Source organism: Pseudochaenichthys georgianus, chromosome 16 (assembly GCF_902827115.2).
Source record: "Pseudochaenichthys georgianus chromosome 16, fPseGeo1.2, whole genome shotgun sequence".
In the NCBI taxonomy this organism is placed as follows: domain Eukaryota; kingdom Metazoa; phylum Chordata; class Actinopteri; order Perciformes; family Channichthyidae; genus Pseudochaenichthys; species Pseudochaenichthys georgianus.
In genome coordinates, this window is record NC_047518.2 from 45004041 (window position 1) to 45076129 (window position 72089).

General features: G+C 41.5%; 2 protein-coding genes across 6 annotated transcripts; both read left to right on the forward strand.

Annotated features, from left to right (window-relative positions):
* Window positions 1–3169: 3169 nt before the first annotated feature.
* On the forward strand, window positions 3170–23902 carry LOC117460942 (putative zinc finger protein 66). The gene is made up of 3 exons (XM_034102579.2): window positions 3170–3277; window positions 5895–5960; window positions 21601–23902. Exons 2-3 carry the CDS (start codon window positions 5928–5930, stop codon window positions 22717–22719), a joined length of 1152 nt encoding a protein of 383 aa, XP_033958470.2. The 5' UTR covers window positions 3170–3277; window positions 5895–5927; the 3' UTR covers window positions 22720–23902.
* Window positions 23903–41988: 18086 nt separating this feature from the next.
* On the forward strand, window positions 41989–59543 carry LOC139435366 (zinc finger protein 726-like). 5 transcript variants are annotated; one of them, XM_071205995.1, is made up of 4 exons: window positions 41989–42470; window positions 42608–42735; window positions 44644–44709; window positions 57355–59542. In XM_071205995.1, the coding sequence occupies exons 3-4, from the start codon at window positions 44677–44679 to the stop codon at window positions 58387–58389; spliced, it is 1068 nt and encodes a 355-aa protein (XP_071062096.1). In that variant the 5' UTR covers window positions 41989–42470; window positions 42608–42735; window positions 44644–44676; the 3' UTR covers window positions 58390–59542. The 5 variants fall into 5 exon arrangements, with proteins under 5 accessions (XP_071062096.1, XP_071062095.1, XP_071062097.1 ...); XM_071205994.1 differs by lacking the exon at window positions 42608–42735 and having other exon boundaries at window positions 57355–59541; XM_071205996.1 differs by lacking the exons at window positions 41989–42470; window positions 42608–42735 and adding an exon at window positions 42955–43023.
* Window positions 59544–72089: the final 12546 nt, after the last annotated feature.

Genomic DNA, 72089 nt, shown 5'->3' on the forward strand with positions numbered 1-72089 from the left:
CAAACGATAGCTGGGGATTCTGGGTAGTGTAGTGTCTTCTGCCATCCTTTACTCCTGGGAATGGACGCTCACATTACCTTTAAGGGCAGCCGACACAAACGAATGCCGTGCTTCCATGAGCGTCAAATCCCGACGCAGATGGGAATACATTGCAATCAGTTGAAAGCTATTTGCGTCCCTTTATGACGCTGAAGGAGCCTAGGAGCGTCACAATTGGACGCCACGGACACTGACCAAACGTCGCTATTGGACGCTTAGGGAGTGAGAGTGTGTTGCTCAAGAAGTACAACTGTACCTGATGAAAATGTCATTGGTTTTCATTTTTGGGCTTTAAAGTGGACCTATCATGCTATATTTGAAACATATATTGTCGGTTTTTTTCAAAATACCAAACAGTTCACCCATTGTAGCCATGCCTCATACCGCTCAAACCCCCTTTTGAAGCCCTGTTATGCGGCTTTCACACCAGCGCTTTTCAGTTTCTAGCTCCGAGCGGGACCTTTTCTGGTTCAGCTCCGGTTTCCCTTTTCAGCTCCCGCTCTGTTCACACCGCCTACCGGCGCCCCAGAGCTGCCCCTGCACCGTTTACATCGCTGATTTGCTCCCCAACGGCAGCCATTACGGCGCTCACAACAACAACAACAACAACTGCGTCGGGTCGATGATCGTGTTGCTTTTAATCACACGAAGCCAGAATAAATTGAATAACGACTTCTCCAACCTTATACTTTGCTCCAGAGTGCCGTGGTTCATTGTTTATTAATGTGTTTCTGCAGCATTTACCGACCGCTGCAGTATTGGCTGCTCTTCCACGGAGTTTATTCTCCCGTTAGCTCCCGGTTAGCTCGCACTGCAGCGGCCGCTCTAAAGTATTCACTGTCCGACTCACACAAGCAGCTGATGCATATCCCCAGTTCCCCTTAGCCTAAGTGAATGTGTGTCAGTCTGAATTGACACTGTTTGGTATCACAACGCTGTTATGAAAGTTTCTCTGGTATAAAACGGGTGATGTTGGCATAGCAACCGACTGACTACTTGCATCCGATAGCTGCAATAATACAAAACAACACGTCTGCCTCTCTCCACAATGATCGATAACAGCGAACGGATGGTCAAAGTAAGGTACAAATAAACAGAATCACACGAAGCCTGGTTAGTGTTGCCTGACTTTATAAAGTGTGTTTATAAGCACACTGCTTGTAGGCAGGCATGACAGTCGACCCATGGGAGGTGGGTTTAGTTTCCTGCACCCCTCGACGTAAGAGAGACGTAAGCGACGTCGCCTCTGGACCAACACATTTTTGGAGCTGGAAATGAAGCAGATTCCGGAGCTAAGAGCCGGCGCCGCTGCGGTGTGAACAGGAAAACCCGGCGCTTTTCAGGCTCTAGCTCCGAGCCGGAGCTGAAAAGGCGCTAGAGAAACGCAGCGCTTGGGTCCTTAGAAAAAAAGATAAGAAGAGGAGGCGGAGCAAATGCCTGATCATAATTCTACCGGAGATAAAGTTAAATTCAGTTGTGATAAAACGCCATCCTGTTATAAACCACGTCAAGGATTACTTCTGAAACAGTATGGAGCTCAAATGCTTTTTCTCTTGCGGGTTTATCACAAGGTGAGTTCCTTTTTTTATTTCCTGCTTTTTAAACACATGTGCTCCACAGTACAGGTTAGCTCTGAGTGTTAGCGAGGCTTGCTAATGTAAACAAAGACGAGATTACTTCCAAAACACGTCAGGCATTGTTTCTGATAGCAACTTTCTGTGGGTCCGCTGCCGATTTGACGTCAGTACGGATGGAATCTGTATCCGCTCGTTGTACACCCGTTTTTAAAAGATTTGGGTACGGAGGAAAAGAGAGAGGGTTTTATTTTCTGACGCTGCATGAGTTCCCCGACGCACCGGGGACACATAGGCCTATGTATGTATAAAAGACATCACAAAGTGCATTTTGCATGATAGGTTCCCTTAAACAATTCATCCAGAGGGAACTACACTTTATGGCATCCTTCAAAACATTACACTTTAACACACAAATATCACCCTTATTTTGCGGTATGTCGACATCCACTGCTTTTATTTTGGGTCAATCACTGTAAACAAATGGTTGTATTGGTTGAAGGTTGTTTTTTTCATGTAGGTCACCTTTTTTGGTTATCTGTGTTTGGTAATTTTCCAACACATTCTCACTCCCAACTCGTACTATAGTGACGTTATGTCAGGATCCCTTGGCGTCACCATCAAACGCAGTGGGGGGGCCCTTTAGCTTCAATTTACAACTGTCAGGGAGTCCCATTGACTTGCATAGAGCTCCCTGAACGTTGGTAATAGACGATGGGATCGAGGAGAAATGCTCTCCGCAGACCCATTCTCACAGCGTTTATCAACCTTTTTCTAACTGAATATCAAGCCACACTTATTGTTTTTACTTCTTTATTTGAATTGTATAATCAAACCTTTTGTTGCCGTCAGTTAGGGAGAGAGTAGGGGCTCAGAATACTGAAATCTGTATTGTTTCATCGTTCTTTCCTTCTAATTTTGTATTATTTTCTAAACCACACACTGTTATTTACTCAACAATAAGACCGTTTTGTCATTTATTTGGTTGATTGTATAAAGTCAGACTTTTGGAGTCCGTCAGGAATGTTCTCGAGTCTGTTTCCATAAGTGATGTGATGTATTTAGTTGTGTAGCTGATTGTTAACCGCTATCTTAGTTTATCCCTATCTATAAGCAATGTCATGTTTTACTCCGTTGTCAACGGTGATTAAATGTGCTGCAGAACATTGCTTTTGTCTTTTTCTTGAAAACATCAGTAGGCTTTAATCAAGTCTGGAGTAACATCTTATTCACAATGATGTAACATGTTTTATGAAAATTAGGCAAAAGGAGATCAGACCTCAATATGCAGTCATGTAGTCAACATGTATATTTTCTAGTCTTTTAATTTGTATTGTCTTTTTATGCTGCTGCTACACAAACATTTCCCAATTTGGGATCAATAAAGTACCTCTTATCTTACCTTATTTTGGTGACTAAACAAACGGCCTAGAAACCCATATTGTTTATATCATTAGCACATCCAATATGTTGGATGTGTGACTCTATTAAACCCGGTGAAAGGGCGACTTGTTTCAAGTTCCGGTTGAAACTATTTGGGAAGTATCAACATGACATCTCCACCTCGAAGCAGAAGTCTACTGAACCGTCACATCAGAGACGCTCTCATCAGGACTGCAGCAGGACTTTGTTCAGGACGAAAGGAAACATAATCCAGGATATGGGTAATTACAGAATATTCCAGAGTGTGTGTGTGTGTGTGTGTGTGTGTGTGTGTGTGTGTGTGTGTGTGTGTGTGTGTGTGTGTGTGTGTGTGTGTGTGTGTGTGTGTGTGTGTGTGTGTGTGTGTGTGTGTGTGTGTGTGTGTGTGTGTGTGTGTGTGTGTGTGTGTGTGTGTGTGTGTGTGTGTGTGTGTGTGTGTGTGTGCGTGTGTGTTAATGTGAAAAGTGGGGGCTGATACTCACCATTTTGCAGACAGACTGTACGATGCACAGCAGGCTGAAACTGACTGCCACCAAAATGTAGGTTTTTGACGCTCCTACAGGTTAAAAACCAACATAGCACTTTAATTATACCAACACACATACATATATATCAACATAAGGAAATGTTATTACCAGTTATACTTATGCATTTTTTAGAGTTAGTTCCATTTGTTTAACTATTGCATTTCAAGCCCTTTTGGTTTTCTACTTAAATGTTTATTATATACCGTATATAATTGACATATATGTATAATCATATCTGTTTATGTACAATAACCAACTTAACCATGAAAAGAGAGATGACTAATAATGGCGGAATAAATTACACTATCTTGATGTTTTTGGGGTTGACAAAAGAGGAAGTGTTTTTTTTTCAAGTTTTCTATGACATTGATGTCACTGATGAACTTGTTTACTTTTACCGTAATTTGCCATTTTTTAAAAGCATCCTCCCGTTTCTTGTAAGTTCTCTTGCTTAAATTGAAACGCCCTGGACATTTTTTCACCCTGACAAGCGCTTTCATTTCCCTAAACATTCATTTCACACACAGGACACAGGATGATAAGCACTACTTTTGTTTTAAGTTAACCTTCGAAAGCCCTAATCATTTTAAATCTTGCTTTTCTGTTCCGAAGTTTTCTATGACATTGATGTCACTGATGAACTTGTTTACTTTTACCGTAAATAGAAGCTACCATTTTAAATTTGAAGATTTACATTCATCTAGACTAGTTAGAAGATAAAGTTGTTAATAATGTCCACACCAACATGAAACGAGGGACTTTCAACAGTAAACAAGCCTTTTAGAAGATTTACTATTAGCTGCCTCCAAAGACGAAACAATAAAATGATCAGATAAAACAAAAAACTTCAAATTACTTTTCGTATTCTTTTCGTATTCTGACCGTACGTGGTTCTCTTTGTTCCTCTCCATTCGTCCTTTCATTAGCTGGTGAGTTGACATACTCTCCTGTCTCCATTTTTCTTATTTATTACAGTAACAGTCTCCAACCAACGGCTAAATGGACCACTGTCAATCTATTTGCGATTTTTCTGACAAATATTGCGATTCGAATTGCGATATTTATTTTTAAGCGACCGAATGGAAGTTTATTGTAAAATGCGGCCATAACTCCGGCTAGGAAGGTCGTATCAACGTGCTCCCGTCTCTAGCACCCCGCAGCCCGAGCTACGAGTGAAAGAACTAAACTTACATGAAACTTCCGTTGGGTTGCTTTAAAGTCAAGCTTCAGTTAAAGATTCACCCTTTTAGATGTAGAACATGTGATGGAGCCTTACTAACCTGACTCAGATGGTTTGTTTCACCAAACTATCTAGGAAAGCTCCATTGGAAGCCGTTTGGAAAGGGCAGGCACTTTCAAAAGCACTTGGCAGGTGATTGGATCTGTCTATCACCTTCTATCATGGGCCACTTCTGATTGATTAACAATGGCTGGTACATGTGGAGCACAGCACTTCTGATTGGTGTGGATGACTGACACACAAGAAGAACAAAAAAAAAAGTTAAAAAAATCGCAGGCTTTGCGATTTGATAATCGCATCATCTCGAATCGCGATTTCGATTTCAAATCGTTCAGCCCTAGTGTGTAGGTATGAATTCATACATCCTTATTTATTCAATCAATCAATGTTTATTTATATAGCCCAATATCACAAATGTTACATTTGTCTCAGTGGTCTTCACAGTGTGTACAGAATATCAGTATGACAATACGACACCCTCTGTCCTTAGACCCTCTGTCCTTAGACCCTCACATCGTACAAGGAAACACTTCACACACACACACACACACACACACACACACACACACACACACACACACACACACACACACACACACACACACACACACACACACACACACACACACACACACACACACACACACACACACACACACACACACACACACACACACACACACACACACACACACACACACACACACACACACACACACACACACACACACACACACACACACACACACACACACACACACACACACACACACACACACACACACACACACACACACACACACACACACGGGACATCCTCCTCAACCTGTCCGCAATAAAGAGGACGGATACCTTAACCGTAGCGTCCAGCTAGCTTAGCGATAAATACACACATCTTTGTATTCTCCTCCCCAAGTAAAGTAAAAGTACCTCTAAATAGTACTGAAGTACAGGACTTGAGTAAATGTACTTAGTTACTTCTCACCTCTGCTATGAACCTACGAAGTAGCTGTAGATTCGTTTTGTTGTGTCTGTCGGTTGTATTGAGTTGTCTTGTTTTGTGTCAGCTCTAGTTTTGTTGATTTATTTCAGAGACCCAGCCGGAGAAGGAGCACTGAGAGCAGCATGGACGAGAACAAAAAGACCCCTGGAGCTCAGGTCAGTGTGCACTTCATCACAATATATTCCTAATTCCAGCGTTTCCACCAGGCGGACGTCTTGCCGTCATTTGGCGCCCTTTTTCAGCTCGGAACGCCCTGAACTCGAGCCAAGGGCGTCCAAAAGAGTTTTTATCGCTTGAAATGACGAAAAGGAAAAAGGACGAGGACATCCCTCTGTTGGAGGGGCAAAGCTGTGTGGTGGGATTCTTTTCTCCTCCAGCAAAGCGTGTTCCTGTGACGGAAAGTGTACTGCCGGCGAGCCTTGTGGGTGCTGGAGCACGCGCGTGAACTGTCAATACCGGAGCCTCGCAGCGGCGAAACTGAGGCTCTGGTAAACTGTGGTAACACGAAGAACCGTTTGGGAGCCGAAAGAGCCGGCTCTTCTTAGTGAGCCGAGCCAAATGATCCGACTCCCTAAAAAGAGCCGGAATTCCCATCACTAATACGTAAAGAGATAGTATCTATAAGGGAAGGCTCAATTCAAAATTCAGGTCCAGGGTTTCCCTCACATAAACGTTATTTGGGCCGCCCAGGTTTAACGGCCACCAAAGTATATTTCGCGACCCATTCATTATTATTTTGTTTATATCCCTCCGCGAGCACGACGCCATCTGCAATCGATTTACTAGTGGACAATGATCCCTCGCTTGCTGTACCTGTTCGCTCTGCTATCTCGTGGGTCTGCTAACAAGCGACCAACAGAAAGGTTCATGTTGTTGCACCTCACAAATGCCTAACACTGTTATAGGGATCGACCGATATGGCTTTTTCAAGGCCGATACCGATTATTAGTAATCAAGGAGACCGATAACCGATATACATTTGCAGTAAAATCAGATAATCTTGGTGTCAAAATGTAGAATAACACAAACTCCAATTCTTTGAAATGCATTTAAGCATATATTATGTTTAATGAACTTTTAAACATCTTACAACTGGTTTCCTCTCTGTGCCCTTTTCTTTAGTGCAGCCATCTGCTATGAGTTAGAGAGAGACAGAGAGTTCAAAGTGGGGCTGCAGGCTGACATCAATCAATCGATGTTTATTTATATAGCCCAATATCACAAATGTTACATTTTTCTCGGTGGTCTTCACAGTTTGTACAGAATATCAGTATGGCAATACGACACCCTCTGTCCTTAGACCCTCACATCGTACAAGGAAAAACTTCCGGAGAAAACCCACAGTTTTATTATTGTTGACATGCTTAACTAACAATAATGCTTAATTCATGATATCAAAACAATGCCTGTGTCTATCTAGCATAACATCCCAATAAGCTGCTAGCAACTGCAAAACACTAGTGCTAGCTAATGTTTTGCAAAATATTAAAAGTGAGGCTATTATAGTAGACCGTCGGTCTAGTAGCCTCACTTCTAATATTTTGCTAAACATTTGCTGGATACACGTTGGCGAGCTAATGAGCTTCACATATCAACCTGAAAAACTGCGAGGCTCCACTCGCAGCCCCCCCCCCCTCCGCACCACAGTTACTCCGCTGCGAGACACTGCACACACCCCCAACTCTGACTGACTTCCCGCGTCCCTGTGTAACTGGGAAACTGATGGAATTGGATCATAAGATCGTGTTTTTGCAACTTCAGCTGAGGGGATTGGGATGTTTATTGAACTTCGGCTTTCAACTGACTTACCTTCGAAACACATGTATGGCTCTGCCGCTCAGCGCTGCTGCTTGCTTCAGTCTGTGTCTGCGTTCTTTCGCACCTGCCTGTCATTTGAGAAGGTCCCGCCTCTCTGGCTGGGTCCCGCCCCGAAAATCTTCAGTGTTGATTGACACTTCAGTAATGGCCTATCAGATAGCGCTGTGGGCGGGACATTGCTCCTGGACACAGATGCCCCTTTCACAACAACGCCTGAAAAGTACTGGTTTTTCCTGTTCACACCGCAGAGGCGCCGCCTCTTAGCTCCGGAATCCAGTTCACTTCCAGCTCCAAAAAATTGTCTGTCTAGAGCAGGGGTGGGCAATTATTTTTCCCAGGGGGCCAAATGAGCAACTGAAAATATTTTGGAGGGCCGGGCCAAAATGCCAAACTCAATTATGCATAATATACATTTTATTTCTACATAGAAAGCAGTAAATGGCATTGTTTTGACCGCTGGTAAGAGTGTATGTTATTATTTGGCAATTAAAAGGTGAGCTGAGCTTTCAAAAATATCATTTATTCAAATAGAATTTCCAAAATGATAAACAAAATGTGAAACATCAAGTGTCCCATTTCACTTGTTATATTCCCACATTTTAGGGTTCTTCAGTTCTTTTTTTTCATTCAGTGTGAGAAATCCAGTCTCTGTTGAGCTTTAACAAGTCCATCAAAGTCAGGTTGAATGTCTGAGGTGGAGATGTGAAGCACAGCTGACAGATATTCATCAGTGAGAGAGGCTCTGTACCTGGATTTGGTAAACGTCATGACTGAGAATGTCTGTTCACATGTGTAGTTGGATCCAAAGAGAACCAATATTTTCTGAGCATGTCTCCTCATGTTTGGAAAGTTCTCCTCCTTGAGAGCAGAGTAGAACTCTAGCAGTGATGCTGACTTAAAGTGCTCTTTCAGTAGTGAATCAGACTGCAGGTCAATGAGTTCAAGCTGAACCTCAGTGGGTGCACTATCAACACTGCAGGTAAAGGGAGAGGAAACCAGCAGCATTTCATCCTCAACCTTTTTGAAATCTTGAAAACGCCTTGAAAATGCATCATGCAGTGCTCCTAACATGGATGAGTACCTGTGCCGGTGATCAGCTGATGGTTTGACTTCTTTCAGGGTTTTCATGTGTTCGAGATTGTTGCTGCCTAGTTGCCTTGAAATTAATTGCAACGTTGTCATGAAGGCTTTCACATGGCTATGCATTTCATGAGCAACAAGGCCCTTGCCCTGCAGTTGTGTGTTCAGTGCATTCATCATTGCAGTCACATCAACAGCAAATGTTAAATCTGCCATCCAGTCCTTATCAGACAGCTCTGGGATGGTTTTGCCTTTCATCTCACAAAACTCTTTTATCTCTGATTTCAGAACCCAAAACCTTTTTAGCACTTTGCCCAGGCTGAGCCATCTGACAGCTGTGTGGTACCTGACATTACCATGTTCGCTCTCTTGCTCCTCCAATAGTGAAACAAACTGCCTGTGATTTAATGCTCGCGCTCTGATGAAATTAACTGTTGAAGTAACAACATCAACAACCACATGGCTAAGTTTTAGCACTGACTTGCACAACGCTTGCTGATGAATAATACAATGTATAAACACCAATTTCTGCTCTGCGTTGAGTTCACTCACTTTATCTTGCATTCTTTTCAAAAGCCCAACATTTTTCCCTGTCAAATTCGGACATCGTTTACCTCGGTGAACAGATCACTCCCCGTTGTGGTTCCTTTCATTGGCCGCATTGCTGCCAGCTCCTCCGTAAGCTTGACGTCGCACGTTATCCCCCGGAGAAATATGAGCAGCTGGGCTGTGTCACGGACTTCACAGCTCTCATCCAAAGCCAAAGAAAAAAAGTCGAAGCTTCCCACTTCACTTTGCAGCTGAAACTCCAGATTCTATGCGATGTCCTCCACCCTTCTCGTCACGATGCGGCGGGACAGCGGGATGTTTTCAAACGCTTATTTTTTCTCTGGGCATAGCAGTGCTGCAGACTCGACCATGCACTCTTTCACAAACTCCCCCTCCGAGAATGGCTTACTGTTCTGGGCGATTTTGTTGTTTTTCTAGCTTTGCTAGGTTTACCCTTGACTTCAGTAAAGAACAAATTAGTAGTCCATATGTGTTTGAAAGTTCTGCTTTCGGCATCCACTTTCCTCTTTCTGGCATGAGCCGACATTTCCGCATTTTTCATGGGTGACAAGGAAGGTAGACACGCATTTCACGTGAGAATAAATGGGCTTCAAAATAAAAGCAATGCGGTTTTAGTCCACCCATAAGATAATTAGAAAATATGATTTATTTTCTAATTATCATGTAATCTTTCGCGGGCCGGTCAGAATCATCGTCAATCGTCGTACAATGCCCAGGTCTGGTCTAGAGGCAAGAGCTTCGGAGCTAAGAGGCGGCGCTTACGTCGAGGCGTGCAGGAAACTAAACCCACCTCCCCTGAATATGGGTCGACTGAAGAGTCTCGTCATGCCTGCCTACAAGCAGTAGTGCTTATAAACATACTTTATAAAGTCAGGCAACACTAACCAGGCTTCGTGTGATTCTGTTTATTTGTACCTTACTTTGACCATCCGTTCACTGTTATTGATCATTGTGGAGAGACGCAAACGTTTTGTTTTGTATTATAGCAGCTATCGGATGGAATCAATACATGGGCTGCACAGGTTGTCGTGTCCGACTATCACAAGTAGAATCATAATAAAAATACGCTGGTAAAATGTGCCTGAAAACGGTTTATGCCACAATAGGATAGCAATAGCAAGTAGTCAGTTTAGCTTCGGTTGCTATGCTAACATCACCCATTTTATACCAGAGAAACTTTCATAACAACGTTGTGATGCCAAACAGCGTCAATTCAGACTGACACACATTCACTTAAGGGGAACTGGGGATATGCATCAGCTGCTTGTGTGAGTCGGACAGTGAATACTTCAGAGCGGCCGCTGCAGTTTGAGCTAACCGGGAGCTAACGGGAGAATAAACTCCCGTGGAAGAGCAGCCAGCACTGCAGCGGTCGGTAAATGCCGCTGAAACACATTAATAAACAATGAACCACGGCACTCTGGAGAAAAGCATAAGGTTGGAGAAGTCGTTATTTAATTTAACCTGGCTTCGTGTGATTAAAAGCAACACGATCATCGACCCGACGCAGTCTCCCATTGTTGTTGTTTTGAGCGCCGTAACGCCGTTGGGGAGCAAATCAGCGATGTAAACGGTGACGTCATGATGCAGCAGCTGCAGCACCAGTCGGGCTCTGGGTGGTGTGAACAAAGTGGGAGCGGAAAAGGGAAACCGGAGCTGAACCAGAAAAGCTCTAGCACGGAGCTAGAACGGGAAAAGCACTGGTGTGAAAGCCGCAAGAGTGGTGACTGCAGCCAGAGAAACGGCCGCATCAGAGCCAAAGTTTTATCGGCAATTTGATAAAAAAAAAAGGCAGATACCGATAATCGGTCAAATGCGGGAGGGTCCGATTATCGGTCGACCCCTACACTGTTATCCCCAAATGAAAGATCACAACCTGTTTTGAAATATACAATATTAATGCACAATATGGTTAGATAGAGGTTAGAACGTTGTTGTATACGATACGATTCTTTAATTGTCAGATCAAGTCTGAAATGTGACTTGCATCACAGCAGCTCCATGTGTAACATCAACATAGGCAAGGCAATTTTATTTATATAGCACTTTTCAGCACGTGGTGATTCAAAGTGCTTTACAGATTAAAAGCAAACGACATTTAAGAACAAATACAGCATAAATACATTATTAAAAATGCATTTAAAAACAGGCCTAATAAGCAAAGGTAATGAAATAAATAAACTCAGCAGGTACAGAATACATGACTGAAAAGGCATACTGTCGTGTGAGTATGGGCAGCTGAATTAAAAGCAGCGGCAAATAGGTGCGTTTTTAGTCGGGATATAAAAATAGGAACTGTTTCGGCGGACGTGCACGATTTAGGCAGTTTGTTCCAAATTGTTGGGGCATAATAACTAAAAGCTGCTTTTCCATGTTTAGTGGTTATTCTCGGAACAGAGAGCAGACCGACCTAGAAGACCTGAGACTCCTGGATGCTTCATAATGATGGAGGAGGTCGTCTATATACCTCGGTCCTAAGCCATTTAGTGATTTATAAACTAGCAGTAGTATTTTAAAATCAATTCTTTGGCAGACTGGAAGCCAGTGTAATGATCTCAGAACCGGAGTGATGTGATCCACTTTTCTAGTGTCAGTGAGTACTCGAACAGCAGCGTTCTGAATCAGCTGCAGCTTTCTGATGGATTTTTTAGTGAGCCCTGTGAATACACTATTGCAGTGGTTGAGTCTACTGAAAATAAAAGCATGGACAAGTTTTTCTAAATCCTGTTCCGACATTAGTTTTTTTATTCCTTGATATTCTTCAGGTGGTAGTATGCAGACCTAATAACTGTTGTAATGTGACTGTTAAAATATAGGTCTGAGTCCATCACTACACCTAGATTTCTTGCTTTGGGAGTTAGTTTGTAGTCTGCCGACTGAAGCACTGTGATTAATTTTAATCGGTCCTTCTTTGCTCCAAAAACAATGATCTCAGTTTTCAGAGGTAGCATATAAATATTAAAAAGCAAAGGTGCTAGATGGAGCCTTGAGGAACCCCGCATGACATATTTATCAGGGCTGATTTGTAATTGCCTATTGAGACAAAGTTTGTTCTGTCCTTCAAGTAGGAGCTAAACCAGTTTAGAACTGTTGCTGAAACTCCCACCCAGTTTTCAAGACGGTTTAACAATATGTTGTGGTCAACAGTATCAAAGGCTGAGATCTAATAATACTAACACTGATATTCTGCCACTGTCTATGTTCAAATGGATGTAATTTAAGACCTTAACAAGTGAAGTCTCAGTGCTGTTGTTAGGTCGAAAGCCCGACTGAAACACATCAAAACCGTCAGTTAAAAACATGAAATTACTCAACTGTTGAAAAACAGCTTTTTCAATCAATTTGCTTAAAAAGGGAACGTTGATATTGGTCTGTAATTATTCATTATGGTTTTGTCTAGGTTATGCTTTTTTAGGAGCGGTTTAATTATTGCAGTTTTCAGGGACATAGACAAATAAGGCAAACACAATACATGAGAAACAAACAACAAACATGTAACATAACAGCAGGATCAGTGAGAGATGCTCAAAGAGCCTTCAGCGGGTCCCAGATGATGCTGTTGGACAGCCTCTCAGGTTATTATGGTCTGTGAGTCAGAAAGTCTCTGACAGGGTGACCAACAATCTTTGAGCAGATTTCTAACAGGTGGAACAGTTTTGCCGAAGTAACAATATACTGATACCGGTTAGTAAAAACCATGAACGAATGCTTTGACAAGTCTGCAAACAGACTGCAGGCGAAACCCCTTTTTTAAAACGCGTGTTTTCTGAATGGAGATCGGCTAAGCTAACGTTGTATATGCTCCGGCCGTCCACACTCACAATGGCCTATACAGACATAAATAAACCAGCAACTGTATTCGCCATGACACAGTCTGTGGTTTGTACTTGTTTAACTTCTGTCTAGATTCTGAACAGATATGAGGAGCTGTGAGCTCTGAGGGCTAACAGCTAACGGCTGATGTTGGTTTTGCGGTTCACATTGAAGATGACGTCACGGCTCCACCTACACTGTGTTACTATAGTTACTGCCCCAGTTCCTAAACTGTATTGGAAACGCAGCATAAAGTGAGCCTGGCCTACCAAGGCCTAGCGATACCGTACTAAGCCGTGCGAGGTCCTGCAGTGGAAATGCGCCATAAGTGTATTTCATTGAAGACCTTTTATAAGAGCAGTCTCAGTGCTGTGGTTTGGAAGAATGCCTGACTGGAACACATCCAAACAGTTATTTAAATGCAAGAAATTACTCAACTGTTGAAAAACAACTTTTTCAATGATTTTACCTATAAATGGGAGGTTTGATATGAACCTGTAATTGTTCATTACTGAAGCATCTAGATTATTCTTTTTTAAGAGCGGTTTAATGACTGCAGTTTTCAGGGCATGTGGAAAAACACCTGAGTGAAGACACTTGTTTACTATATGAAGTAGTTCTGAGGCCATGCAGGGAAAAACATCTTGGAAAAATCCTGTTGGAATAATATCAAGGCAGCAGGAGGAGGATTTCAGATGTTGAATAATGTCCTCTAGGTTTTTATCATTAATCTGATGGAATTGTGTCATGGTGTTTGAATTGATATTAGGTGGACACAGAGACACAACCTTTGCTGTACCTTATGCAGAGTCACTGACTGCTTGTCTGACGTGCAATAGATGCCGTGTGTAAATCGAAAAGATAATACATTTTACAGCGTAGGTAGACCGAATGTTTGGAAATGCATGCGTCTATAATAAGAAGATGAATCCACGGGGATGTCAACAATCCTCTGGGAGCCATCAGGGAAGCAGCATGACGAGACCCAGGCAGGACTGCAGAGACAGGTTTAGCCACGACCCGAAGTCCACGATTTAATTCAGAACTCAGGATAGAGGATCCAGGGCACAGGACCACAGCAAGAAGATCAGCCTCGACTCCGGATCCCGGCGTAGATATAGACACAAAAGAAAAAGAACATTTGGAGGAGGCTCGGTTAATCGGAACATGCAAATACACAGGCAGGGAGCAAGGTCCCCGCTGGGGCCTTAGTTGGAATTGGTGAGGGATAAGGAGGTATGCTGTGACTACGGCATAACACTCCCCTGCCTTGAATAAGGCCCCCTCTGCAAACCTGTTTCCCTCCAATAAAACCTTGTGAGGTCATGGAGGGAAAAGGTTTTGGATAAAGAAAGAGTAGTAATAACCTTAGTTTGAAATATAAGATCCAAGTTTTTAGGATTTAAGTGAAAGAGCAAAAACCATAATGTAGGTGAAGAGGCACAGCGTATCTGCGTCAAAGCACTCTCATTAAGTCATTTGATCAACTATAAGCTTTATCAAAAGGAAGGTCTTAAGCGTACTCTTAAAACGGATTGGCTGTCGGCCGCCCGAACACAAACTGGAAGCTGATTCCACAAAAGTGGAGCTTGATAAGAAAAGGCTAGAAGGCCAGAGAGATTAAGTGAGTTTTAAGTGTTGATTTAAAAAAAAAAAAACTAATGTCTGGGCCGACCTCACGTTGAAGGGCAGAGTGTTCCAGAGCCGAGGGCCCGCTGCTGCGAATGCTCGGTGCCCTCGGGTTTTAAGCCTGGTCTTGGGCACTACCAGCAGCAGCTGGTCAGCCGACCTTAAGGCTCTGGCTGGGGTATAGCGATGGAGGAGTTCGGCTTCATAGGCTGGAGCCAGCCCATTTAGGGCTTTCAAAACAAATAAAAGGAGTTTAAAATCAATTCTGAACCAAACTGGAAGCCAGTGTAGTGAGGCCAGAATTGGGGTGATGTGGTCACGCTTTTTATGGCCAGTGAGAAGACGTGCAGCTGCATTCTGCACCAGCTGGAGGCGTCTAATTGAGGCCTGGTCCATACCCACATACGTTGCAGTAATCCAGTCTCGAGGTAACAAAGGCATTAATAACCCTTTCTAGGTCTTTAAAAGATAAAAACAACTTGGTCTTAGCCAATAGTCGTATTTTGAAAAAGCAGGTCTTGACTACGGTGCTAACATGCTTATCAAATTTAAAAGTGCTATTGAAGGTCACTCCAAGGTTCGTGACAGAGGAGAGGATGTTTTTATTGAGGGAGCCCAGAATATCAACCCGGGGAGGCTGGAGGTCGGGGTCCAAAAAAGATGACCTCGGTCTTGCTCTCGTTGAGGTTGAGGAAGTTTTGGGTCAGCCAGGATTTGATCTCTGCTAAGCAGTCCATCAACTGCTGTAGTGAGTTGACATTTTGATTGAGAGACAGATAGATCTGTACATCATCAGCATAACAATGTGATGTTGTGTTTTGTGAGAATTGAACCTAGGGGCAGTAAATACAGTAGAAAAAGGATGGGGCCCAGGATCGAGCCTTTGGGAACCCCACAGGTAAGAGGGGCTTGAGCAGAGGAGAAGGCACCTAGCTACACTGAGAAGCTACGGTCTGCCAGGTAGGACCTGAACCATGCAAGGGCAGAGCCTGTGATGCCTGCGGACTGTTCAAGCCTGCGGACTGTTCAAGCCGTGACAACAGGATGCTATGGTCAAAGGCAGCTGTCAGGTCTAACAGTACCAAGACAGCTGGGCTACCTGAGTCGGCAGCTAGGAGCAGATCATTAAATACTCTTAAAAGGGCTGTTTCAGTGCTGTGCATAGGTTTGAAGCCAGACTGATACTTTTCGTGAATGCCATGCGTGGTTAAGAATGACTGTAGCTGGATATAGACTACTCTCTCCAGGGCTTTAGATAAAAAAGATAGCTGGGAGATGGGCCTAAAATTTGCGAGAATGGAGGGGTCGAGATTTTCCTTGTTAAGTAGTGGCTGGACTACGGCATGTTTGAAGGCAGCTGGGACACATTCTGAGCTAAGAGAGGTGTTTACAAGCAATAAAACACTTGCTCCAACTGATTCGAAAACATCTCTGAGAAAGTGAGAGGAAATGCTGTCTAAGGTGCAGTTTGTCGGCCGCAGGTGCTTGACTACATCTGAGAGAGAAGAGAGGGATACAGGCTCAAAGTGGTTGGAGGACAGCAGGGCACAGAAAAGGAGCAGAATCTGGGGTAGCACGAGTGTGGGCTAAGAGCAGATACTTTTTCGATAAAAAATGTAAGAAATGTTTCACAGAGTAGTCGATGGCACAATTGGAGAAGCATCACAGGGATTAATAATAGAGTTGAGGACATCAAAAACAGCAATAAACCCCAGGTTCTTTTTTAGAGATTAACAGAGAAATATGCTCTGTTTTGGCTGCTTTTGACTGCTGTCTGGTTGAGAGAAAGGCAAGCACGAAGGATTTCTAAGGAGACATGGATTTGATCCTTTTTCCATTTTCTCTCTGCACGCCTGCAGGTGCTTCTAAGAGCCCGAGTACAATCATTGAGCCACGGCTCTGAGAGAACTTTGTTGCATCTAAGCGTAAAAGGAGCGACGGAATCCAGTATTAGTGTACATGTTGAGTCAAACATGGAGATAAGCTCATCCGCACTAAGAGCAGAGTTCACCTTTAATTTACAGATCGGAGAAGCATTAAAAACATCTGAAAACTGTGAGGCAGTCAAGGGGTCAATTAAACAGACAACGCGCAGGGGCACGTGATTCGACTCCCGCAGAAGGGATCGAGGTTGTAAACAGAACCGGTAAATGGTCTGAGATACGCGTTGCTGCACAGATTTCATCCACAGGGGCGGGCGGGCAGTCGGAGCTGCCAGCGGAGTTGTGGCTGAGGCCACAACTCCGGAAAGACAGGGCGAATCCACCAAACCCTCACGGTACGTCCACACAGCAGCGTTAAAAAAATCTTCCAACGCTTCTGCCCATTCACTTTGAATGGGGTGACGTCACTTTGCCTCACTTTTCGTCGGACTGCATTGTGGGAAGCAAAGCGGAGATTGTCAGGCATCTCAGGATTCAAAAGTTGAGCAATGTTCAACTTTTGAATCTTCTGAAGCTTTCGGTGGAAGCGTCAGCCAATCAAACCGCTGCTTGTGTTTCAGGGGCGGGAGATTCAGACACGCCCGCTGGCAAGCTTTTTCCAAAGCCGCTGTGTGGACATACCGTCAGATGGCGTGCAGCGGGAGGGTCATGACATCTGATGCGTGGATAAGTCCCAGAAGAAGCCGTCGGGTATGCTTTTTGATGGACAAGCGCACCACCACGCTTTCCCCGTCGTCTAAAACGCTTTCGGTGAGGCAGGATGCAGGGCAACCGGCGTAGACAGTAGAGGGGGGGGGAGGCGATTTACGGTTGGCAGATGTAGGTTTGGGCAGCAGTATACACTCCAGTGAGGGTCTGAGGTGGAGGAGAGCTTTGCGATCATAGACGAGCAGAGACATTTTGACATACATAGAACAAAAGCAGGATAGCTAAAGGCAGAGAGCTGAGGGAGCGGCATGCCGACACAGGCGCCATCTTGGATCCCCCTAGTGATTGCTGACTCATGAAGAGTTTGATGGATGGAAGTGGTGGCCGGCTGAATCTCCGCCGTAGGCGATTCTGAACACCTTGTCTCCTTCCTCGTCTCTTTTTCCTGGTGTTTCTACGCGGCTCCCGAGGGATGTCATCAAATAACGAAGAGCACAGGTGGCTTGGTGTATTCGTAGGAGGCCGATCGCATTGTAGCTCTAGCATAGCCTCGTGGCTGTAGCAGCGTAGAGGCCGGGGCTCCTCACCACACCTGTTCGTGCTGTCACTCAGGTGTGTCTTGGAAAGTTGTATGGCCAGACATGGTCTGCAGAAGGCAAATGTAATCCACAGGTTTAAAAGCATGGTCTCTCAAAATGACGTTTCATACAGACACAACAAGGTTTAGACAATAATTAGACCAAAACACAAGACGAACGGAGCATACTGAGACTCGCAGTGACAGGATGCCGTCTCCCTCTGTCTCCTGTATACTAGGGGTGTAACGGTTCACAAACATTTCGGTTCGGTACGTACCTCGGTTTTTAGGTCACGGTTCGGTTCGGTACGTTTTCGGTACAGCAGAAAAAATTATCACAAAACATAACATATTTTTTTTTAATTATTATTAAACTGTGAATAATGTATTCACTCAAATAAATACAAAATATAATAAAATAAACATTAAGGTGCAGCATTTCGATGAACTGAAATAATCTGTATTTGAACTTTACTGTACTAGTACTCACAAAACATAAACTATTAGTTTAGGGTTTTTAATTATTATTAAACTATGAATATTCACTCAAATAAATATAAAATATAATAAAATAAACATTAAGGTGCAGCTTTTCGATGAACTGAAATAATCTGTATTTGAACTGTACTGTACTAGTACCTAAGCAGCCAGTTTGACATTATGACTTGCTTGTCATTGTATTTTCATGTTTTTTTAAAGAAAAATGTACTTGTCCACATTGCTTGCCGAAAGGGCAGATCTGCTGGCACTAGCAATGTCTCCTGCTGTGGAGAAAACCCTCTCGCTAGGGACAGAGGTAGCAGATACAGCCAGGTAGCGCTTTGCTAACATGGCAACATAAGGATATTTGCCGTTTGTAATAGCTTTGGCTCGGTCTGAAGTTTTTGCGAGTGGTGGAGGCTTAAATGCTAGTGGGAGTTGGGTTTGCACTTCAGTCTTTTGGTGTTTGATGTATTGCCAGCCGCGTAACCAATGTTAGTTGAACAATGCCGACAAACAGCTTTGGTTCGGTCCACCTGTCTTTGTCCGTCATCCTTGTACGTAACTGCGAAACCAAAATGTTCCCAAACCGGAGACTTCAATGATGCTGGAGGATTTTCGAGCTCAACTTTATCTGCGGTCGCCATTTCGACAGTTCCTCAAATTACTGATTACATTTGAACGCATCCCTCTGACCAGCTCGTCCAATGAAATGACTTGCTCGCTCTATGACGCGTTGAACACAATGGGTGCAAATTACTCTGAATGCTGCGACGCAGCACCTGAGATTACTTCCAAGAAGTTGTTCACGTTCTCAATTTTTTACGTTTAACGTTATATGCGTTCGGTACACTTCGGTACACACGTGTACCGAACCGAAGGGCCCGTACCGAATAATTTCGGTACGTGTACCGTTACACCCCAGAGGTGGGAGTAAGTCATACTTGTGCAAGTCTCAAGTTACTGGGGTGAGAGTCAAGCAAGTTAAGTCCTACGAAATCTTGATGAATAACCCCAGTTTCCGTATTTAAATCAGTGGTTATGAAAACTAGAGTTTTATTTTCAACATTAACAACAATTTATGAAATCGTGTGTGTGTGTGTGTGTGTGTGTGTGTGTGTGTGTGTGTGTGTGTGTGTGTGTGTGTGTGTGTGTGTGTGTGTGTGTGTGTGTGTGTGTGTGTGTGTGTGTGTGTGTGTGTGTGTGTGTGTGTGTGTGTGTGTGTGTGTGTGTGTGTGTGTGTGTGTGTGTGTGTGTGTGTGTGTGTGTGAATGAAGGTAAACACAGTGAAGGCACAGCTCTTTGTAGCTGGTGCTGCTCTTCTCAGATTCTGCTGAGTTACACTGCCTCCTGGTGCTGCAGAGATTTCATGAAGTGAAGGGGGTTCTTCTATAAAACAGCTGTGGGCAGCAGATACTGTGAGTGTCACAGACATGAATACATAGGTCAAGGCAGACTGGTTCACAGACTCTCCTGTTTTGCTGATCCGGTGCTTGAACAAATAACTCTCCACCCCTGGCCGAAATGTCCCTAAAATGAAGTCCGAGTTTGAAATATATCTCAAATAATGTATGTATTTCCCCACATAAACATAACAGTCTGCAATGAAACGGCTGTATCCTGTGCGCTCCACTTCCTACTTTCTCCTGCGAACGAGATTTTCTATCTTTTTTTTTTCTTTCATTGCCCTCTAGGGGCTTCGTACAATACAAAAACAAATGCAAATATTTTATTTTAAAAAGTAAAGTCCTTTCGAGTCATCTGTCTCAAGCCTAAATCAAGTCTCAAGTCATGAATACCAAGTAGGGATGGGAACGATTAATCGAATATTCGAATATTCGAAATGATTCAGGTATTCGAACAATTATTCATTACTCGAATATGAGTTATGAATATTTTTATAAAAAAAATTTTTTTATTATTACATTTTTTTTTTGGGAGTGATGCCTAAGTTGATTACATATTATCAAATTGAATAATTCAATGTATATATTATATACGACTGTGCCATAGCTAAATGTGTTAGGTGACGTCTAAAGGTGTGTATTGCTCCGCTCACCGGCCCCTCACAGCGGGCAGAGCTGCAGGTGCTGATCTCTCTCTCTCGTGTACGGTTATACTTCACTCGCGTTTATGTCCAAATCCATCAGATCTAGCTAGTTCTAGCCAATGATATGGCTGCTGCCCCTCCCTACACGCAGATCACGCAGACTCAAACCTCATCTTAGGCCCAAATGTGGCGCAAATGAGCTCCGCAGCCGTTGCGAGGTTCCGGCGCTAACAGTTCATGAGCGTGCTCCCCCGCCCCCTGTCAACACTCGCGACACATGAGTGGCCAGCCTAAACAACAATAAGCGCTGCTTGGCAACCGTGTGTGGCGGCAAAGTACATAGACATTTTGACTGGAGAGATTTAGTTTTGCCGGTATTCAACATTTTACCAGTCATAGTCCGGTAATTATTTACACTCTAAGAAGAGTCCTACACAACAGACATGGCGTCAAAAAGGAGTAATGTGTGGAAATACTTCGACCAGGTTAGTGAGTGCGGTGTAGAGGTCAAACTATGCCAAATTAAACTTATATATACACATGCTATACCTTGCTATACCCGCAACCTCCGTTCCAGCTGAGAGGGTCTTCTCTACAGCTGGCCTGATTGTGAATTGCCTCCACACATGAAAGCTGTAGGACTATAGCTGTCAAACTGTGATCACCAGTTCAATACATTTGACAAATTCGACTTGGTTTCTACACTTATTTGAACATGTATGTATTTCTAAAAAAATCTTGAAAAAAAATTGGGTAAAAAAAAATTCGGAAAAGAAATGTTTACCCACTTCTTCTTTTTTTTGGATATGTACATTTCGGTTAACCGGTTAACCGTTTTTTGGGGGGTCGAATATTCGAATATACATTTGCTTTCAAATTCCCATCCCTAATACCAAGTCAAAGTCAAGTCGAGTCTTTTATCAATGTTAGTCAAGCAAGTCTCAAGTCAAAAAATATGCTATGCGAGTCAAGTCACGTGACTCGCGTCCCCCACCTCTGGTATATACTTTGGTTAGAATATTGCTGTATTACTGTATCAAATATAATACAAATATAATAAACACAAACAGTTGATAAGTAGTATTTTGTTAACTCAAGGTTTATATTAAGTGTGTTTTTATTTTGTTAACTTGTGTATTTATGCTTTTTAGTTTGACTTTCTCTCTTTCTCTGTCCTTCTGTTCTAGAAACTGAAAGGAAGAAAGAGACGTCACAGCTGTCAGAAATGTGACAAATCTTTTTCAACATTTGGAGATTTAAAGATCCACCTGCGTATTCACACAGGAGAAAAACCGTACAGCTGTGAAGAGTGTGGGAAAGCTTTCACTCGATCAAGTCATCTCAAATCACATCAATTTATTCATACTGGAGAAAAACCGTACAGCTGTGAAGAGTGTGGGAAAGCTTTCACTCTATCAAGTAATCTCAAATCACATCACCGTATTCATACTGGAGAAAAACCATACAGCTGTGAAGAGTGTGGGAAAGCTTTCACTTCATCAACTAATCTCAAATCACATCACCGTATTCATACTGGAGAAAAACCATACAGCTGTGAAGAGTGTGGGAAAACTTTCACTTCATCAACTAATCTCAAATCACATCACCGTATTCATACTGGAGAAAAACCTTACAGCTGTGAAGAGTGTGGGAAAACTTTCTCTAGTTCAGGTGCTCTTAAATCACATCACCGTATTCATACTGGAGAAAAACCTTACAGCTGTGAAGAGTGTGGGACAACTTTCACTCATTCAGGTAATCTCAAATCACATTACCGTATTCACACTGGAGAAAAACCGTACTGGTGTGAAGAGTGTGGGAAAACTTTCTCTGGATCAAGTGCTCTCAAATCACATCACCATATTCACACTGGTGAAAAACCTTACAGCTGTGAAGAGTGTGGGAAAACATTCTCTGAATCAAGTGCTCTCAAATCACATCACCGTATTCATACTGGAGAAAAACCTTACAGCTGTGAAGAGTGTGGGAAAAGTTTCTCTAGATCAAGTGCTCTCAAATCACATCACCTTATTCACACTGGAGAAAAACCGTACTGGTGTGAAGAATGTGGGAAAACTTTCCCTAGATCAGGTGCTCTCAAAATACATCAACGTATTCATACTGGAGAAAAACCTTACAGCTGTGAAGAGTGTGGGAAAACTTTCACTCAATCAGGTGATCTAGAATCACATCATCGTATTCACACTGGAGAAAAACCGTACTGGTGTGAAGAGTGTGGGAAAATGTTCACTAGTTCAGGTAATCTCAAATCACATCTTCGTGTTCACACAGGAGAAAAACCATAGTGGTTTTAAGAGTGTAGGGCCTATGTTTAGGCCCGAGGATGACTGCATGTAGGGTACATTTCATAACATACCAGGGTCAGGTTCACATAAATTATCTTGTCACATTTATTAGTGTATATGTAACAGCCTTATGGGCATTAATTACATGAATAAATGTAAATGAATTGTATACTAGCATGATATACAGCTAGAGCCAATCGGTCTTTTGATGTAGTATGGTCCTAATCCTAGGCTAGCCAGGCTGCCTGTCAAGTGTAGGCTGTACTCACAGTACTATTAGTCTATATGATGACTGTAGTGTACACATTCGACACTGTGTACCGGATTATCGGATGACGAGGCCTCCGGTCGCCTAATCGACAGGCAATAAATGGCGTTGTACACAATGGTACAGGCTAATGATGCATTAAATCAGCCAGAAAACATAATAAAATACTCGTGCCTCGTCCAATGTTTGTGCCCGTCTTCCTTTGTTTTCGTCATCACCCGAAGATTCCCGAAGTATTTCGTTTCATTGAGAGGGCGTGGTAGGGAGCAGTAAAATTGAAAATAAAATGAAACTAGGCGCATGAAATTAAAAAAAATTGTTTATTATGCTTATTTTTAATAAAAATACATAATTTAAACCCAAAATTCGCGGATTTCCACTATCCCTTTAATCCAATGCGATACGTTTCTTATATTGTTCAGGTTCACTCATAGAGTACGATTCTACTTAATGTAATGGCAATTTAAATGTTCCCGTGTCCTATATCTTTTTGCCATAACTTCACAGGAGGGTTTAGTGTGATCCTGACGCAGACACAAACATATGATTTTCTGGTCTTTTGCTGCAGTTTTAGAATGATGTTTTATTGCTTTACATACCAAGGTTAAAGTACACTATGTCAATAGTTGTAGTATGAGCATCTGCCGGGGCTGTCTGGGCTGGCCGTCTGGTAGAATCGGTATGCTCTTCCTCCCGTGTCAGTAAAGTGGAACTTCTGTGTGAACTATTCATATCTTAAACTGCACTGTAACTTTTTTATTCATGTACTTTTTATTCATGTATTTTTTCTTTTAATGTTTCTTTTATCTTTTACTGTTTTTAAATGCCTTTGTCTGAATGTCTTTCATTTTTGTAAAGCACCTTCAATTGCCTTGTGTTTAAAGATACTATATAAATAAACTTGCCTTGCCTTGCCTTGTGTCCTCTTCCTCTCCTGTCACCTATGACCCCTTTTATACACCCTGTGCAGCTAAACCCTGCCACCAAGTGTTCAAAAATAATGTTGCACTATACATATAAATAAGGTAAACTGAGACACCAACAACACCCATAAAATGGCTCCTACAAAAAGTGTGGGAACACTTTTTCTTAAAGTATTCACCTTAAAGTCCATGAGCGAGTTTCACTGTTCATGAATCTAGAACATATTTACGATGTTTTCAGTTTGATTCTATTCTCTTGTTGAAATGATCAGACTACCAAAAATAAAATGGCCTTGGAAATAGACTTGCACCCCTGCATATTTGTTGTGTTTTGCAGCATATTATAAACATGTCATTCCCTTATTTTCAAATATCACAGGTTGTGTAGTGATGTATTTTAGGTGTACTGTCCACATCGCAGACCTGAAGTCGTGCAGTCAATGTATGCGAAGTGTACAGGACCTTAGTCGCTGAGACTCAAAAAAGCCTTTCTCGCCTACCTGTCCACTTTGCATACCTGAGATCGTGCAGTCATTTCTCAAAGATGGTGTGGCATATAGGGAGGTGCAATCTCCTGATGATATAGACGGTATTATAGTGGAAATCTGCAACCCTAGAAAACAAGATAACATTAGGATAATCCATTTATACAACCCATGTCAAAATCTAACCACTGATATATTTAAAGAAATAGCAGGCAATAAACATAGGAAGGAAGTTTGGTGTGGTGATTTCAATGCACACAACAGTCTATGGGGCAGCAACCAACCATACAGACAGTAACGGAAATATAGTGGAAGAAATGCTGGAGGAAAGAACACTAGTATGCCTTAATGATGGACATGGCACAAGAGTAGATGTACACAGGGGGAAAGTCTCATGCCTGGATCTGACATTAGTGTCAAACTGTTTGGTTCATACATGGGAATGGTTTGTTTTGAATAACTCCACTGTAGGAAGTCACCATTATCCAGTGCTTACTAAAATGATAATGTATATATGCAGGAAGGAGGTGTAATAACCAGGTGGTGCTTTGCTAAAGCTGATTGGGGGAAATGTAGGATATGGTGTGAGGAGTCGGTACACCTGCTAACATCAGAGGGAAGCAGAGAGGTCATTACAAGCCACATAACGCAACATATACTAAATGCAGCAGAGAACAGTATACCCAAAACAACAACCAAGGGTAGGAAGAAAGTGGTGCCATGGTGGAATGAGGAATGCAGTGGGGCTATTAAAGAGCGAAATAATGCATTTAGAGAATTAAAGAAAGACATGACACAAAATAATGTTATAGAGTATCAAAGGAAAAGGGCAGCTGCTCGAAGGACCTTCAAATATACAAAAAAGAGAACATGGAGAGAATTGTGTTCTACCATTGGCAGAGGAGTAACATTAGGTGATGTCTGGTCCATGTTTAAGCGGATGAGTGGGAAAAGGAAAGCCATTAAAATTCCAGCTTGGGTTGATGGGGAGAGGCTGGCAGTGACAGATAAAGAGCAGGCAGATATGTTAGGAAGGACACTTGCAGCAGTACATAGTGGGGAGCATCTCAGTGATATTCATAGGCAGCAAAAACAGCAGTTACTAGCAGAGAATGAAAACGTGAAGGAGAAGAGACAGGATAACAGGTCAGCTCTGGATGTGGAATTAGTAAGAGTGAGTAACGATGTGGGAAAAACATTGAAAATGAAAGAGATAATGGCAATAGTGTACTTGGACATTGAAAAGGCGTATGACTCTATGTGGAGGGATGGGTTACTGATCAAATTGAGTAGAATGGGTATTGGAGGGAGAATGCACAATTGGGTAGGACTTTTTTAACAGACAGGACATTTAGAGTAAAGGTTGGAGCAGATATTTCCAATGATTTAGAAATAGAAAATGGTATTTCCCAAGGGAGTGCAGTCAGTCCAATATTATCAGATTCAAAATGCCAGAAAGCAAGTCATGCATGCTACATGATATTTACAAATAAACGCAAGATTGATGGCCAACAGTTAACACTATATGATCGTCCAATGACAAAGGTGAATGGGGGAGTCTCTTTGTCGTCAACAAATTAAGATACAAGGTCAATGGAAAGGGAATAATTCCACAAAGGAACCAGCAGTAAAGAGGGTAAAAAAAATGCCAGGGCGTTTCACCTAAAGCAAGAGAACTTACAAGAAACGGGAGGATGCTTATATAAGATAGCACTTCTTTCTCCACCACAAAAGCTCTAAAAACGGATACATTCACACATTTACAAAGAGCTTTATGTAGCTGTGGTTGAAGACTGTCACTATAAGAAACATGGAGATGAGAGAGTATGCCAAATCACCAGCTAATGAAAGAACAAATAGACGGCACAAAGAGATCCAGGTCAGAATACTTCAAGTAAGTTTAAGTTTTTTTATTTTATTTTTTATCTCTGACCCTTTTACATTTGTACTTTAGATGGCATCTTGTAACTGTTTTTCCATGTGAATAATTTATTTGGGTTTCGCAAGCTTCCTTAACCCTTAGATGCATAAGTGGGTCTTTTTTGACCCGGTGAGGTGAAGTGTCTTTGTAATTTACATTTTTTTATCATTTCATATTCCAGCTATTCCTCAAAAAAATTGTTTTGGATATCATGCCATTCATTACATTACATTACATTACATTGCATTTAGCTGACGGTTTCATCCAAAGCGACATACAATAAGTGCGTTCGACTAACAAAATACAAACTTGAAGAAAACCGAATCATACAAGTACATCAGGTTTCATAGAGCAAAAACATTTCAAGTGCTACTCAACTGGCTTTAGATAAGCCAGTCCTTTATTAGTATATAAGTGCTTTGTTAATAGTTCTATCGCTCGAAGTGGAGTCGAAAGAGATGAGTTTTCAGTCTGCGCCGGAAGGTGTGTAAGCTTTCTGCTGTCCTGATGTCAATGGGGAGCTCATTCCACCATTTTGGAGCCAGGATAGCAAACCCACGTGTTTTTGCTGATGAGAACTTGGGTCCCCCTCGCAGCGAGCCGTTTGGCGGATGCAGAGCGGAGTGCACGTGCTGGGGTGTACGGTTTAACCATGTCCTGGATGTAGGAAGGGCCAGATCCATTCGCAGCATGGCACGCAAGGACCATTGTCTTGAAGTGGATTCTAACAGTTCCCGGAAGCCAGTGAAGGGAGCGGAGGAGCGGAGTGGTGTGGGAGAATCTAGGAAGGTTGAAGACCAGACAAGCCGCTGCATTCTGGATGAGCTGCAGAGGTCGGATGGCACATGCAGGTAGACCAGCCAGGAGGGAGTTGCAGTAGTCTAGGCGTGAGCTGACGAGAGCCTGGACCAGAACCTGCGTCGCTTTCCGGGTCAGTTGGGGACGTATCCTCCTGATGTTGTAAAGCGTGTATCTGCAGCAGCGGGTTGTAGCAGCTATGTTTGCAGTGAAGGACAGTTTGTTATCTAAGATCACACCCAGATTCCTTGCTGTCTGAGTCGGGGAAACAACAGAGGTGCCGATGTTGATTGTTATTCGACATTTTAATTTAAATTGTGTACATTTTAAGAAATTGTAGTTTTTGTATTACTACCCTAAGCTTCAATAAGTGGGTCAAAAATGACCCGCATGCATTTTCTATGGAATCCTATGGGAACGTTTGATTAATATCACCTGTGGCTGTCAGGAATACATTCACTGTAGACCACACAGACTACATCACAAGTGACACCTCTCAGGAAGATTATTTTACACAGCAAGATCTGATACCTGTCAGTATAATAATAAGAATACATTATATTTTTATAGGACTTTTCAAGGACTCTGTGAAGCTGAGGGGGGGGGGGCTATGAGTTGTCGGAGTTGAGAGGCCTGTTAATTTATTCCGGCAAATTACTCAGACCTACTAATTGACCTAACAGAAGCTATTGAGTCCCTGTAAGTTTACTGCTTGGCTCAGATCCACCAACGTCAGCAAGATCTCACCTCTACTAACTCCTGAAGAACCAGGTTCAATTAACTGCTGTTTCAATTCAGACGACCCGCTAAATGTGTTTAAGCGATCCCAGGCATATACAAATTAAGAATATGTAAAGAGGAAAATAACAATGTAAATAAAAACAATGATAACATAATATAAAGGTTGTTTTTGCCATTTCCTGTTTTTTTTAGGTATTCCCCATTCAAGGTCTAATGAACCCTATGCTAATAGACAGAGTTTTGTCTTGCTTCTTTCTTTGCATAATGCACTAAGGATTCTAACAGTTCTACGACTAAATCCTTTGCAATTGAGATATTGCTTGTTACTAAGATTTAAAATCCCTCCTTTGCTCTATAAAATATCCCTTGGTACACAACTTATCAAGACAAATTCTAAATACTTGCGGGAAGATCCCACTAAAAGCCCTCCTCTCCTGTGGAAGACAGCACGTAAACTGCCACGGTGTTTGGCTATAATATCTGCAGCTAGCCGTGAGAAATAAGGGGGGAGATCGTCCAGGCCTGCTGAGATTTGGGGGTCTAGGCCCTTTAGAGCCTTACAAACCTCCCCAACATTGAAGGGGTTGAAGGAGAAAGTGTGGCTACTGGAGGCATGACTGGTGGTGATGGAGGGAGATGATTTACCAAAAGATAAAGATAATGTGTCAAACATGGAACTGGAGGCAATACAATGTTTATTAAAACAATTAAGCATCTCTGTCTTATTTGACACAGGGGTGTGGAGTCAACAACAATGTTAGGAGGCAGCTCTAAGGAGCGAGTGCTGGCAGAGAGGGATTTTATGGTATGCCAAAATCTCCTAGGATCGTTTAAACTGTCTGTGGTCTGGGATAAGTAAAAATCCCTTTTGGCTTTTTTAATGGAAGCAGTACAGCGATTACGCAGTTGACGAAAAACATAGCACGTTCTTTAAGGCCTGAATTGAGTCTTCTGTTGTGTAACGGGAAATTCCATTTCCAAAAGGGGTCAAAAGCTCATAGTTTAGTTGATTTTGGTAAAGTATTTGAGCTTTAGCTTCGCAAAAAACCTCCTCATATTGGTTTTGAAGATATTGTTGGGGTTTGATATCTGCTGATAGTTCCAGGTTTAAATGGTACATGCAAAACCACCGGTATTTGTGGGTCATCACCTCCTCGAGTGACGACCATATTGCCTTCTGACATTTTAATAGTCCTTATTATATTATTGCTCTATGCTTGCATGCTAGGGCCTATTCTCTTTGCCAGAGCTACTGCTACTCCTCCTGCATGTTGTAGCTCCATATTAGGATGGTTCACACGGTTGGTTAATCCAGTCTAACAGGTACGACGTATTTAGATCGCGTTAAGCCCGTGGGTCTGGGCTAATACGACCAGGGGGGTCAGAAGGGCCGGATTTGGCTTCTCCCTCCCATTCTGTGGCTGGTTCTGAGTCATTGAACTGCGGTCTAACCTCATCCGCCATGTTTTAAGGATTTAAGTTCACTCTTTTATACACATGCAAGTTCCTAGGCTATTAATCACGCTGAATGATCAGTCCGACTAAACCGTCACTTTGTTCTATTCTCCTGGATTCAGCTAGTGCATGCGGATACCTAAACTAAGAGGGTTATGTATCGAGCCTCAAGCTTTTCCAACAGCCTAGGTACCTTAGACCTATGGTTTATCTTATTAAATATCCTATTAACTCTTCACCACGTTATATATAGGCCGCTTTGGTTCTTGTAGTTTAAGGCTGCGGCCCCACGAGGACGAATTTGGTCGTTTGCGTTACTGTTTAGTGTCATATAGACCGTTCGGCCACACGAGGACGACCGAATACGGCACTAAACGACTGAGGAAACGACAACGGGTCCCAAGGTGGATAGAAATGCATACGCCACTCTCTGGGGGGTCAAACAGCTCCGTGTGTGCGCCCTATACGGACATTTTCAGATCACTGATAGTGATTGCGCAATAGCCCCGCCTCTCCCCACCTCTTCTGCTCACCTCCGCTTACCCCGCGCCAGTGCTGAAGTGTTTCGCCACCAACAACAACAACAATGGCGGATCGCAGAGTTGCTATCGTGCTCCGGACGCTATTGACCATGCTACAGTTGTTTGTGCAACATCGACAGCAATAATGATGAGGCAATAGCCCCGCCTCTCCCCACCTCTGCTGCTCACCCCCACGTCAAAGTAAACTGCATCCTGAATTCAGATTATTTATCTTTCTCTCGCGAGTGAAGTCTAATCTGACAGGACGGAGACACGCAGCTCTGCCCACCTACAGCTCCTCCCGCTGCAGCAAAACACACACTTCAAGTCAGATCATCGCCCTTAGCTATTTTAATTACCTCTCAAACTCCCTAAACTAGTTATAAATATGTTTATTTTTTACTGTCGGCCGGGTCACTCATTACTGGATCAGCTGCTGCATGAGACAGACACTGACGCTGTCCGAAGAGAAGGAGGAAAATCATCATTATATTATATAGAGTCGTTATTCATTTGTTTTAAAGCTCAATAAATAACAAAGAAGACCTTTGACCGGCACTTTTATAATTTTGTCCGGAAGATTTCAACTTTAATACACGCTGACTGGCGAAAAACTCTGCCCGGTTCCCTCGGCCCCCACCGCGGAGAATAAACAGAAGGGCAACCATGACAACCATGCTTCTTCGCTGCTTTTGTGGAGGAAGTTACAGCGCCACGTAGAGGCTCCTGCATATGTACTGCAGCTTCTCCAGCGGTTGGAGCTAAACGGAGCGGTCTCGTGTGGGCAGACACTATCTGGATAATTATTGCATGTGGACGGAAGCCGTTTGCGATTGCGTTTGCGTTAATCCTATGCGTTTAGCCGTTTTCGTCCTCGTGGGGCCGCAGCCTAACTCTGTAAAAGGTTGACTTTTAACAGAGCCCCACAGTTGGGCGCCATGTCGGAGTCGGGAGGCTTGTTAACTTATTCCGGCAAATTACTCAGACCTACTAATTGACCTAACAGAAGCTATTGAGTCCCTGTAAGCTTACTGCTTGGCTCAGATACACCAACGTCAGCAAGATGTCACTTCTACTAACTCCTGAAGAACCAGGTTCAATTAACTGCTGTTTCAATTCAGACGAACCGTTAAATCTGTTTAAGCGATCCCGAAGGATTTTTGATATCAGTAATGAGATGTGGCCCTACCTAAGTGTGAGTGTGGCAGTTGTGCAATCTTACCTTACGCAGGAGAGCGCATATTTCTTCTGAGCTGTCCCAATCCAAAGGGTGGGATCAGTTTATTTCAAGAAAAATTGGTCCACACTTGTACAGGGTTTTTACCTTCTCTCGTTACAACATGACAATCATAAAAAACATATCATGCTGTGGTCCTTTTCTAATATGAAACCTCAATTCACAGTTTTACATTTATTACCCTAAATTGTAACTTTAGGTAAATAACATAACCCTAACCTAACCCTAACCTAACCCTAACACCAAAATAAAGTAACCAAAAACCGAAACTTTAGGTAAATAACATAACAATTCAGTTGTCACATTTAAAATCGTCAGACAGACTTTAGAGGCATCTCCTCATAAATGGCTGGTGATAATAAAAAGCACATTCAAACTTTCATTTAACAAACCAATTTTTATCAATTCATATACACAGAACACCTATATCCAGCAAGAATTCAGAGGACCGTCCACATAGGTGGCTGGGTTATAAACATTCAACAAATCATCAAACAATTCACTCAGCATTCAACAAATCAATTCGAACCTTACTGAGGAAAAACCCAACTCTGAAGCTTTCCCTCTCTCACCCAGCGTTTTTATGCTCCACCAAGGGACAGACAAAACAAAGACACACCTATATACCCATATTTGTGGGGGAAAAGGGCATGACCTCTGATGTATAGGACTGAATATGTCTTAAAATATTATTCTAGGTCATGGCATAACCACCTTTTTTGGGCCTCAATATTTCTCCAACAAGTCAGGTTGGTAGGGGGTAAGAAGACCAGTGAGATAGGGGTGGGGGGTTCAGATGGTGGAGGGCTATAGTTGAGGGTAGTGCTGCGTACCTGGACTCACATTCAGGTTCAGGTCCGGACTCAAGTCCAGAGGTTCAGGTTCAGGTCCGGACTTATAAGTCCGGACCTGAACCCATGGCTTGTGTCAAGTTGTGTGAGTAACTAAAGTGAACTTATTGTGAGCTAATTATCAATTGAACATTAACTCATAATCAACTCAAATTCAAACTCGTCAGGTTTATTGCGCTCCCTTCCAACTTGTGTCTACATTTCTCTACAAAGTACAAATGTAAAAAAAAAACATTTTTTGCCACTTAGTCTACAAATGACTTATGACAGCAACTGCAGTGAACTACTACAAAGTTCAAACATGTATTTCATTTACCAAACTAAAGTAACCGAACAGTCCCTGAGCTGACTGAGCCTAAATCCCTAAAACGTTGCTGAAAGGTAGAGTGTAGAGTAGACTATACGCATTACACTGTTACACACCTACTATACAGTATACACTACACTGTAGTGACTGTACAGTCAGAGTGTACTGTACTGTCTGTACACCATGTCTTTTCTACAACTCTACATGTTTACATTAAACAGTACATACTACATACATAGTGATGTACATACATACTGTTAGAAATTAAAATCAATGTTGATATGGCGTAATTTTGAATTAAATACACTATTTAATTTAAATCAGTTTTATTCTGAAAATCCGGAAGTTCACACTATTTACTTAATACTTTTATTCTGAAAAGTCTTCACTTCCGGTTAGCATTAGCATGTGGCGAAACGCTACGTTTTCAAACCGTGAATCGAAGGTGAAATGACATGTGATGTTGTACACTGAGCACACTGGGATTAGCACTCATTTATTGACACTGAATAACGTTTATCAGGGAATGTTTAAATAACCACAGACACCAGAATATACGTAAGTGCCAGTTTTTTTGCGAGTCCAAGTACCGGTTCCTGACGTTCCGGTTTTAACCGGACTTGAACCGAAACTTTTTACAAGTCCAGTACCGGTTCGGCGTACCGGTACGCAGCACTAGTTGAGGGCCAGTATTTTGTAAGTGACGCGTTGGGAGACGGGAAGCCAATGAAGGTCTTTGAGGACTGGTGTGATGGTGTGATGTGGTGCCATGATCTGGTGTGTGTGAGGAGTCTGGCGGCTACATTTTTTACAATTCGGAGTCTATCGAGGGACGGGGAGCGGATGCCGTAGATAATTGAGTTACAGTAGTCAAGGTGGGAGGAAATAAAGGTAGGATAGGTCGTTCAGCTGCAGGGCAGGTAAGAGAAACTGTTTTCAAAATGTACATTTTTTTTAAATATAAAATATTTCTAGTGTGAACCAAAATATAATATTGAATATTATACAAGTGATTTTTCTTAACCAAAATGACAAAAATGGCATAAAAACAGATATTATTCTAATACGGGTCCTTTTTGACCCACTTATGGAAGAGTGTAGGGTCCAGCCACTGGGCATCTAAGGGTTGAATAAATAAAGCTTATTGATACATTTTTAAGAAACTAACAAAACAATCCTAATATAAATAACCTGCTTTTCTTCATTTCGTTGCTTATTTTGAAAGTTGGAGACTTTCCCTGGCTTTTTGATGGCCCATCAAGGGGAGGGGCTGCTCCCCCCTCTGCTACCTGCAAAGTGCATGCTGCTGTGTGGCTGCTACAGCAGAGCTAACTGCCCTGCCCCATCCAACACATGTGTCATGACCACGGAAGGTCATTTCCGGAGGGTCTGCAGCTAACCTGCAACATGGCTGAGCGCGGCAGGAGCATGGAGCGATTTCAGAGAAGACTTGAACCTCTAAAAGTTCAGCACAAAAGATGTGAAAGGCGGCTTTCTCCTACAGTTTCAGTGCAGGTAAGATGTTAAGATAATTTATTTGTGATTGTTGATTCTACATGCCTTATTGAATGCTAACGTTGCAATATGCTATTTTACCATGAAGAAAATCATCACATCTAAAACATTTATTGCAGAAAGAAATTGTCTAATTTATTTGTTAAGTTGCATTTTTAGGTAATTGTGAACTAGTAGATGTTGAGTTTTAATTAAGAGTTTTAAGCATTTTTCGGATTTGAGTGATTTTTTTTGGACGTTTCACTTGGGATAGATAGTGTGGCATGAAAGCTTCAAATGTGAACTCCATGTCATTAGTTTTAAGACAGCAACATATTTTTAGAGATTAGCTTACCTTACCTTTCCACCTAAGATAAGTCACTCAAATTCATCATTTGCAGTTAAATTGATTTTGCACCATTACTGTTTTCTCACTCACTTCCACCTATGTGAATATTATCATTGTATTGTACTGTACTTAAGTTTAATTCAGAGGTACATGGTGTACTTTCAATCCACTACATGTATTTAATACCTTTACTTACTTCACAGATGTGGATGAATGTCAAAATGTGAAAATGTGAAATGTGAAATCTAATCAAGTGTTAAATCAGACTTTAGTTCCACCTGGAGTAAATCCACCAGCTACCCTGCAGTCTACAAAGTCTTTCAAACTAGCTGCACCTTTACCAGCTTTGAGAACACTTTCATGATCAATCATTATAAAACACATCATATATATTAATCTGAAATGGACCAATCTGCACAACGACTACTTTTACTGTCGCTACTTTCACTATATTTTGATGATAATACTTTTCTACTTTCACTTGAGGAATATTTTGAATGCAGGACTTTTACTGTAACAGAGTATTCCTACACTCTGGTACTTCTACTTTTACTCAAGTACAAGACATGAGTACTTCTACTTTTACTCAAGTACAAGATCTGAGTACTTCTACTTTTGCTCAAGTACAAGCTCTAAGTACTTCTACTTTTACTCAAGTACAAGATCTGAGTACTTCTACTTTTACTCAAGTACAAGATCTGAGTACTTCTCCCATCCCTGCCAAAAAGTATAATTTTTTTTTTTTAAGAAACCTTTTCAGGCACAACGTGGCAATAATCATTATCCATACAATAAAAACAATTTATAAACCCACTACCTCCTGCAAACGTCAGATATAGACGAATATAAACTCACTGGTGACACAGTGCAACACCAAAGACAGATATTTATCTTAGCAGTTGGTAGAAACCAAAAACAGAGGTGAACTCAAAAGTGAATATTTGACTGACCTTCATCAGATTGACAACCAGCTCTGAAAGAATCATCATGTGGCTCTGTAACTGCTGCATGTTTAAATTAGCAACTGATTGCAAACAAGTTCCTCAACTTGAAGGGTAATGATGTGTCATGTGTTGTATAACGAATTTGTGTTGGCTGACCCCATAGCTGACAAAACAAGTTTAATGCAGGTTTGTAAATTTAAAAAAAATGTTTTACATTAAAAAAAAAAGTATTTTAACGATCTCATTCACAGAGAATGCTAATTTTCTATACAGCTGCAGTCAAACCATAGTTTGAACCACATTTGGCACATCTACTGTATACTGTATTTGATCCAAATGTTTCTTAACTCTGACATCTAACTTAGTAAGAAGCAACAGCTAGGTTATTTTAGCATCTTGAAAATGATTCATGGGCAATATCATTTGATAAATAATTGGAGGAAACAGCAGTGACAATTTGCAAACTGTCATATATAGTGTGGACACCGACATACTGTATAAATATTATTGAATACATCATTTAAAATGGCAAGATTAAATCAAATTACATCCATGTTGTACACATCATAAAGCTTAAAGTGGCAGCTAAAGAATTAACACAGCAGCAGGTCTGTTCAATTCATGCTCATTAAGCTTCATGTGTGCGGATCTGAAGGGACTGATCATTTGTAGCCTGTCCACCTATCAGTTTTGCAAACATTAAGAGGGAGGAGCATTTCTAATTATGGAACCCAGTCACTGTGGTTCATCATCATGACTGAATTAACAAACCTATATAAAGCAATAGAGATCACCTTTGTCTACAGTGGGTAACATGGAATTTCCGCCATTGCAAACCCAGCCAGTCAAGCCGACTCCGAGTTCGAGCTGTCCGACTTAAGACGAGCTTTTTGACACCTCCCCCGGCTGCGATCGGCTACTCTCGTCTACTTTCGAGGCGAGCCGCAATGTGTCTCAAACAAGCCTATTACCAGTAGAAATACATTGCTTTTAAAATCGTGCTGTGCAACACGAAAAAAAGGGGCAAATCGTGTTGGTGAACACGAATCAATAGATTACAAATCGTGTTGGTGAACACGAAATGCCGTGAGACTGTTTGGCATATGAGTGACCAAGTCAGTTAGTTGGCATAAACATCATCTTAAATCAGCCTATACATTAAGGTCAATCAGTTTTCATATAATTATATTCATCCATGACAATCAATGTGCACATAGGTCCATCACATTTTGATCGCTTCTCTATTTTTTTGACCACGGTGAATTTAGTTTTAGGTTGGATATTCGACGGACATTCGCGGACCCGCCAGCAGCGTCAGTTTCCCCTGCTGCTGGCTATATTACGACGGGGAGATCTTCTCCGCGAAACGAGGCTTTCACTTAGGGACCATCAACAAATGAATTTTCAATTACACAAGAAATGTTTTCTTTTTAATAAATCAACAGCTTCCCGATCGAGTGAATGTGAAGCAAATCCACGCTAGAGCATGCATTTGTTAAACAAACCTCTTTTTATTGCATTGTAATACTTTAAATAAGTTTTATTATTATTTTTGATGGAAAAATAAGCTTATTTCTTCAATACCTTCCAGGTCATGTGACCGATTCACTCAAAATCAATGCTGGGTCAAAGAACTACACTGGCTGCATAGGACACAACTCTTTTTATTGCATTTTAACACTCTAAATATTTTTATATTAATATTTTGATGGAAAAATTAGCTTATTTCTTCAATACCTTCCAGGTCATGTGACCAATTCACTCAGAATCAGTGCTGGGTCAAAGGACTACACTGGCTGCATAGGACACACCTCTTCTTATTGTATTTTAACTCTCTAAATATTTTATATTAATATTTTTGATGGAAAAATGAGCCAATTTCTTCAATGCCTTCCAGGTCATGTGACCTAATCACTCCAAATCAATGCTGGGTCAAAGAACTGCACTGGCTGCATAGGACACACCTCTTTGTATTGCATTTTAACACTCTAAATATTTTTAATATTAATATTTTTGATGGAAAAATTAGCTTATTTCTTCAATACCTTCCAGGTCATGTGACCTAATGACTCAAAATCAATGCTGGGTCAAAGAACTACACTGGCTGCATAGGACACACCTCTTTTTATTGCATTTTATTACTTTAAATATTTTATATTAATAATTTGATGGAAACATTAGCTTATTTCTTCAATACCTTCCAGGTCATGTGACCTAATGACTCAAAATCAATGCTGGGTCAAAGAACTACACTGGCTGCATAGGACACACCTCCTTTTATTGCATTTTAATACTTTAAATATTTTATATTAATATTTTTGATGGACAAATGAGCCTATTTCTTCAATACCTTCCAGGTCATGTGACCGATTCGCTCAAAATCAAACTGAACTGATTCCTAACTTCACTGTGCTGCATCTGTGCTCTGCTCATATCATGAAGGCTGTGTCACAAGCATTTGGAAAAAAAACTGTAGACAGAGGCACACAGGAATATGCAGCATTCTGTTTTGCGTACATCCTGAACTGCACAAGTATGCAGGAAGCCCTTGATGTTTTTTATCATATGTGTGTGTTTTTTGATGCAGAGGAGTACACTCATTCGGTGAAACAGAGCTAAATGTACCTCGACGAGTGCATTTTGCAAACTCGGGATTTGAAACTGGAGGAAAGTGGACATGTAATGGGAGAGGAGGAAAGCAAAATGGAAACAAATGCTCATAGCATTATTGGAAAGTCCCCTTTTACACAAGCTTTTCAAGTCAGGCGGGACCAAGCAGAGAGTGACATTCTCTCTGACGATGCTGTTCATGTAAAAAACCACTATCCCTGTCCTGGTGTCATTGATGCACTGTTAAAAAACTACATGGGGATCTTCCCATTGTGGAGTGGTTTGTTGCTTGGGGATCTGTCGCGACATAAGCCGCATTCACACCGCAGGACTTTCCCTGGTACTTTGGTTCTTTAGTTCCGTTAGTACCAATAATGTCGCGTTCACACCGCCGGGACTACTCAGTGCCGGGAACTCTTTTGGAACTCTTTTGGTACTTTTTAGTCCCTGCTAGAGAGGTGGTACGAACCTGGTGACAAAAGAGTGCCAATTTCTATTCTATTTCTATTGGCTGGGCGAATTGCAAACCACGCCCCGTTAGACTCTGAATTTGTTTTGTTAGGCAGCCATTTTTTTCCTCGCTACAAAACCACATCCACACTTGAGCGAGTAGTTTTTTTGTACTTTAAAGCAGTTATGAGTATGACCACACGTACTACAACACCGGATCGGTGGAATGATGAGGAAGTGTCGGCGCTTCTGGCAATTTACTCCAAGGACGGGATGCAGCAGCTTCTACAGAAAGCAGTTCCCAACTCCAAATGTTTTGAGCGATGTTCGCTACTTGAGCTGGGAATCGTGCACAGTGCACACGGATGCCGGGTAAAAATAAAGAAACTCAGGCAGGACTATAAAAAATTAAAGACCACAATAATAAGAGTGGTAACGATTTTCTATTGTTATTATATATATATATGCCACTGTTTTTTAATACTGACACCTAACTTGCACTAAGGCGTGTCTGCTGCTATATATATTGCCACTGTTACATTGTTTTGAAACTACTTACACTTTATTTTACATTTCACACTGTTATTTAACTTCAATTTACATGCATACGACACACCTGGAACAGCATGATGCCGTTATTGTTATGTCTTGACTGTGCAATAAAACAAACAAACTGGCGAAGCTTTATTTATTGTGTCCCACCCCAAATTTGCAGAATAGAAGAATGTGAGAGCAGACAGGAACACAAGTAATTTATCATGTCATTTGTTTTAGATAAATAAGGGAAAAACACCAAACAAGGGTTGATGTCCTTTTCCAAAATCAGCCTGAGGGGGTAATATATAATAAATTCATAAAGATAAAGTCCATTGTTATAATGGGGTATTTTATTTGTAAATTACCCTTATGAACTCCATCATGTCTGAGGTCGGAAAGTAAACAAACGCCTCATACAGCGGATGGGCTTTATACCCCCTCCCCCGTGTAGTTCTTCTTCTCTCGTTTTTTTTTGTACTCGCCGTGAAGTGGTTTTGCGGCCTGCCAGTAAACCCAGAGAAGAAGAAGACGAAGTGACGTCAGCGTAATCTTGCCTCAGGGAAAGTACTGCGGTGTGAATGCGATTGGTACTGGCCCCCTGGCGGATTCAGTGCCGTGGAATTTTAGTGCTGGCACTAAAGTACGGCAAGTCCTGCGGTGTGAAAGCGGCTAATGAAAAGGTACCTCTAAAAAAGATGGAAGTCATAAAACCAGGGATACCAACTGCCATGTTGAGCTCTGGTTTGGGTTGGTCAAACACTCCATCCTTTTAAAAAAAAAGTACCTGAGACCAGCTGAGTTCGTCTCCAAAATGTATGCCTCAATACAAGGAAGATATATAGAGCACTTTGAGCAACACAATCTGCCAATGCATATTCTGGACAAAAACTTTGGACAAACTAGCAGGCCAGATGATGACCACGAGGAACAGTGGAACAAGCGGGAAAGTTCTGCTGGTCACACCAAGTCCAAGTCCAAGTACTTCAATCCACCAAAAACACTACCCAACCCCAAGAGCCCACCTGCCACAAAGGTGAAGAAAAGAAAAGTGGACCAACAGGAAAAAGACGCACAGGGAAATGTGAGTTTCTCTAAGACTTACTATGTTCAAAGTGTGTAAATTGTTCTCCAGCATTTTAATTGTAACAATGGAATAAGTAAATATTGTCAGAAAGTAAAGCATGGACTAAATTGGTAAAGAGTGAGGTGAAGGACAAAGGACATGAAGTATTATAACCCAAGATGATTAGTTGCATGTTGTAGGGGGAGAATATGAAGATGAAAAATGTAAATACAGCTTACAAACTTATAACAGAAACTATATTTCCAAATCAGACTTTAAACTGCAATTACAGTTTCTGTTCCTGAGCAGCCTGTTTAATGTAATTTAGTGAAAACTCTAAAAGGGACTGAGGTTAAATGCATAAATGTGTGTAAAGATTTAGACTGTTAAAATGCAATAAAAAGAGGTGTGTCCTATGCAGCCAGTGTAGTTCTTTGACCCAGCATTGATTTTGAGTGAATCGGTCACATGACCTGGAAGGTATTGAAGAAATAAGCTAATTTTCCATCAACATATTAATATAAAATATTTAGAGTGTTAAAATGCAATAAAAAGAGGTGTGTCCTATGCAGCCAGTGTAGTTCTTTGACCCAGCATTGATTTTGAGTGAATCGGTCACATGACCTGGAAGGTATTGAAGAAATAAGCTAATTTTTCCATCAAAATATTAATATAAAATATTTAGAGTGTTAAAATGCAATAAAAAGAGGTGTGTCCTATTCAGCTAGTGTAGTTCTTTGACCCAGCATTGATTTGGAGTGATTAGGTCACATGACCTGGAAGGTATTGAAGAAATAAGCTAATTTTTCCATCAAAATATTAATATAAAATATTTAGAGTGTTAAAATGCTATAAAAAGAGGTGTGTCCTATGCAGCCAGTGTAGTTCTTTGACCCAGCATTGATTTTGAGTGAATCGGTCACATGACCTGGAAGGTATTGAAGAAATAAGCTAATTTTCCCATCAAAATAATAATGTAAACATATTTAGAGTGTTCAAATGCAATAAAAAGAGGTGTGTCCTATTCAGTCAGTGTAGTTCTTTGACCCAGCATTGATTTTGAGTGAATCGGTCACATGACCTGGAAGGTATTGAAGAAATAAGCTCATTTTCCCATCAAAATATTAATATAAAAATATTTAAAGTATTAAAATGCAATAAAAAGAGGTGTGTCCTATGCAGCCAGTGTAGTTCTTTGACCCAACATTGCTTTTGAGTAAATCGGTCACATGACCTGGAAGGTATTGAAGAAATAAGCTCATTTTTCCATCAAAATATTAATATAAAAATATTTAAAGTATTACAATGCAATAAAAAGAGGTGTGTCCTATGCAACCAGTGTAGTTCTTTGACCCAGCATTGATTTTGAGTGAATCGGTCACATTACCTGGAAGGTATTGAAGAAATAAGCACATTTTTCCATCAAAAATATTAATAAAACGTATTTAAAGTATTAAAATGCAATAAAAAGAGGTGTGTTCAATGAATATATGCTCGAGAGTGAATTTGCTTCACATTCACACGATCGAGAAGCTGTCGATTTATTAAAAAGAACATTTTTCTTGTCTAATTGTAAAAGTCATTTGTTGATGGTCCCTAAGTGAAAGCCTCGTTTCGCGGAGAAGATCTCCCTGTTAAACTGACGCTGCTGGCGGGTCCGCGAATGTCCGTCGAATATCCAACATAAAACTAAATTCACCGCGGTATTTTATTGTTTGTTGTGCCTTTTCAGCAGCGATATCATATTTCTGAGAATGCAAAGTACACACATTATCTAATCAAACGAAGAAGTTGTGACTTAAATGATCCACTTGGCAGTGTGTGGCATCTTTGTTTATCTGACCATGAAGTACAACCAGTTTTATCTGGGAATTTACAGTAAACCGCGAGCACACAACACAAACAAGAGACATAGCAACAACAACTACCTATCAACAGCGTAAACTCCCGCAGACAGTACACACGTTCATCCTCTGAACGTGTGTGAAGACGGAGAAAGTAAAGAATACAGTTTATGTTTAAATGTTAGCACCCCCCGAAGAGGCACAAGCTCTTACATTGAGTCTGGAGTTTCAATAAATTCTAGATCATCAGTAAAGTCTACGACCATGTTTCGGAGGGATATGCTACATATTAATTTTCAATTTTATACATTTCAGTTCTTCAATAACATTACTTAATTAACACTTCTCTTTCCGGACACAGTTCCAGACCATTATATTCACTGTCGATTGTTATTTTTTAATAGTCTTTGCGGAATTTGGCCGTGTAACATGTCCTCTTGGGTTGCCGTACAGCCAATGCGTGACGTCATTAGTAAGCGTACTGTGGCTATGATTCCCGCCTCCAACCGTTCTTATTATACATCCATGCTCCAATCTAGCAACTGTACTACATTTAACACATGTATGCCTATCGGTACCAGTAAAGGAGGAAGGGAGGTGACCAAACATAAGACAGAGAGCAGGAAATAGCACCCGATGGTGGGGAAGGAGCCATAGCTAGCTATCAAGCTAAAGTAGCTACCGTTAGCAAACCCGAAAGGAGTGTCAGCAACTGTGGAGTTAAAGTCGCTACGAGAAGGAGAGTTGTGAGTGCTTAAGCTGTAGTAACGTGTGATTACAACGTCTGGTAGCTGCCGTGATCAAGAATTTGTAAAACGATCGATTTAGTTTAAGATAATATAAGCTATCAGCAGCAGAGCAGACACACAGGCCCAACCGGAAGAAGAAGACAACAACAGGATAGCCCGGAGTTGACAACAACAATTTGAAGTGACAACACGCTTACCGCAATAGTAAGTGACGGGATCAATCAATCAATCAATCAATGTTTATTTATATAGCCCAATATCACAAATGTTACATTTGTCTCAGTGGTCTTCACAGTGTGTACAGAATATCAGTATGACAATACGACACCCTCTGTCCTTAGACCCTCACATCGTACAAGGAAAAACTTCCAAAGAAAACCCAGTTTAAAGGGAAAAATGGGAGAAACCTCAGGGAGAGCAACAGAGGAGGGATCCCTCTCCCAGGACGGACAGACGTGCAATAGATGCCGTGTGTAAATTGAAAAGATAATACATTTGCAACATAGGTAGTCCAAATGTTTGGAAATGCATGTGTGTATAATAGGAAGATGAATCTACGAGGATATCCATCCAGGACCTATGATCCAGGACCACAGCCACGACTCAAGATCCAGCGCTCGCGATCCAGGACACAGGACCGCAGGATCATCCATGACTCCGGATCCCAGCGTATATAGACACCAAAAGAAAGACATTTGGGGAAGCTGGGTTAATCGGAACATGAGTGTACACGGGTATAGACAGAGAGAAGGAAGAAGTAAGATGTCCCCCGACAAACTAAGCCTATATCAGCAAAACTAGGGGCTGAATCTAATCAGCCCTAACTATAAGCTTTATCAAAAAGGAAGGTCTTAAGAGCACTCTTAAAAACGGATAGGGTGTCTGCCGCCCGAACACAAACTGGAAGCTGATTCCACAAATGTGGAGCTTGATAAGAAAAGGCTCTGGCTCCCATTGTACTTTTAAAGATTCTAGGAACAACCAACAACCCTGCATTCTTGGAACGCAATGCCCTAGTAGGACAGTAGGGTATAATGAGTTCTTTAAGGTAAGATGGCGCCTGCCCATTAAGGGCTTTGTAGGCGAGAAGAAGAATTTTAAATTCTATCCTGTGTTCTATAGGGAGCCAGTGTAAGGCAGCCAGAACAGGAGTAATGTGGTCCCTTTTCCTAACTCTAGTTAGTACACGAGCCGCAGCATTTTGAATCAGCTGAAGCGACTTGATTGACTTCTTAGTACTCCCTGATAATAAAGAGTTACAATAATCCAGCCTAGAAGTAACAAATGCATGGACTAGTTTCTCTGCATCTTTTTGAGGCAAGATATGCCTGATTTTTGCAATGTTACGTAGATGGAAGTAGGCGGTCCTTGAAATTGATTTTATGTGGGCGTTAAAGGATAAATCCTGATCAAATATAACACCAAGATTCCTTACAGTCTCACTGGAGGCCAAATTAATGCACCTTTAAAGTTCTTTGCAATCCGCCAAAAACCGGAAGAAGAGGTGAGTGCATTAAACATGTGCAGAGGTTTCATTAAGTGCATTTACACCTGTTAGCTTAGCTTACAGTTAATCACGAATCAGAAGTTTTCTTATTTAACACAACAGCTGCAATCTTGGAAGAAAGAAACTCACAAAAAAACTTTAAAATGTGCGCCAAAAATAGTCTCGAATTATCTTTAAATAAAGACTAAAAGCCATCGGCTAACAGCTACAGTCTTACAGCTGCAGTCTAAAAGCTACCGACTAGCTTTATGAACGCAGCCCGTGTGTGTGTGTGTTTTATTCTCATTCATTAAAGTCTAAAAACTATCGGCAAACAGCTAAAGTCTAAAAGCTATCGGCTAGCTTTATGAACGCAGCCCCAGGTGTGTGTGTTTTATTCTCATTCCGGTGGAAGAAATACCTTAATAATTACTTTCTCTAACATTATTATATCGTTTAGTTTGAGTAAACGCTCCCTTTCTACCTTCAGCATATTTTAGTACGGTAACTCTTCTTTATTACCGTTAGCATTCTGGTTTCTGTTAGGTAACTCCTTTATGTTACAGGATGAATCCTCAGTTGATTGACTTGTTGTTTCTAGTCTCCTCCTGACTGACTGAGTCCTGGAGCTGTGAGTTTCTCCTCTTCAGTGAAGCAGCTTTATTACTGTCTCCTATTGTCGCAGACAAAGTAGCATTACATGGAAATACTCAAGTAAAGTAAAAGTACCTCTAAATAGTACTGAAGTACAGTACTTGAGTACATGTACTTAGTTACTTCTCACCTCTGCTATGAACCTACGAAGTAGCTGTGGATTAGTTTTGTTGTGTCTGTCGGTTGTATTGACTTGTCTTGTTTTGTGTCAGCTCTAGTTTTGTTGATTTATTTCAGAGACCCAGCCGGAGAAGGAGCACTGAGAGCAGCATGGAGGAGAACAAAGAGACCCCTGGAGCTCAGGTCAGTGTGCACTTCATCACAATATATTCCTAATTCCAGAGTTTCCGCCAGGCGGGCGTCTTGCCTTCATTTGATGCCCTTATTCAGCTCGGAACGCCCTGAACTCGAGCCAAGGGCATCCAAAAGAGTTTTTATCGCTTGAAATGACGAAAAGGAAAAAGGACGAGGACATCCCTCTGTTGGAGGAGCAAAGCTGTCTGGTGGGATTCTTTTCTCCTCCAGCAAAGCGTGTTCCTGTGACGGAAAGTGTACTGCCAGCGAGCCTTGGGGGTCCTGGAGCACGCTCGTGAACTGCGAGCACCGGAGCCTCGCGGTGGCGAAACTGAGGCTCTGGTAAACTGTGGTAACATGAAGAGCCGTTTGGGAGCCGAAAGAGCGGGCTCTTCTTAGTGAGCCGAGCCAAATGATCCGACTCACTAAAAAGAGCCGGAATTCCCATCACTAATACGTAAAGAGATAGTATCTATAAGGGAAGGCTCAATTCAAAATTCAAGTCCAGGGTTTTTTTCACATAGACTTTACTTGGGCCGTCCAGCTTTAACGGCCACCAAAGTATATTTCGCGACCCATTCATTATTATTTTGTTTGTATCCGTCCGCGAGCACGACGCCATCTGCAATCGATTTACTAGTGGACAATGATCCCTCGCTTGCTGTACCTGTTCGCTCTGCTATCGCGTGGAGGGTCTGCTAACAAGCGACCAACAGAAAGGTTCATGTTGTTGCACTTCACAAATGCCTAACACTGTTATAGGGATCGACCGATATGGCTTTTTCAAGGCCGATACCGATTATTAGTAATCAAGGAGACCGATAACTGATATTTGGAACCGATATTTGGAACCTGTCCTTAGACCCTCACATTGTCCAAGGAAAAACTTCCGGAGAAAACCCACAGTTTTATTATTGTTGACATGCTTAACTAACAATAATGCTTGATTTATTATATCAAAACAATGCCTGTCTATCTAGCATAACATCCCAATAAGCTGCTAGCAACTGTAAAACACTATGCTAGCTAATGTTTTGCAAAATATTAAAAGTGAAGCTATTATAGTAGACCGTCAGTCTAGTAGCCTCACTTCTAATATTTTGCTAAACATTTGCTGGATACATGTTGGCTAGCTAATGAGCTTCACATATCAATCTGAAAAACTGCGAGGCTCCACTCGCAGCCCCCCCCTCCGCACCACAGTTACTCCGCTGCGAGACACTGCACACACCCCCAACTCTGACTGACTTCCCGCGTCCCTTGCCCCTTTCACACCAGCGCCTTTTCAGCACCGGCTCGGAGCTAGAGCCTGAAAAGCGCCGGGTTTTCCTGTTCACACCGCAGCGGCGCCGGCTCTTAGCTCCGGAATCCGCTTCATTTCCAGCTCCAAAAAATTGTCGGTCCAGAGGCAAGAGCTTTGGAGCCAAGAGGCGACGTCGCTTACGTCTCTCTTACGTCGAGGCGTGCAGGAAACTAAACCCAACTCCCCTGGGTCGACTGTTATGCCTGCCTACAAGCAGTAGTGCCTATAAACACACTTTATAAAGTCAGGCAACACTAACCAGGCTTCGTGTGATTCTGTTTATTTGTACCTTACTTTGACCATCCGTTCACTGTTATCGATCATTGTGGAGAGAGGCAGACGTGTTGTTTTGTATTATTGCAGCTATCGGATGCAAGTAGTCAGTTTAGCTTCGGTTGCTATGCTAACATCACCCGTTTTATACCAGAGAAACTTTCATAACAGCGTTATGATACCAAACAGCGTCAATTCAGACTGACACACATTCACTTAGGCTAAGGGGAACTGGGGATATGCATCAGCTGCTTGTGTGAGTCGGACAGTGAATGCTTTAGAGCGGCCGCTGCAGTGTGAGCTAACCGGGAGCTAACGGGAGAATAAACTCCGTGGAAGAGCAGCCAGCACTGCAGCGGTCGGTAAATGCTGCAGAAACACATTAATAAACAATGAACCACGGCACTCTGGAGCAAAGTATAAGGTTGGAGAAGTCGTTATTCAATTTATTCTGGCTTCGTGTGATTAAAAGCAACACGATCATCGACCCGACGCAGTTGTTGTTGTTGTTGTGAGCGCCGTAATGGGTGCCGTTGGGGGGCAAATCAGGGATGTAAACGGTGGCGTCATGACGCAGCAGGGGCAGCTCTGGGGCGCCAGTGGGCGGTGTGTACAGAGCGGGAGCTGAAAAGGGAAACCGGAGCTGAACCAGAAAAGCGCCCGCTCGGAGCTAGAAACTGAAAAGCGCTGGTGTGAAAGCCGCAAGAGTGGTGACTGCAGCCAGAGAAACGGCCGCATCAGAGCCAAAGTTTTATCGGCAATTTGATAAAAAAATAAAGGCCAATTCTGATAATCGGTCAAATGCGGGAGGGGGCGATTATCGGTCGACCTCTACACTGTTATCCCCAAATGAAAGATCACAACCTGTTTTGAAATATACAATATGAATGCACAATATGGTTAGATAGAGGTTAGAACGTTGTTGTATACGGTACGATTCTTTAATTGTCAGATCAAGTCTGAAATGTGACTTGCATCACAGCAGCTCCATGTGTAACATCAACATAGGCAACGCAATTTTATTTATATAGCACTTTTCCGCACGTGGTGATTCAAAGTGCTTTACAGATTAAAAGCAAACGACATTTAAGAACAAATGCAGCATAAATACATTATTAAAAATGCATTTAAAAACAGGCATAATAAGCAAAGGTAATGAAATAAATAAACACAGCCGGTACAGAATACATGACTGAAAAGGCATACTGTAGTGTGAGTATGGGCAGCTCAATTAAAAGCAGCGGCAAATAGGTGCGTTTTTAGTCGGGATGTAAAAATAGGAAGTGTTTCGGCGGACGTGCACGATTTAGGGTTTTAAGGTTAAAATTTGGAACCTAGGGTTTTTTCTAGATCGGGGGTGCCCAATCCGTTTGAGACCCACTGAGATAACTTAAACCAGGGGTGCACAACCTTTTTTGAACCGAGAGCTACTTTTAAAGTTGCCAGTCTGCCGAGATCTACCAGTCCAAATAGAGAGGCGTAGCCATTACTAACAGCCTACTACCAGGTAAATACACACTTCTACTTGTATAAAACTGACCTTTGTACGATTAATACTTCATAAAATACTGCAGATCCTTTATCATGTTTCAGGACATTAACGATACAACAGAATGTTGTTCTATTTTTAGACACATCTCGCGATCGACTGGGAATCTCCCACTGGGAGATTCCCAGTCGATCGCGAGATGTATCTAAAAATAGAACAACAATATTCGGTTTTATCGTTAATGTCCTATAACATAATCTTCCTGTGCCAGAATAATGCACTTGAACCCATCAAAGCTTTGTGATTGGCCGGCGTGACCCCATGTGTCGGGGCGTGGCTGGTGGGCATTGGGCAGTATTTTGCTGACGTTGGCCGTGTCAACAGGAGTGACAGTCCGCACACACACAAGACCGCAATTATGGCAGAAGCAAAAAAGCCAAAAATATATAATTTTCACTCCGAGTGGGAGGATGATTATTTTTTTATCTATTACAATTCAAAGTCCATCTGTCTCATCTGCAATGCGAGCGTGGCTTTATCGAAGAAGGGTAATTTAGGAGCGGCATTTCAAAACAGTGCACAAACGCTACGAGACGGAATTCCCTCCTAATTCTGCCCTACGCTCCCAAAAGGGGAGGGGCCTGAAAGGACAACTAAATGCACAGCAGTCCATTTTCACCAGGCCCAACAACAAGAGCAAGGCTGCTACCAGAGTGTCTTATTGTGTCAGTCACGTTCTTGCGAAACACATGAAGTCTTTCAAAGATGGCGAAGTTGTGAAAGAAGCATTCCTGGAGGCTGCCGACGCGCTTTTGGGGGACAGTAAAAATAACAGTACCATTTCAACAGGTTTTTGACATAATAAAAACTCAAGTTAGATACCGTTATTAATCAGCTGTAAGTTTGAGTTTGTTTGAACTTATTCATTATAATTATTGCACAAAATGGTATAAGAATGCAAACATTCAGGTCTGTTCTGTTTAAATTGATTATAGTCTATTATCAATTCAGGTAAAGAAACTAGTGTTGCTTGCATCCTATTTTAAAGGCATTTCTTTTTATACTCGACTAAAATGCAACAAAAAAAGGGTTTGATTTTTATTAATTTTGTCTTGAATACATTACCCACTGTAGTATGTGACGTGTGAATAAACTCCAACTCTGTATCAACAACACTGTTGTGTAACTTCAGGTAAATACTTGTATGTGTGTAGATTAGAAATAGGTAAGATAAAGGATCTGCAGTATTTTATGAAGTATTAATCGTACAAAGGTCAGTTGTATACAAGTATAAGTGTGTATTTACCTGGTAGTAGGCTGTCAGTAATGGCTACGCCTCTCTATTTCCAATCCAATCCAACTTTATTTATATAGCACTTTAAAAACCTTCAGACCAAAGTGCTGTACAGAGAGATAAGCTCACACAACATAATATAAATACATTTAAAATACAAGATACAAACACAAAACAAACCAGAATAAACGTAATAATTAAAAAATAAATAACAGGCATATAATAAAAACAATAGACCACTGAAAGCAAATAAAAGCAACACTCTACTTGTTTCTGAATGCCAAGGAGAAGAGGTGGGTTTTCAGACGGGATTTAAAAACAGTCAGTGTGGGAGCCTGTCTGATGAGCAAGGGCAGGTCGTTCCACAGTTTAGGGGCGGCAGCAGAGAAAGCACGGTCCCCTCTGCGCTTAGACTTTGTTTTTGGCACCCTCAGGAGCAACTGATCAGCTGACCTGAGAGTGCGAGTGGGCGTGTAGCTGTGTAACAGCTCAGAGAGGTACGGCGGGGCCAGGCCATTCAGGGCTTTAAAAGTAAATAAAAGAGTTTTAAAATGAATCCTCAAATGAACGGGCAGCCAGTGGAGTGAAGATAAAATGGGGGAAATGTGCTCGTGTTTGCGTGTGCCAGTTAGTAGCCGTGCTGCTGCATTTTGCACCATCTGGAGGCGAGCAAGGGAGGATGCACTTATCCCCATATATAGTGCATTACAATAATCCAAGCGGGAGGTGACGAAGGCATGGATTACAGTTTCAAAGAGGTCACTATTTAAAAAAGGCTTTATTTTGGCTAGCTGCCTGAGGTGGAAGAAGCTGTTTTTAACAACTGCCTTGATCTGGCTGTCAAGCTTGAGTTCAGGGTCCATCTTTATCCCAAGATTTGTGATGGTAGGCCTGGTGGAGTGGCCCAGGGATCCTAGGTCTATAGGAGTGGTCCGAGGGGCACCAAAAACCATCACTTCGGTTTTGTCATCATTTAATTTTAAAAAGTTGCATGACATCCAGGACTTAATGTCTTCAAGGCAGTTTAACAGCGGTTTAATTGAATATGAGTCATTCTTTTTAAGTGGCACATATATTTGGCAATCGTCTGCATAACAATGGAAAGCGATACCGTGCTTCCTAAGAATGGACCCAAGAGGGAGCAAATACAGGGAGAACAACAGGGGGCCTAACACTGAGCCCTGTGGAACCCCACAAAGGAGAGGAGCAGACGAGGACTCAGAGTCCCCAAGGCTGACGCAGAAAGTCCTACCAGTCAGATACGACCTAAACCATTCGAGGGCTTTGCCCCTAATGCCCACCCACTGCTCCAAACGAGCTATCAGGATCTCATGGTCCACTGTATCAAAAGCGGCCGTTAGATCAAGGAATAAAAGGATAATGCATTCACCTGAGTCTGTTGCTAAGAGGATATCATTAAAAACTCTTAAAAGAGCTGATTCCGTGCTGTGCAAGGTTTTAAAACCAGATTGGAAGACCTCGAGTACCTTGTGCTCTTCCAGAAAAGCGAGAAGTTGACTGTATACAATCTTCTCTAGGATTTTTGAACTGGTAGATCTCGGCAGACTGGCAACTTTAAAAGTAGCTCTCGGTTCAAAAAAGGTTGGGCACCCCTGATCTAGATTATTCTTTTTTAAGAGCGGTTTAATGATTGCAGTTTTCAGGGCATGTGGAAAAACACCTGAGTGAAGAGACTTGTTTACTCTATGAAGTAGATCTGAGGCCATGCAAGGAAAACCATCTTGGAAAAATCCTGTTGGAATAATATCAAGGCAGCAGGAGGAGGATTTCAGATGTTGAATAATGTCCTCTAGGTTTTCATCATTAATCTGATGGAATTGTGTCATGGTGTTTGAATTGATATTAGGTGGACACAGAGACACAACCTTTGCTGTACCTTATGCAGAGTCACTGACTGCTTGTCTGACGTGCAATAGATGCCGTGTGTAAATCAAAAAGATAATACATTTTACAGCGTAGGTAGACCGAATGTTTGGAAATGCATGTGTCTATAATAAGAAGATGAATCCACGGGGATGTCAACAATCCTTTGGGAGCCATCAGGGAAGCAGCATGACGAGACCCAGGCAGGACTGCAGAGACAGGTTTAGCCACGACCCGAAGTCCACGATTTAATTCAGAACTCAAGATAGAGGATCCAGGGCACAGGACCACAGCAAGAAGATCAGCCTTGACTCCGGATCCCGGCGTAGATATAGACACAAAATAAAAAGAAAATTTGGAGGAGGCTCGGTTAATCGGAACATGCAAATACACAGGCACAGGCAGGGAGCAAGGTCCCCGCTGGGGCCTTAGTTGGAATTGGTGAGGGATAAGGAGGTATGCTGTGACTACGGCATAACACTCCCCTGCCTTGAATAAGGACCCCTCTGCAAACCTGTTTCCCTCCAATAAAACCTTGTGAGGTCATGGAGGGAAAAGGTTTTGGATAAAGAAAAAATAGAAAGAGTAGTAATAACCTTAGTTTTAAATATAAGATCCAAGTTTTTAGGATTTAAGTGAAAGAGCAAAAACCAAAATGTAGGTGAAGAGGCACAGCGTCAAAGCACTCTCATTTGGTCATTGTATCAACTATAAGCTTTATCAAAAGGAAGGTCTTAAGCGTACTCTTAAAACGGATAGGCTGTCGGCCGCCCGAACACAAACTGGAAGCTGATTTCACAAAAGTGGAGCTTGATAAGAAAAGGCTAGAAGGCCAGAGAGAAGAAGTGAGTTTTAAGTGTTGATTTAAAAAAAAAAAACTAATGTCTGGGCCGACCTCACGTTAAGGGGCAGAGTGTTCCAGAGCCTAGGGCCCGCTGCTGCGAATGCTCGGTGCCCTCTGGTTTTAAGCCTGGTCTTGGGCACTACCAGCAGCAGCTGGTCAGCCGACCTTAAGGCTCTGGCTGGGGTATAGCGATGGAGGAGTTCGGCTTCATAGGCTGGAGCCAGCCCATTTAGGGCTTTCAAAACAAATAAAAGGAGTTTAAAATCAATTCTGAACCAAACTGGAAGCCAGTGTAGTGAGGCCAGAATTGGGGTGATGTGGTCACGCTTTTTATGGCCAGTGAGAAGACGTGCAGCTGCATTCTGCACCAGCTGGAGGCGTCTAATTGAGGCCTGGTCCATACCCACATACGTTGCAGTAATCCAGTCTCGAGCCAGTGTTGGCAGGACAGAAGGCCTTCATTTTAAGGACATTTTGGCCAGGGGTGTAGAGCTATATTTGTTTAAGCCTATTGTATGATAACTGTGTGATTACTGTCAGAGATTATTTTAATCCGATTTGTGTATTTAGAGGTTCTCAGTCTTTCTTACATGCTCCTGCAAGTAACTTCAGGAGGACACAGGTCAAGAGGTCTTCTGCCTTCCTGTGGGTGAGGGGTTTGGGCACATGTGAAGTTGCAATACAAAGGTATCTTTGTTCCAAATGTCTGGTAATGATTAGGGTAGGAAAGGGGGGTTTCTAAGTCCCTCCTTGTGGGATATACAGATACATGATTAACTTTATGTCTTCAGAGTTGGCTTGGTCTGCGCGCATGAAAGTGTGAATTTACCTTGTGAACTCTCCGGCCGTATTCTCTCTCAATAAATATCAGTGTTTGACTAAAGACGATCCAGCTTCCATCCTTTCACGAGCATTGGCTCTGCATTGCTGCACAGAAGTTTCCATCACAATTACTATTTCTTTTCAAATGCATATATGCCACCCATCTACACCGCTCTTCCCGTCAAGAATTGGAATTTGAATAGAATTTAGTTTTAGTTTCTGGATCTCACGGAGAACACTGTCCCGTAGGGAACTGACTCGGAACCGGTTCCAACATTTCGATTCCAACGGCATCATTTAGACATGTGAATTTCGGTTCTGCTTTTCAATGCCTGAGGAAAAGTTTCTCGCCGCTCTCCGTAGCCTACTGTATGACTGCGGAGGGGCGGGAAATGTAGCGTTGTACCTACACTTCCTACAGCGTAACCTGAGACCAGGGCCGGCCCATGGCACTGGCGTTATAGTTGTTCGCCTAGGGCGCAGATCTGTGGAGGTGCCACGCTGACAGCTCTGGGAGGGAAACACTTTTTTTTTTACCGTTGGTGCTCATCCTAATTTTCGGCCTTGATGTAACAACATTCATAATTAAGTAAATGTAATACCCTTTTCATCCCGGTTACACTTTTCATTTGCCCTGTACGATGGGTGCTGTAAGTGAGGAAAATGGGGGATGTTGGCTTATCTGGCACCCGCAGCTCACAGCCAAAGTGCGAGTGAGCATGGGAGCGAGCGAGGGAGAAAGGGAGGGCGCTGTTGTTATTAGCATCTGGTGCTAGCTGCTCTAACGGAAGAAGATGTTTCTACAATGATGTGGAGGGAGAGTCATCTCCAGTCAGACTGAGGCTGATAACTACAGCTCAGTGAGGTAAAGGACTCTGTGTTTAGATAGTTCACTTTAGTCTAAGTTATCTCAGTGGGTCTCAAACGTTTTGATCATACATATTTCCAAGGCACTCCTTTATAATTATTGGGATAAGCAGGTTTGAAATCATTCCAATGTATACTATAGGACAGTAAACCAGACATATCGTTTTAAACTGGAGAGATAAAAAAATATGCATAAATAAAATAGTAAAATAAGATATGAATGAACAACAAAAATAAAATACGTTACATGTATTTTTTATTGGCTATGGTAGGTTACTGGTTATGTTCACATACTTATTTGATTATTAAAATGTAAACCGATCTTTTTCATATGGGTGTATGAGTTGTACCCCCTAGACCTAGTCTCTAGTAATTCTGCTTAAAGTGCACCAGATTGAAGCATTTTACTTTAAAATGTTCAAACATTTCTTCCCGGTATGCCCGAGAAGGCAGATATGCTTGTTTTTCTCAACAAGAACTGTTTTTAAATGGGGGGGTTTTCCTTTAAAAGTTGGACTGTTGCACTCTTGTAGCTTCAGTGGTTCTCAGGTTACAGTTACATAGCAGTGAATATAAACAGACTGATTAATGTGAATATTACTGTAAACTAACCTGTGTAAAAGTTTCTCGAATAAATGTAATTCTTTTGGTGGAAGAAGCTATTTATAACTTTTTTACCCTGCTACTCAAAGATTCGGAAAGTAGAATCGGAATCAGAATCGTGGAAATTCTAACGATACCCAACCCTACTGTCCCGCTTCATTGTAGGATTTCTGCCTTGTCTCCACTCTATAAATAAGTAATTAGGCTAGATAGACTACCTTACCATTAGGCTACTGCGCTCATAAAGAATGATAAGAATAATGCCAGCGTGATCAGATCACATGACCTGTTCAAGCCGGTGCCGCATAAAAACAACAGTCCGGACAAGTACTGGCTTGAAACTATATGCCAGTCTTTGTTTCATGCAGAAAGACCCAGTAAACACGGAGATACGATGATATAAAGTTAATACAAATATATTTCAAAAGTATGAAAAATGGAAGCACAAATATTTTTAATAACTTTCGCCATATTTTATAATTTTACGTGATAAATGAGTTTATTTAAGGTAATTGGGTAGAAGCACTTTTTGATCAGTAACGAATTTAGCAGTTGAACATAAAAGTAAACTGAGTGTGACTTGGAATGTGTTTTTATTTTATGAACCTTTTACATTAAAAATTGTTGTTTAATATATGGATAAATGCTAGGCTATTTATTATAAACGTTAGTCCTTAACACCTATCACTGTGTATATCACCATTCTTTAATTAGCCTACATGTTTGATACGTTTCTATGAAATAAGAAATTAATAAAACTAAAATGTAATTATCATATTATAATGTATTGTATTATCATGTAATATCATACATTAACCCAATTATAGCAGATGCCACATTGAATGGATGAACACATTTATGCATCAATAATTACAATTATTTCTAAATACAAGTTGTAAAAATACTAGGGCTGTCAAGTTAACGCGTTAACGCAAACAAAATTAACGCCACTAATTATTTTAACGCGATTAACGCATGTGTATTTTTTTTCCTCGGCCGCCCCGTAGTTTCAGAGCGCATCGAGTTTAAAATACCATCTGCTGACAGTCCCGCTCCTGCCGCCCGCTTGTGGCAGACCACACTTCCACGCTCACCGGCAGGCACCAACTGGCCATCGGGAGGACCGTGTGTGTGTGTGTGTGTGTGTGTGTGTGTGTGTGTGTGTGTGTGTGTGTGTGTGTGTGTGTGTGTGTGTGTGTGTCTGTGTGTGTGTGTGTGTGCGTGTGTGTGTGTGTGGTGTGTGTGTGTGTGTGTGTGTGTGTGTGTGTGTGTGTGTGTGTGTGTGTGTGTGTGTGTGTGTGTGTGTGTGTGTGTGTGTGTGTGTGTGTGTGTGTGTGTGTGTGTGTGTGTGTGTGTGTGTGTGTGTGTGGAGAGACCTTACGTGCATTGTTGTTGTTAGCATCTGGTGCTAGCTAGCTGCGCTAACGGATATAAGGAGCTGTTTAAATGAAAACAGAGTCGCGACATTTCGCCACAACTGCACCGAGCACTTGACTTTATGCAGGAAGCAGACAGCGGGACAGTGTAGGAGAAGTCAGCACACTCATGATTGCAGCGTCCAGGCAGCTCCCGTTCGAGCATATGCCTTGAGTTGCACATAGCTCCAACGATCCAACACACACACATATACACGCACGCGCACACACACACACACACACACACACACCATTTGTATTGTATGAGAGGTTCCAGGTTGAATTGAGGCGAATATTTGTAATGTTCAGAGGTTATGTGTTTAATATAGAATATTTGTAATTGTTCAAATGATAATAAACATTAGCATAAAGCATATTTGTCCACTCATATGTTGATAAGAGTATTAAAAACTTGAAAAATATTCCTCTAAGGTACATTTAGAACAGATAAAAAATGTGCGATTAATCGCGATTAACTATGGACAATCATGCAATTAATCGCGATTAAATATTTTAATCGACTGACGGCCCTAAAAAATACTTATATGTATTTAATACTAATAACATAATTCATTTTACTTTCAGATGATAATACTTTTCAGGGTTGGGTCCGGTCTGACAGCGCTTAGCTCTCTGCTGCAGAGAGGAAGAGAAGATCACTGCTCTCAACAAAGTCAAAAATCGTACATCCAAACTGAATAAATATAATTAATTATTATTAATACGTTAAGTCTTGTTCATTGTTTTTCACTTTTATTAAATGTTTGATAGGCTATATCCGGCAACAGGAACTGCGACAGCATAAATATGCCAACACAAACCAGACTGCTGGAGAACAGAGATCACAGGGGGGGTTGGGACACACACATTCCGATGGCCAATTAGTTTTAAACAAAGAGTTCGCAACATACATAGGCATAGGGGGGTGGGGCTGGTGAACGGTATAGTCAATGTTTGTAAACACTGTGAAATGTTTACTTTATTTGATCATTTCAGTTAAAAACTAACGTTCATATTTCTCTTTTTGAGAAGAGAAATATGAATATGTTAGTGGCTGACCCAGCCCCATGGTCTGTCACAGTAGTGCGGGAAAGAGAAGTGCACTGAGAGGGGGAGAGAGAGAGATATATATATATATGCCTGGTGGGCCACACAGCTGAGAGCTGCCGTTTAATTCAGACTGTTTCAAAAACGGTAACAACGGACTATTTTTCTTTGCGGATGCATGTCAATTTAAATCAATACAACTATTTTTTAAATCAATAAAAACGTTTTCTAAATCCATAAAAGCATTTCAATTAATATTGGGAGTCATGTCGTTACTTTGTTGAGAATGTGGCCGTGTAATAAGCGGGATAATGTGCTGCGACTTGGTCATTATGGGGAAAATAACACCCTTCATCCAGATTAAGATCCTGAAACGGCTGTCTCCTGTGCGCTCCACTTTCTCCTGCGAACGAGATAAATTCTTTCTTTTTTTTTTGTTTCATTGCCTTCTAGGGGCTAAGTAAAATACAAAAACAAAAGCAAATGTCAAGCATAAGTCAAGTCTCAAGTCATGAATACCAAGTCAAAGTCAAGTCGAGTCTTTTATCAATGTTAGTCAAGCAAGTCTCAAGTAAAAAAATATGCTATGCGAGTCAAGTCACATGACTCGAGTCCCCCACCTCTGGTATATACTTTGGTTAGAATATTGCTGTATTACTGTATCTAATATAATACAAATATAATAAACACAAACAGTTGATAAGTAGTATTTTGTTAACTCATGGTTTATATTAAGTGAGTTTTTATGGTGTTAACTTGTGTATTTATGCTTTTTAGATTGACTTTCTCTCTTTCTCTGTCCGTCTGTTCTAGAAACTGAAAGGAAGAAAGAGACGTCACAGCTGTCAGCAATGTGACAAATCTTTTTCAACATCTGGAGAATTAAAAATCCACCTGCGTATTCACACGGGAGAACAACCGTACAGCTGTGAAGAGTGTGGGAAAGCTTTCACTCAATCAGGTGCTCTCAAATCACATCAACGTATTCACATGGGAGAAAAACCTTACAGCTGTGAAGAGTGTGGGAAAGCTTTCACTCAATCAGGTCATCTCAAAACACATCAACTTATTCATACTGGAGAAAAACCTTACAGGTGTGAAGAGTGTGGGAAAACTTTCACTACATCAGCTTATCTCAAATCACATCACCGTATTCATACTGGAGAAAAACCTTACAGGTGTGAAAAGTGTGGGACAACTTTCACTACATCATGTAATCTCAAATCACATCAACGTATTCATGCTGGAGAAAAACCTTACAGCTGTGAAGAGTGTGGGAAAACTTTCACTCAATCAGGTGCTCTCAAATCACATCACCTTATTCATACTGGAGAAAAACCTTACAGCTGTGAAGAGTGTGGGAAAACTTTCACTCAATCAAGTTCTCTCAAATCACATCACCGTATTCATACTGGAGAAAAACCTTACAGCTGTGAAGAGTGTGGGACAACTTTCTCTAGATCAGGTGCTCTCAAATCACATCACCGTATTCACACTGGAGAAAAACCTTACAGCTGTGAAGAGTGTGGGAAAACTTTCACTCAATCATGTAATCTCAAATCACATCTCCGTATTCATACTGGAGAAAAACCTTACAGCTGTGAAGAGTGTGGGAAAACTTTCACTACATCAGGTGTTCTAGAATCACATCACCGTATTCACACTGGAGAAAAACCGTACTGGTGTGAAGAGTGTGGGAAAATGTTCACTAGATCAGGTGCTCTCAAATCACATCTTCTTGTTCACACAGGAGAAAAACCGTACTGGTGTGAAGAGTGTGGGAAAATGTTCACTAGATCAGATGCTCTCAAATCACATCTTCGTGTTCACACAGGAGAAAAACCGTAGTAGTTTTAAGAGTGTAGGGTCCTGAGTTAAGCTTATTTTGTTTTTTCACAGTTTACAATAAGCAACTCCCATCTATTGGCCATGCGTTGGGTGATCCTTTTTTCCATTACAGATCCCATCCCAACAGCGCCATCTGTTGACGTAACATCAGAATTGACAGGCATAATGTTCACTGTTCCTTTAAGTTTCGTTTTCTGGCTGTCTGTCTGCTGACAGGGCGCTGATTCAAACAGCTGACATTATTGCAGCATTAAATCCAAGCCATTGTCCAATACAGCTTATGTATCTAATATACAATCCAGTTTTAGTGCTGCACATACCCGGCCGCTTTCCCAGACTTGGTTCTCTGCGTCTCCTTTCGCTGTCTTGATGAGCGCAGTTGGTGACAATCTCCAGCTGATTGTGGCGTGTTGTCCAGCTGATCCGGGATGATGGTGTGCTTGTGAAGTAATCCAATTGTTTGTCCGGTGAAATTGATCCTTAATCCAATGCGATATGTTTCTTATATTGTTCAGTTTCACTCATAGAGTACGATTCTACTTAATGTAATGGCAATTTAAATGTTCCTGTGTCCTATATCTTTTTGCCATTACTTCACAGGAGGGTTTAGTGTGATCCTGACTCAGACACAAACATAAGAAGTTGCGGTCTTTTGCTGCAGTTTTAGAATGATGTTTTATTGCTTTACATACCAAGGTTAAAGTACACTGTGTCAATAGTTGTAGTATGAGCATCTATCTGGGCTGGCCGTCTGGTAGAATCGGTATGCTCTTCCTCCTGTGTCAGTAAAGTGGAACTTCGGTGTGAACTATTCATATCTTAAACTGCACTGTAACCTTTTTATTCATGTGCTTTGTATTCATGTATTTTTTATTTTACTGTTTCTTTTATTATCTTTTACTGTTTTTAAATGCCTTTGTCTGAATGTCTTTCATTTTTGTAAAGCACCTTGAATTGCATTGTGTTTAAAGGTACTATATAAATAAACTTGCCTTGCCTTGCCTTGTGTCCTCTTCCTCTCCTGTCATCTATGACCCCTTTTATACACCCGGTGCAGCTAAACCCCGCCACCAAGTGTTCAAAAATAATGTTGCACTATACATATACAGAAGGTAAACTGAGACACCAACAACGCCCATAAAATGGCTCCGACAAATAGTGTGGGAACACTTTTTCTTAAAGTATTCACCTGAGCGAGTTTCACTGTTCATTAATCTGCTTCATGTATCTAGAACATATTTACGATGTTTTCAGTTTGATTCTATTCTCTTGTTGAAATGATCAGACTACCAAAAATAAAATGGCCTTGTAAATAGTCTTGCAACCCTGCATATTTGTTGTGTTTTGCAGCATATTATAAACATGTCATTCCCTTATTTTCAAATACCACAGGTTGTGTAATGATGTATTTGAGGTGTACTGTCCACATCGCAGACCTGAAGTCGTGCAGTCAATGTATGCGAAGTGTACAGGACCTTGGTCTCTGAGACTCAAAAAAGCCTTTCTCGTCTACCTGTCCACTTTCATACCTGAGATCCTGCAGCCATTTCTCAAAGATGGTGTGGCATATAGGGAGGTGCAATCTCCTGATGATATCGACTGTATTATAGTGGAAATCTGCAACCCTAGAAAACAAGATAACATTAAGATAATCAATGTATACAGCCCATGTCCAAATCTAACCACTGATATATTACAATAAACATAGGAAGGAAGTTTGGTGTGGTGATTTCAATGCACACAACAGTCTATGGGGCAGCAACCATACAGACAGTAACCGAAATATAGTGGAAGAAATGCTGGAGGAAAGAACACTAGTATGCCTTAATGATGGACATGGCACAAGAGTAGATGTACACAGGGGGAAAGTCTCATGCCTGGATCTGACATTAGTGTCAAACTGTTTGGTTCATACATGAGAATGGTTTGTTTTGAATAACTCCACTGTAGGAAGTGACCATTATCCAGTGCTTACTCAAATGAATGATGATGTGTATATACAGGAAGGAGGTGTAATAACCAGGTGGTGCTTTGCTAAAGCTGATTGGGGGAAATGTAGGATATGGTGTGAGGAGTCGGTACACCTGCTAACATCAGAGGGAAGCATAGAGGTCATTACAAGCCAAATAACGCAACATATACTAAATGCAGCAGAGAACAGTATACCCAAAACAACAACCAAGGGTAGGAAGAAAGTGGTGCCATGGTGGAATGAGGAATGCAGCAGGGCTATTAAAGAGCGAAATAATGCATTTACAGAATTAAAGAAAAACAGATGTATACAAAATAATGTTATAGAGTTTCAAAGGAAAAGGGCAGCTGCTCGAAGGACAATAAAATATACAGAAAAGAGAACATGGAGAGAATTGTGTTCTACCATTGGCAGAAGAGTAACATTAGGTGATGTCTGGTCCATGTTTAAGTGGATGAGTAGGAAAAGGAAATCCATTAAAATTCCAGCTTTGGTTGATGGGGAGAGGCTGGCAGTGACAGGTAAAGAGAAGGCAGATATGTTAGGAAGGACACTTGCAGCAGTACATAGTGGGGATCATCTCTGTGATATTCATAGGCAGCAAAAACAGCAGTTACTAGCAGAGAATGAAAACGTGAAGGGGAAGAGACAGGATAATAGGTCAGCTCTGGATGTGGAATTAGTAAGAGTGAGTAACGATGTGGGAAAAACATTGAAAATGAAAGAGATAATGGCAATAGTGTACTTTGACATTGAAAAGGCGTACTCTATGTGGAGGGATGGGTTACTGATCAAATTGAGGAGAATGGGTATTGGAGGGAGAATGTACAATTGGGTGGGGCCTTTTTAACAGACAGGACATTTAGAGTAAAGGTTGGAGCAGATATTTCCAATTATTTAGAAATAGAAAATGGTATTCCCAAGGGAGTGCAGTCAGTCCAATATTATTTAACACCAAGATGAATGAGATATTTACATGCTTAGACACATGCATCCAATCGGCTCTATACGCAGACAGTGTTGGGTGTAACGCGTTACAAAAGTAACGCAGTTACAGTAATATATTACTTTTTGCTGTAACGAAGTAATGTAACGCATTACTAATGAAATGTGGGTAATATATTACCCGTTACAATGCTCAGTAACGCAGTTACAACACATTTTAACCCGAAATTAAATGGTGTTTTGTTTTTTAACAATGTACTAACATAGCGAGACATTCCGACACCAGACACATTGTGCGGGTAGATTAGTAAACCTGGTGTTTACCCTTCAGGCTTCGCGTCGGGATCTTCGGGGCAGTTGAATGTTATTCACCCTCTATTCCACAAAGAGAACGGAGCGAAAAATACTAACAACAAATTGTGTCAGCTGCGCGTGACCTGCTCCGCTGCGCGTGCATCATTTCCAAAGTGCTTCCTCAGCAGTGACACACATCTGTGGATAATCATTTATACGAAAATGGTTAAAGCAACCATCACTAAACGCCAGCAACACTGCATCTACTGCAGACTGCAGCAACAGGTCAGATGGGGACATCACGTTACCCTCCGTTGTGGACACTAGCTTACTCCCGCCTGACTCGCCGCCCTCAACCCCGGAGCAGCACTCTTCGTTGCCCGAAACTACGCCGCCCCTCTGCGGCCCGCAGGTGCCAGGATACCACGGCAAAACAGAGCCTGCTCAGGTAAATCTAAACAAGTACCCGCCTGTACAGTGGGGTTAGGTGGTCATTTTGCAGCTCGTGGTATACAAATAGACAAGGGCTAGAATATGTGAAAATAGTGCCATATTCTGCCCTGCCTGTAGAAATGTTGGGTCAAAAATAATGCATACAATAGCACAGATGCCTTCACCACGAATGGCTACACAAATATCTCATATCCCAAGTTTATCAACAAGCTAATGTTGCAGCTGAAATGATCTCCAGGTCACAAAGTCAACCTCACATGATGATGTGATCCAGTTTTCAAGCACAGTAAATGTTCTCTTCCCAGAGTATATGATGGGACCAAAGTGATGATTTAATAGGCTACATGGTTTTAATAATACTTTTGCTTTTCAATGTTTGCCATTTCAAACCATGAGCTGGTTCAAATAATATTTGCCTTGATTTACAATATGTTCTCATTTGTTTTATCAGTACAGTTTTGAAGCTGTTGTGCTTTTCTTTGCCACAGTCCACTTTGGACTATATGAGATATTTCAGGATTGCACTTTTAACTCACTTGAAATGTTCTCACTTGCTTGGTTTCAAAACATAACAAATGCCATAATCTGTTCATTGGGGACCATGAATGCTATTTTTCATTGCTGTTGCCGGCCACTATTGCTCATGTAAACCTACTGCTGCTGCGCCCCTGTGACCTCAGAGGCACCCTGAGTCATGTTGTTCTGGAGCCGGGCCTGCACACGGCCATATACTAAACAAAATACAGAGCCCATTCCGTGTCCTGTTAGTGTTTACTTCCTGTCTGCCTTCTTCTGGTGGTTTATCTGACGTCCAGCACTCCGTCTTTTAACCTCTTTTCCTTTCTCTTTCTTGATCCTCCTTAGCAACCTTCATTATAGTCCTTGACAGTGGTCTGTACGACTGTATTAACAACGTGTCACATGTTAAGAATTTACAATCAGAATCGAGTATTCAACTAACCCGTGTTATACAAGTTGTTAGGCCTACACAGTTGTTATGCTATACCACATCGCCCTTCACTGGATGTATAATGAGCTGCACTAAACTACATTTTAGCATTTAAAATACCTAGCCATTCTTTTGCGGTTATTTTGGTGAAAGTAACTAGAAAAGTAACTAAAGTAGTGTAACTCATTACATTTCAGAGACAGTAATTTTGTAATGTAACTTATTACTTTCAAAAGAGAGTAATAAGTAATATGTAATATATTACATTTTGGAAGTAACTTGCCCAACACTGTACGCAGATGATGGGGCTATTTGGATGAGGGGAAGAAATGCCCCATACGTAATGGAGAATATAGCTAGAGCGATTAAAAAAGTGGAGAGGTGGTCATATAACTGGGCATTCAAAATGCCAGAAAGCAAGTCATGCTACATGATATTTACAAATAAACGCAAGATTGATGGCCAACAGCTAACACTATATGATCGTCCAATGACAAAGGTGAATGGGGGAGTCTCTTTGTCATCAACAAATTAAGATACAAGGTCAATGGAAAGGGAATAATTCCACAAAGAAACCAGCAGTAAAGAGGAATGGAAAAGCAAGATTTAAAATGTTTATCTTAACTTCGAACAAATGTAATGCTTATCATCCTGTGTCCTGTGTGTGAAATGAGTGTTTAGCGCTTGTCAGGGTAAAAAAGATTCCAGGGCGTTTCACCTAAAGCAAGAGAACTTACAAGAAACGGGAGGATGCTTTTATAAGATGGCACTTCTTTGTTTATCGGCTCGCTGTTGCTCCACACACACACACAAACACACACACACACACACACACACACACACACACACACACACACACACACACACACACACACACACACACACACACACACACACACACACACACACACACACACACACACACACACACACACACACACACACACACACACACACACACACACACACACACACACACACACACACACACACACACACACACACACAAATACTCTCACACACACACACACACACACACACACACACACACACACACACACACACACACACACACACACACACACACACACACACACACACACACACACACACACACACACACACCACAAAAGCTCTAAAAACGGATACATTCACACATTTACAAAGAGCTTTATGTAGCTGTGGTTGAAGACTGTCACTATAAGAAACATGGAGAGGAGAGAGTATGCCAAATCACCAGCTAATGAAAGAACAAATAGACGGCACAAAGAGATCCAGGTCAGAATACTTCAAGTAAGTTTAAGTTTTTTTTGTTTGTTTTTTTATCTCTGATCCTTTTACATTTGTACTTTAGATGGCAGCTCGTAACTGTTTTTCCATGTGAATAATTTATTTGGGTTTCGCAAGCTTCCTTAATCCTTAGATGCATAAGTGGGTCTTTTTTGACCCGGTGAGGTGAGGTGTCTTTGTAATTACATTTTTTTATCATTTCATATTCCAGCTATTCCTCAAAAAAAAGATTTGTGAGCTATCATCTCCGTAGGGTGGAGGTAGGGTCTCAGACATTATACCACCTGCTTGTTGCTCTCTGTCTAAAGGGTAGTCTAACAGGTACGTATTTAGATCGCGTTAAGCCCGTGGGTCTGGGCTAATACTATCAGGGGGGTCAGAAGGGCCGGATCTGGCTTCTGTGTATCCCTCCCATTCTGTGGCTGGTTCTGAGTCATTGAACTGCGGTCTAACCTCATCCGCCATGTTTTAAGGGTTTAAGTTCTCTCTTTTATACACATGCAAGTTCCTAGGCTATTAATCACGCTGAATGATCAGTCCGACTATACCGTCACTTTGTTCTACTCTCCTGGATTCAGCTAGTGCATGCGGATAACTCAACTAAGAGGGTTATGTATCGAGCTTCAAGCTTTTCCAACAGCCTAGGTACCTTAGACCTTTGGTTTATCTTATTAAATATCCTATTAACTCTTCACCACGTTATACAGTATATAGGCCGCTTTGGTTCTTGTAGTTTAACTCTGTAAAAGGTTGACTTTTAACAGAGCCCCACAGTTGGGCGCCATGTCGGAGTCGGGAGGCTTGTTAACTTATTCCAGCAAATTACTCAGACCTACTAATTGACCTAACCGAAGCTATTGAGTCCCTGTAAGTTTACTGCTTGGCTCGGATACACCAACGTCAGCAAGATGTCACTTCTACTAACTCCTGAAGAACCAGGTTCAATTAACTGCTGTTTCAATTCAGAGGAACCGTTAAATCTGTTTAAGCGATCCCGAAGGATTTTTGATATCAGTAAAGGCCCTGTCACACTGTCCCGAAATTGACACCCGATGGACACACGAATATGGAATTGTGAATTTCGCACGAAGATGGCCCCGAACCACACACGAAGGCAACATTTACATTACATTTAAGACATACAACTGCAATGAAAGTACCAAAAACAATTATGTTACAGTACTATGATACTGTACTGATATCTTCAGACTTTGTTCTTTACTTTCTCCGTCTTTATATGTAGAAAATATTACGTTTTCTCCGTAATGTTGTTTCCATAACAACAACAATTTCCTGTCAACTGTCCTTCAAAATAATATATTATATCCTTTTTAGTTTCACAGAACACAAATTGGGTTATTTACATAATATATTTACATGATTTTGTTGTGCAATAAAACAACCCGATGGACACACGATAATGGAAATGTTCAAATTCGGCTGTGATCGTAGCAACATCGGGCCGTTCGTGAGGGCATCTTAAGCCATCGTATGACCGCCGGCGGAGTTTCTCAGGCTCCGGCAGCAACTTCGTGAGCGGAGGCAAAATCTTTGGCATGCCAAAACATTGCCGAAGGACCTTGCGAAGGTTCATTTTCGTGTTGAATTCATGTGTCAATTTTGCCCTTCGTAAGGCCATCGTGAGGGCATCTTGTTATCCTCGGTGCCATCGGGCATTCGCCCCGATCAGAGTGAGTGTGAATGCACTGATGATAACACGAAGATGACACGATTTGACAAGATGCCCTCACGAGTGCCTTACGAAGTTGCTGCCGGAGCCTGAGAAACTCCACCGGCGGTCATACGATGGCTTAGATGCCCTCACGAATGGCCCGATGTTGCTACGATCACAGCCGAATTTGAACATTTCCTTTATCGTGTGTCCATCGGGTGTCAATTTCGGGACAGTGTGACAGGGCCTTTAATGAGGTGTGGCCCTACCTAAGTGTGAGTGTGGCAGTTGGGCAATCTTACCTTACGCAGGAGAGGAGAGCGCATATTTCTTTTGAGTTGTCCCAATCCAAAGGGTGGGATCAGTTTATTTCAAGAAAAATTGGTCCACCCTTGTACAGGGTGTTTACCTTCTCTCGTTACAACATGACAATCATAAAAAACATATCATGCTGTGGTCCTTTTCTAATATGAAACCTCAATTCACAGTTTTACATTTATTACTCTAAATTGTAACTTCAACTGCCCAATTCAGTTGTCACATTTAAAATCGTCAGACAGAATTTAGAGGCATCTCCTCATAAATGGCTGGTGATAATAAAAAGCACATTCAAACTTTCATTTAACAAACCAATTTGCATCAATTCATATACACGGAACACCTATATCCAGCATGAATTCAGAGGACCGTCCTCATATGTGGCTGGGTTATAAACATTCAACAAATCATCAAACAATTCACTCAGCATTCAACAAATCAATTCGAGAGATATTACCAAGTTTGAGAGAACCTTACCGAGGAAAGACCCAGCTCTGAAGCTTTCCCTCTCTCACCCAGCGTTGAAACTGTCTCCCCTCTCTTATCAGTGACACTCATAAACTATAATCAACACACTCTCACTCCCTAAGCGTCCAATAGCGACGTTTGGTCAGTGTCCGTGGCGTCCAATTGTGACGCTCCTAGGCTCCTTCAGCGTCATAAAGGGACGCAAATAGCTTTCAACTGATTGCAATGTATTCCCATCTGCGTCGGGATTTGACGCTCATGGAAGCACGGCATTCATTTATGTCGGCTGCCCTTAAAGGTAATGTGAGCGTCCATTCCCAGGAGTAAAGGATGGCAGAAGACACTACACTACCCAGAATCCCCAGCTATCGTTTGGACTACACCATGTGCTCTTGACAAACCCCGTGATAGTCCTCAAGCTCTGTGATTGGAGAGTGTGCTCCGAGGGTTAAGCCGATTCTCGAACAGCACTTGAAATGGGATGGAACCACGGCAGACTGTCCAAAACTGGATTTGAACGGGTCCACCGCGTCCCCCCTCCCCCACCCCCTCCCCAGAACTACACATGCTGGCTATTCTGTTTCGCAACATGTTCTCTATGGCACGTCTCTACTGGGAGTTGTAGTTTTAAAAGACGTTTTCGTATTTCCCATAATAAGAAGTTGCCAGTATTAAACTGTGTACATCCTGGAGGTTTAGGGGACAGGAAACACTCACATTTAAACATATAATTAATAAATGGGTGAAAATTGCTTGTGCCCAATATGGGCAGTATTAATATATATACCCACATGCCAGCTAAGGTCAGAAGAGCTTTATTTAACAGCTGGTCTTATGTGTGTGACCCCTGTGATAACATTACATTACATTAATTGATAAGCCTGAAACATGCACTTGTCAAGGTTCAGAGGCACATTTTGCAAATATGGCAGTAGCCATCGATCAGCTTAAGATAAGATATACTTTATTGATCCCAAGTTGGAACATTTGCGTTACATCAGCATGTGTAACAGTTAAATATGCAGTTGTGTTTATTTGAAAATCATTTAGTATAATCACATAAATTCTGTGTTTTATATTCAACAATTCTGTGTTCTTTATTTATTGATTGTTCAATACCTGACAAGGCCGGAGATGAAATATCTACATACATCTTATAAGAGTAATACATTATGTATAATATCAGTTAAAATAAGTGCTTCAACATAGTTAACATTGCTGGAGGTATGCACAAATATTGATAGATGTCTTGTAATGCACTATTGAGGAACCTGCAACCCAAGTTTTTCATTCAGTGCAGAACTACACCACAGTTGTTTAGGCCTATATGATATGTCAATAAACCTTAGAAAATCTTGAAATCTTGAACGGGATGTGCAAAATAGTCATTACATACAGTCTTTAATTAACAATTAGTAGAGAATAACGAGTAATGAATATACTTTATAGGGATCGTATTAATATCTAATAATAAAAATATTGAAATTCAATAACATGCTTTAACCACCAGGTGTCCCTTGATATCAGCTGTGCACCTTTATGGTGTAAATACAGCCTATCTACCAATTGGATCAAATATAAAAGTGAGCCGAATTAGTGTTGATACTGCAAGGAGACGTATTGTGTGAAAAGAAATGTAAGATGTTGTTTAATGGCTGATATATTTATGATCCACGTCACGTTTTCAGTTCCTCATGTTTGTCTTCTCATCAGGGCTCTATAAATACAGAACTACGGCAGATATGTAATATGTAATGCAGCCGAACCGTGTATTACAATGCCGTTATGTGATGACTTTCAAAGAGAAAAGCAAGCACACTCCGAATAAGGTATTATTATTATTTTGGTCTGTTTCCGGTATTTGTTAATGACGATGTGCTCTGAGATGTGAGACTGGAATTGCACAGGGGGGAAATAACGTAGGCTATCTTTAGATGCGGATTTTGTTAAACTAATATGTTTAGGCTGTGGACCAACACTATACATTGACGGGGAAGGGGGTAGCAATAAAGATAACACCATTAAACAGTTACACAACATAACAGAAATAATATCGATAGCAGCGTCCCTAGCAACCACCTTGGTAACAATGAAAACGTTGCGATTTCCTGAAGTAATCTTCGTAATAACTAGCAAACTAAAGATCATGTACATCCACTGCACACATAATCTGAAGTAACAACTCATATTTCTCGCATCAAATGACATCAAAACGCATTTTAATGGCCAAACTAACTTTAAAATAGCCATTTTCCACCTAGAATAAAACGAATTTCGGCCATGTTTTCTTTTTCTGCAGGGAGAAATTTGAAGATCACGTGACATAGACGCCAGCCATCGGAATGAATGGTGAAAAAAACGGGGTTTGTCAAACAGAGCACATGGTGTAGGCCAAACGATAGCTGGGGATTCTGGGTAGTGTAGTGTCTTCTGCCATCCTTTACTCAGAAAACATATTTGTTTCTCCGAATCGAAGGGGAAAAATACAAAAGCATTGCACACAATTTAAACCAATCAATGTTGTGTAATTAACAAGGATAATCTGGTGTTTTTTAGTCGATGAGTAGTGCAGATATCACTGTAAAATCAATCGACAGTAAGAGGAGTACTTACTTCCGGGTGTAAAATTCTCCGTTATCCAATGGGAATGGATGCTCACATTGCCTTTAAGGGCAGCCGGCATAAACGAATGCCGTGCTTCCATGAGCGTCAAATCCCGACGCAGATGGGAATACATTGCAATCAGTTGAAAGCTATTTGCGTCCCTTTATGACGCTGAAGGAGACTAGGAGCGTCAAAATTGGACGCCACGGACACTGACCAAACGTCGCTATTGGACGCTTAGGGAGTGAAAGTGTGTTGCTATAATAGGTTTTTAAATTGAACTTAACAAACCACTTTGTGTGGTATATACTGTGATTATAGAACAACATAAAATATAATGCATTTTCATTGAGGGTTATACAAGAATATATTTGTTTATATTTAATTATAATTAACTTTCGTTTGAAGTATTCAAACTAATATGGAGACCTCAACAGAGTAGAAGAGATGAGTTTTGAAAAGGGACTGGAATACTGTAAGGGTCTTAGAATAGCGGACATCTTGGGGGAGGAAATTCCAGATCGTGGGCGCTGCCACTGAAAAGACTCTGTCCCCAATGCTGCCTGGACTTGGGGGGGACAAGAGACCAGTTGAGGTGGATCTGAGGGACCGCAGGGGATTGGTAGGGGGTGAGAAGACCAGTGAGATAGGGGTGGGGGGGTCAGATGGTGGAGGGCTATAGTTGAGGGCCAGTATTTTGTAAGTGACGCGTTGGGAGACGGGAAGCCAATGAAAGTCTTTGAGGACTGTGTTATGTGGTGCCATAGTCTGGTGTGTGTGAGGAGTCGGGCGGCTACATTTTTTACAATTTGGAGTCTATCGAGGGACGGGGAGCGGATGCCGTAGAGAAGCAGTGTTGGGACTAACGCGTTACAAAGTAACGCGTTACTGTAACGCCGTTATTTTTGGCAGTAACTAGTACTCTAACGCATTACTTTTTAAATTCAGTAACTCAGTTACCGTTACTACATGGTGCGTTACTCCGTTACTGCGTTAGTTTTTTTATATAGCCAGGCGAACAGAGATGAGAACTGTACTTAAGTACAGTACTTGAGTAAATGTACTTAAATACTTCCTGTATCACATGCGGAGACGGGCTGTGGGCGTGTTTGTGTTGTTTACTAACAAGACTATCATGGCGGCGGCGGAGCTCAAGTCTAGTTTCTCCACCTGGAGATATTCTCACTATTTCACTTTTGTCGAGCACAAAGAAAATAACGTTTTAGTTAAATATAAGTTGTGTCCTGGCGGGTCAAAGAGCCTATCTACTGCCCAAACCAGTCATTCAAATCTCTTAAAACATCTGCAAAAACAACATGCTGGGACGAAGCTAGTAGCTAAGACCACAGAGACTCAGCCGACGCCACTCCACCTCCACCTGCACCTAAGCAACAGCGGCTGGATTTTAACCGAGGGACTGCTCGCCAGGGGAAAGTCAATGAAGCCATTGCACGGTATGTTGTAGAACACATGCAGGCTATTGCTACAGTGGAGTCACCCGCTTTCAGAGAGCTAGTTAGCATGATAGCATGTCCGGGCGGCACACGGCATATGGGACGGAAAACTTTTTCCAACTACCTGGAGAAAATGTACAAAAATGTAAAGCCAGCTAATATCGATGCTATCCAGATTGCATATAATGCATGTCAAGTTGATCAACAGATTGTATTATTCTCCAATGCAATAACAGTACTGAAATGAAGGCTATAAGGGCATTAATATAATGGGAGCCCTTTTTTTAAGTAACTAAAACGTTCACAGTAACGCATTACTTTTTGGTGTAAGTAATCAGTAAAGTAACTGAGTTACTTTTGAAATGAAGTAACTAGTAATGGTAACTAGTTACTGGTTTTCAGTAACTAGCACAACACTGTAGAGAAGTGAGTTACATTAGTCAAGGTGGGAGTAAATAAAGGTAGGATAGGTCGTTCAGCTGCAGGGCAGGTAAGAGAAACTTTTTTCAAAATGTAAAAAACGTTTCTAAAATCACAAATAGTGAAAAATTAAATATAAAATATTTCTAGTGTGAACCAAAATATAAAATGACAAAAATGGCATAAAAACATATTATTCTAATACGGGTCCTTTTTGACCCACTCGGGCATCTAAGGGTTGAATAAATAAAGCTTATTGATACATTTTTACGAAACTAACAAAACAATCCTAATATAAATAACCTGCTTTTCTTCATTTCGTTGCTTATTTTGAAAGTTGGAGACTTTCCCGGGCTTTTTGATGGCCCATCAAGGGGAGGGGCTGCTCCCCCCTCTGCACCTGCAAAGTGCATGTTGCTGTGTGGCTGCTACAGCAGAGCTAACTGCCCTGCCCCATCCAACACATGTGTCATGACCACGGAAGGTCATTTCCGGAGGGTCTGCAGCTAACCTGCAACATGGCTGAGCGCGGCAGGAGCATGGAGCGATTTCAGAGAAGACTTGAACCTCTAAAAGTTCAGCACAACATATGTGAAAGGTGGCTTTCTCCTACAGTTTCAGTGCAGGTAAGATATTAAGATAATGTATTTGTGATTGTTGATTATACATGCCTTAATGAATGCTAACCTTGCAATATGCTATTTTATCATGAAGAAAATCATCACATCTAAAACATTTATTGCAGAAAGAAATTGTCTAATTTATTTGTTAAGTTGCATTTTTAGGTAATTGTGAACTAGTAGATGTTGAGTTTTAATTAAGAGTTTTAAGCATTTTTCAACACAATAATGTGAAATGTCT

Bases quoted from the DNA above. Each gene is read 5' to 3' on its own strand.
- LOC117460942 (XM_034102579.2), top strand. From the start codon at position 5,928: ATGGACGAGAACAAAAAGACCCCTGGAGCTCAG. The intron at 5,961-21,600 runs GTCAGTGTGCAC...CTTCTGTTCTAG, and splicing joins AAAAGACCCCTGGAGCTCAG to AAACTGAAAGGAAGAAAGAG.
- LOC139435366 (XM_071205993.1), top strand. From the start codon at position 43,186: ATGTGGAGCTTGATAAGAAAAGGCTCTGGCTCCCATTGTACTTTTAAA. The intron at 43,315-44,643 runs GTAAGATGGCGC...GATTTATTTCAG, and splicing joins GGTATAATGAGTTCTTTAAG to AGACCCAGCCGGAGAAGGAG. The intron at 44,710-57,354 runs GTCAGTGTGCAC...CGTCTGTTCTAG, and splicing joins AAGAGACCCCTGGAGCTCAG to AAACTGAAAGGAAGAAAGAG.